Below are 72,089 nucleotides of genomic sequence, written 5' to 3' on the forward strand. Positions count from 1 at the left end.
AACATGTACCAATAGAGCAGAGAATGAGCAAACACTAACCCCAGCAGTTAGTTCAGATGCTAAGTAACATAATCACAAAAGAGCACAAGGTTCAAAAGGCTGTATTCCTTTCCACTATTAAGTGACACAACTATGCTGCAGGCCTTTGTTTCAATTTACAGGTTTGGTCATTCATTTGCAGTACAGCAATAAAACTTCCCTGATAGTTCCAAGCTGGCTTTCTGGTTTTAGCACTGATAAAGATGTTACAATTGCAATGGTGGTCAATAAGCTAGATGGCTGGTTCTTGATGCGGAGTGACGCCAACAGTTCAGATTCAATTCCTATACTGGCTGAGGTTATTCACCAAGGCCTCGCCTTCTCAACCTTGCCCCTCACCAGAGGTGTGTTGACCCTCGGGTTAAATCACCACCGCCAGTCAGCACTCGCTCAAGGGGGATCTTTCACAGCTGCAATGTCAATAATGTATTTTGCAGTTGCTATGGATATGTTCCCTTCACACTGAATTGGAAAATTTAAAATGCATTAATTTGCACCAGACTTGTTTATCATAATTACAGAAAGTATGGGGCACAGAATTAAGCTTTTATCTGAGCAAGTTAAAGATTCCAAGCAGCAATGCAAGTTTTTATTTATAAATTTAGAGTACACTTCTTTTTTCAATTAAGGGGCAATTTAGTGTGGCCAATTGACCTACCCTGCACATCTTTTTGGTTTGTGGGGGTGAGACACACACAGACGCGAGGAGAATGTGCAAACTCCACACAGACAAGGTCGAGATCAAACACAGATCCTCGATGCCATGAGGTAACAGTGCTAACCACTGTGCCGCCCCATGCAATACAATTTTAGATGAAGAGGGGCAGGAGGAGATTCGTAATGGAGAGAAAGAGTGGCCTGGATCAGCTGTTCCAAACCTTCCAAACCCACGACTAAGGCCATCTAGAAGGACAAGGGTACCATATACATGGGAACACCATCTGGAAGTTCTCCTCCACGGCACTCACCATCCTGACTTGAAAATATAGCGCCGTTCCTTCACTGTCGCTGGGTCAAAATCCTGGAACCCTCTCCATAGCTCTACACCACATGGACTACAGCAGAAGTCAGTTCACCGCCATCATCTTAAGGGCAATTAGGGATGGGCAACTAATGCTGGCTTAGCCAGCGAAGGCCACATTCCAATAAAATGATTTTTTTTTTTTAAATCACAACGGCCTGTGCATATTCTCTCCATTAAAATTATTGGTGAGCTCTGCCATCTGATTTTAAAACCTTGTTACTCCACATCTCATCAGTAATCCTGGAAAAACTCAAGAGTTCTGGATACCGATGCGCAATCAATGGACACGAAAACAAAGGAGTAGTCCGAATCAAAGGCTTTAATCAGCAAGAAGTGTGCCCAGCAAGAGTACAGAAATGACCTGGCTGCTGGGGAACATGGGTTCGTATACCCGGCCTCGTAGACGGAGCTACCTTCCTCTCGACCAATGAGAATACAGAGAACACAACACTTGGGCCAATGGGCAGCGAGCCTTCTGCACCAATGGCAGCTCACACTCTCAGGTACCATAATGCCCCTAGTCATACTACCACATTCACCCCTTGTTGAAAAAGGAACCCCGGGGAGAGGGGGGGGTGTCTCTTGGGAAGACGGGGAATGAGGGCATGGGGGGGGGGGGGGGTTATCACGTGCGAGTGGGTAAGAGACTGGTAGTATGACTAGTGATGTGGGATCTTACCTCTCCAACGGTGGCTGCCCACTGGCCCGTAACTATGTACAGGGACGTGTTAGAACATGATAACTATGTACAGAATTGGACACAAAAAACGAGAGAACAAGCAAAGAAAAGTCCATTAACAGTTCAGACTCGATCAGCCGATCAGGAGCCTTGGACGTCCCCTGCAGCCTGCGGAGCTTCGCTGGAGACATTGGAGGTGCGGGCATCCGTGACTCCGGGAGCGATGATCCGGTCCTTGTGGCTGCGTCCGTACCCCTAGGCGGAGCTGGCGAGGGCCGGGCAAGGGGCGTCCGGTCCTCTAGGCGGCGCGGGTAAGGGGGTTGGCGGGCCAAGGAGGGGAGCGCCTGCCGGAAGCAGCTGGAGGGGGTCTAGTGCCGGGGGCGATGGCGGGGATCCGGCGGGTGCCAGGTCTCGTAGGGAGACCGTGTCCTGTCGGCCGTCGGGATACTCCACATACGCATACTGCGGGTTTGCGTGGAGCAGCTGGACCCTCTCGACCAACGGGTCCGACTTGTACAGCCGCACGGGTTTCCGGAGCAGGATGGGCCTGGAGGTAGCCAGCCAGATCGGGAGCAGGGTCCCGGAGGAAGACTTCCTGGGGAAGACAAGAAGGTGTTCGTGAGGCGTTTCATTAGTGGGTGTGCAAAGTAGTTGGTCTGGGAGGACCTCGTGCCAGCGGGTGATTTCTGGACCGTAGGGCCAGCAGGACGGTCTTCCGGAACGTACCGTTCTCCCTCTCGACCTGTCTGTTACCCCGGGGGTTATAACTGGTCGTCCTGCTTGAGGCAATGCCCTTGATGAGCAGGAATTGACGCAGTTCGTCACACATTAAGGAGGACCTCCTATCGCCGTGAATGTAAGCGGGGAATCCGAACAGGGAGAAAATGGTGTGAAGGGCTTTAATGATGGTGGGTGTGGTCATGTTGGGGCAGGGGATGGCAAACGGGAAGCGTGAGTACGCGTTAATCACGTTGAGGAAGTACGTGTTGCGGTTGGTAGAGGGGAGGGGACCTTTAAAGTCCATGCTGAGGCATTCAAAGGGGCGGGAAGCCTTTATCAGATGCTTTTTCGGGGCAGTAGAAGTGCAGCTTGCACTCCGCGCAGACGTGGCAGTCCCTAGTGACGGTCCTAACCTCCTCGATGGAGTAAGGCAGGTTGCTAGTCTTTACAAAGTGAAAGAAGCGGGTGACCCCCCAGGTGCAGAGGTCCGCGTGGAGGGTTCGAAGGTGGTCCACTTGTGCGTTGGCACAGGTGCCGCGGACAGGGCATCGGGAGGCTCGTTCAGCTTCCCAGGACGATACAAGATGTCGTAGTTGTAGGTGGACAATTCGATCCTCCACCGCAAGATCTTGTCGTTCTTTATCTTGCCCCTCTGTGCGTTGTCAAACATGGAAGGCCATCGACCGTTAGTCTGTGAGGAGGGTGAACCTCCTGCCGGCCAGATAGTGCCTCCAGTGTTGCACGGCTTCTATTATGGCCTGTGCTTCCTTCTCGACCGAGGAGTGGCGGATTTCGGCAGCATGGAGGGTACGGGAGAAGAAGGCCACGGGTCTGCCCGCTTGGTTGAGGGTGGCTGCCAGAGCTACATCGGATGCGTCGCTCTCGACCTGGAAGGGGAGGGACTCGTCGATAGCGCGCATCGTGGCCGTTGCGATATCCGCTTTGATGCGGCTGAAGGCCTGGCGGGCCTCCATCGACAGGGGGAACATGGCTGATTGGATGAGGGGACGGGCTTTGTCGGCGTAATTGGGGACCCACTGGGCATAATATGAGAAAAAACCAAGGCAGCGCTTGAGGGCTTTGGGGCAGTGGGGGAGGGGGAGCTCCATCAGGGGGCACATGCGTTCCGGGTCGGGGCCTATCACTCCATTACGCACTACGTAGCCAAGGATGGCTAGACGGTCGGTGCTAAACACGCATTTGTCCTTGTTGCAAGTCAGATTCAGGAGCTTTGCGGTTTGGAGGAATTTGCGGAGATTGGTGTCGTGGTCCTGCTGATCGTGGCCGCAGATGGTGACATTATCGAGATACGGGAAGGTTGCCCGTAAACCGTATTGGTTGACCATTCGGTCCATCTCCCTTTGGAAGACCAAGACCCCGTTTGTGACACCGAAGGGAACGCATAAAAAGTGGTAGAGCCGCCCGTCCGCTTCGAACGCAGTGTACTTGCGATCGCTTGCGCGGATGGGGAGCTGTCGGTAGGCGGACCTGAGGTCCACCGTGGAGAAGACCTTGTACTGCGCGATCCTGTTGACCAGGTCGGATATATGGGGAGAGGATACGCGTCCAGCTGCGTAAACCTGTTGATGGCCTGACTGTAGTCCATGACCATCCTATTCTTCTCTCCGGTCTTTACCACCAGAACATGCGCTCACCAGGGGCTGTTGCTAGCCTCGATGACCCCTTCCTTCAGAAGCCATTGGACCTCGGACCCGATGAAGGTCCGGTCCTGGGCACTGTACCGTCGGCTCCTAGTGGCGACAGGTTTGCAATCCGGGGTGAGATTTGCAAACAAGGACGGGGTATCGACCTTGAGGTTCGCGAGGCTGCAGACAGTGAGGGGAGGCATGGGGCCGCCGAATTTAAATGTTAGGCTCTGGAGGTTACACTGGAAGTCTAACCCCAGGAGTGCTGCTGCGCAGAGGTGGGGAAGGACGTAGAGTCTGTAAATTTTAAATTCTCTCCCCTGGACCATGTGGTCCACTATACAACACCCCATGATCTGTACTGAATGAGCGATTCTTTGCTTAACCAGGTAGACAGGGAGAGCGCAGCGTCTTACAGTGGTAGGGTGGACGAAACTCTCCGTGCTCCCGGAGTCCAGCAGGCAGTTTGTCTCGTGGCCGTTGAGCAATATCTTTGTTGTTGCCGTAGAGAGGGTGCGGGGTCGAGACTGGTCCAGAGTGACTGAAGCGAGTCGTGGCAGATAGTCGGAGTCTTCATCGGGCAGCGAGTAGTCACTCACGGTGTCCTCTGAGCTGATCCAAGATGGCAGTGCCCGTTGGTCGCACATGGTGGGGGGTGGACAAAATGGCGGCGCCCGTCCACTGCACGTGGCATCGGAGGCACAAAATGGCAGCGCCTGGGGGTCGCACGTGGCTTCGGGGGCGTAAAATGGCAGCGCCCAGAGGTTGCACGTGGCGTGGGGGATGGGAGCAGCAAGGTCCGCGGGCCACGGGGCCCCTGGAGAGAGAGAAGGGGGGAGTCCAGTGGTCGCTGCCCGGGACCGCAGCGACTGCCTTTGCCTGGCTGACGGATACAAAGTGGCCTTTCTACCCGCAGCCCTTGCAGGTTGCGAAACGGGCTGGGCAACGTTGTCGTGGGTGTTTCGCCTGGTTGCAAAAATAGCAGCAGGACCCCGCGATATTTTGGGGCGCCCTGCGGCGCAGGCCTGGGGGGAGTCCGAGTCCATGGAGGAGAGAGACGCTGAGTTCCACGCTGCCCAGGGGGTCGCCGCACGGTCGGGGGGGTACAAGCGTGCATTTCTGTTTGCGACATCTAGGGAGGTGGTGAGGGCCCATGCCTCCGTGAGGCTTAAGGTTTCTCTCTCTAACAGTGTCTGGCGAATCTGCGAGGACTGTATGCCTGTAATAAAGGCGTCTCGGATGAGGAGTTCAGTATGCTCAGCAGCAGACACCTGTGGGCAGCCGCAGTTCCTCCCCAGCACAAGGAGGGCACGATAAAAATCGTCCAGTGACTCACCAGGGATCTGCTGCCTCGTGGCTATTAAGTGCCGAGCGTAGACTTGGTTTACCGGCCGTATGAAGTGAGCAGGTCCATAGCCACGTCGTAACCTGTCGTGTCCTCGATGAGCATGTTTATGGCGGTGCCGACGCACGAGTGGAGGATGTGTAGTTTCTGCTCCTTCATCGGAACGTTTTCCACCGGACTAAGGTAGCCGTTGAAACAAGCCAGCCAGTGCTTAAATGTGGCTGTTGCATTCGCTGCGTGGGGGCTGAGTCGTACACACTCCGGCTTGATGCAGAGCTCCATCCTTTAAAATCTTGCTGATTAAATTGATGCGCAATCAATGGACACGAAAATGAAGGAGTAGTCCGAATCGAAGGCTTTAATCAGCAAGTGTGCCCAGCAGCAGGAGTACAGAAATTACCTGGCTGCTGGGGAACATGGGTTTTTATACCCTGCCTCGTAGGCGGAGCTACCTTCCTCTCAACCAATGAGAATACAAAGAACACAACACTTGGGCCAATGGGCAGCGAGCCTTCTGCGCCAATGGCAGCTCACACTCCCAGGTTCTGTAATACCCCAAGTCATACTGCCACAGATACTGCAGTTGGGCAGTGGTCATAAGAGTCAATACACCCAGAATTGCTCAATCTTATATAACTTTCATCAATCTCTCTGCTTGCAGACCAGGCCTCGGCCTAAATATCAGCTTCCTAAAAGTGAGCCTCTCAAAATTGAGACCAGATTTTCAGGTGTAACAGGAAATTAAGTAATTTCTCTGCTCCTTGTTTTGTCTATTTAAATTAAACATCATGGAGACGGGCTCTGTACTTTTTGGTTTGTCTCGTCAACATATTTTCTGACAGACGTATGAGCCACATTAACAAAAACAGGAAAAACCGCAGGCTCGTAAACACGCCTGAATACGTTGAATTTTGATTGTAATTTGTAAAGAAGAATATATGGTGCAAGTTCAGCGTTTTTCTGGGCACCAATGCTTATGCTGATTTACACCCACATTTTATGTTCGGGTGTCGGGTGTCTTCCATTCAGTTTGACAGGAAGTCTGGGTGTAAAATGACACTCTGCAGAATGTGCACATTTCTGGCTGCACCCGCTGTGGAAATTCCAGGTCACCGAAGGGACAAAGACTCCAAGCAGCAATACAAGGAAGACAAAGAGTAGAGGGATAACTAAAATGAACAATGCAATAGTCTTGCTCTGCATGACTGGCCGAGAGACATTAAAACAGTGGTAAGCAATCTTATTTTCAATTTAAATTCTTCTGATAAAGGGTGCCATAAAAGCGGATATCACACAAGAGGTCCATTGCACACAAAACACCATTAAAACCAAATAACAACATCTCCTCGGAGCGTTTGCAAAGACGGTCACAAATTAAGATTTGCTGTACAAGTTAAGTCTGTAAATAATTTTTCTTTCTTATTTCATGACATCCGTGCTCTTCAATCAAACTAAAGCCTAGTTTCGTCTATGATGTTAAATAGTGACAAATAACTGTTTTTTAAATTGCACCTTTAAATGTAGGAAAACAACTGAAGGTGCTTCAAACAAGTTATTCTAATTTGTAGCTAAACTCTTGTTCAAAGAAGCAATTGAAGAGTGAGGAAGAGGGGTTTAGGGAGGATATTCCAAAGTGAGGGCCCGAGATGACTACAGGCACAGCTGTGAATGATAAAGATAAAAAGGTACAGATGTCAGAGTTGAAGTCTTGGACTGTTGTAAAGCTGATGCACAGATAAGCGGGAGGGGATGAATATGGTTTAGTGAGGCCATGGAGGGTTTTGAGTAAAAGGATGAGAATGTTAAATCAAGGTGTTGGGAGGACCAGAAGCCAAGGTGGCTCACTCTCAGCAGCACACACTTACTTCCACATTATTCTGTGAAACTTTCAATGGATATTTCATTGGGAGTTGTTTGTCTTCAAGCACTTGCTCCTTTCTCAGCACACTGTTCACGACTTGAAAACAAAAGTTTGCATTTTTTACCACAACAAATACCCTTTTAAAATCACATTATTACTTCAGCAGTATCGTGTTAAATAGTGAAAAATTTATTTTTTAAATTGCACCTGGTGCTTCACACAGAGGCAATGGCGTATTGTTTTTGTCACTGGGCTACTAATCCAGAGACTCTGGGTAATGCTCTGGCAAATGATGAAATTTGAATTCAATAAAAATCTGCAATTACAAAGTCTAATGACAATCATCAAACCATGACCGATTGTTGTAGAAATCCATCTGGTCATTAATGGTCTTTAGAGAAGGAAATCTAGGGCAGCACGGTGGCGCCGAGGTCCCAGGTTCGATCCCGGCTCTGGGTCACTGTCCGTGTGGAGTTTGCACATTCTCCCCATGTTTGCGTGGGTTTCGCCCCCACATCCCAAAGATGGGCAGGCTAGGTGGATTGGCCACGCTAAATTGCCCCTTAATTGGAAAAAATGAATTGGGCACTCTAAATTTATTTTTTTTAAAAGAGGAAAAAAAAAAGAGAAGGAAATCTACCAAACTTACCTGATCTGGCCTACATGTGACTCCAGAGCCACAGCAATGTAGTCGACACTTAACTGCCTTCTGAACAGGCCTAGAAAACCACTCAGTTCAAAGGCAATTAGCCCAGCAACACCCACACCCAATGAATAATAAAACAAATGACAGAAAATATTGACGAAATATCTCAGGCGTCAATGAGGTAAAGAGGTGGCCAGGATGAGGTGTCAAGCTGCAACACGAGTCTTGCCAGCGTTTAGTCAAGACGCCATCTTGGTAAAGTAATTGAAGCTTGTGTTAGCAATAGCTGCCCGGATAAATGTTAAAGAGCTGACTGGCAATTTAATTGCCTGCTGGCTCCCGCAAGAGGCTGCATGTCATTTTGGTGGCTGACACTTGATTTAACTACCTCTCGTAACAATGGCCAGCGAAACTGGAGTAAAGATGTGAATGCTGGGAATTTCTAGCACTACTTAAAATGATAGGTGCATCTTCCACTATCCCGCTTGCTGCTGGAGGTTTGAAGAGGATTTTTGAAACAAATCAGAGGGGACTTTGTAAAATAAACATTCCTAGAATGTTGGTGAAGTCTTTTTAAAGTCTCTCCGAGGACTCAGAGTAGTGAGTGCTGTGCTATTCTACCTCAGTGAACTCCTACTGAGTCATCAGGGGAAAGGGAGTGTTTGCTCTGGCATCTTGCTAGAGGGCCTCCTTGACCAACAAATGGAAGGAGGCCATGAGACGACTCAAAGCAGCGCCAGTTGCTTCAGCAGAGAGAGACAGACAGGAGGGGGAAGGTGGATTCCATTCTTTTGCAGGAAATCCTTCACCGTCTGGAGCTCCTCTACCAGCACCTCCAGGCCCACATGCAAGAGAGAAACTGTATGCCCTCTTACTCGGTCCCTGAGCCAACCTGCAATCTGCTGCTCTCTGTCAGCCAGAGAACTCAACACCTTCAGTGGAAGTGTGTGCAAGGAGCCCTGCTTGGCAGAAATTCTGTCACAGGTGTCTGTTTTAGCACCTCCGGGCAATTAGGACCAACATTCTGTGCTAAATCCACATTTTCAGACTTGCCTTATTAGAACAGCATCTGCCTTTCATCCAAATAAACTCTACTTTTTCTCAGAGTTTTTGTGCAGTAAATAATTCATACTTCTCCATAGAATATGCTGCCCAGATCAAAAAGTACATAAGAACTCCTCAAACCCCATTGAATGGCCACAAATTACCTGAGCAATGGGCAGGTAATGCCTACTCTAGATCAGTGTCAACCTACAGGCACAATCGGTGATGCTGACTGCAAGGTGTATTTACAGGTAAATCCCATTTTTACGAAATGGGTCAGGGCCGAGTTCATTCTGTAAAAACAATTTTCCTTAAAACAGGTATTGTGTAATTCACCCTTAGAATTATGGTAAAACAATCAGCGAACAGCCATATGCTCAAAAAAACAAAAGGATTTATTTCACAATGTAGGACCATACACAAAAACAAAGAGGAATCGCCAAATGATTAAACAAAATAATTTCCACGCGGGAACGCTTCAGCCTAATCGACTGAAAAAAAAACCCAAATAACTCACTTTCATTCCAAAATACCGGCATTTCCGGTAGATTGGCATGACATTAACTTGGGATTTACCTGTACACATACATCTGTAAGACCACATAGCAAGGGCCTCAAAAAATGAACAATTTCCTTATCAGAAGTGTAATTGAAATGGGAAACAAAGATACATTATGAATACAATATTTCCCATAACACAACTCAGACTGTCCTGCCTTTCGCACTGAATGCAATGAACGTAAAAACGGAGGAGTGATGTGAGAAATGTGTTTTCACACAGTGAGTGGTTTGGGTCTGGAATGCACTGCCTGGAAGTGTGGTGGAGGCAGGTTCGATCGAGACATTCAAGGGGGCATTAGATGGTTACTTGGCTAGAAACAATGTGCAGGGGTATGGGGAAAAGGCAGTGGTACGGCACTAAGTCATAATGCACATTTGGAGAGATGATGCAGACATGATGGGCCAAATGGCCTCCTTCTGCACCGTAACAATTCTGTGATTCTTTGAGTTCTGTCAATCGGATGTGGCCTGATCTGTAACGTAATAAATTCACGTGAGTCACACACTTTTGGCATTATTATCCAGTGACACATGCAGCTGCACCATTCTATCTCTGTAGGATCAGGTTCAAGGCCTGTGTACTGAGTCGGCTTCCACGTGGGCTTTTCTCCTGTGGCTCAACTCAGTACAAAGTGCAGCAGACACATCAACAATCTGAAAGACGGTTTTATTTTCTACAAGCTTGCATTCATGTACAAGAGAGACAAGACCTGGATCACTGCCAAGATCTTTCTACAGATCTGGATAGCTGCCAAGATCCTTCTACAGAACAAAGACACAAACTCAGTACATATACAACTTTCAAAAATCAATAGCCCTTCCCAGTTGGATGCAATCCAATCCCTGAAGCTGCTATGTTTAAACTTATCCAATAGAATTGCAAGCAATGTTCAAACTTCACCCAATAGAATTGCAAGCAATGTTTAAACTTCACCCAATAGAATTGCGAGCAACCCATGATGGATCCTCACCCTGACAGCTATGTACAATCTCAGCACCTTGTGCTCATTGTTTGTGAGAAACAGGTCAACAGAAGCAGCATCCTGGATTGTTTCATAAAGACAGGATATCAAAAGTGACGTCCTTTTGGTCAAGTTAGCTATCCTAAAGCCCATTTGATTACTTTTTACTGCTATGTCCTAAAAATACATGTTTAATGGTTAATAATGATTACTCAGTCCACTCCCTTTAATTCATCTCAATCCTTAATAAAGTAACTTATGTAAAACTACTCTAGTGGCATGTTAGCTATTCAGTTTTAAGGGGTATCATCACTGAACCCCCCTCCTCCTTCAATCTCCAGATGGATTTTCTCCACAAGCAGTAGATCCTTACATTGATGCCTGCAACATCACTAATGTACTCTAAAGAAAATTCACTTTGCCATGACTCTGGTGGGCAACAGACACCATGGATAACTCAAGGTGTTTCTGTGAAGTGGAGATCTATCATACAGTGATAATATTTTCATGGTTTTGAAAAGTTACCTTCCTCCTTTTCAAAGGTGACATAAGCAATGCCGGGTTCATCCGCGGGATACATGACACTTTCCACTTCACCTCCGCTATTCCTCGGCCTCAAGAAGTGAATGGTCAGTTTGTCATTCATCACAGTGCTAGGAAGAATATCCTCGGGGAACCCTGACACAGCGATAGTCCTCTCTGTCCAGTTTGATCCCATTCTCTCGGGGGGACCAAGACACTGCGAAGATAGAAGAAGCCATATTTAAAAATAATCTTTATTATTGTCGCAAGTAGGCTTACATTCACACTGCAATGAAGTTACTGTGAAAATCCCCGAGTTGCCACACTCCAGCGCCTGTTCGAGTGCACAGAGGAAGAATTCAAAAGTTCAATTCACCTAACAAGCATGTCTTTTAGGACTTGTGGGAGGAAACCAGAGCACCCGGAGGAAACCCACGCAGACACAGGGAGAATGTGCAGACTCCCCACAGACAGTGACCCAAGCCGGGAATCGAACCTGGGACCCTGGCGCTGTGAAGCGACTGTGTTAATCACTGTGCTACCGTGCCACCCTCACTGTGATGCAAAAAGCAGATCACCTCAGAGCTGACTCACACTTCATTAACAGCTGCTGTCATGAACTACTCACAATTTACAATTAAATGCTGCTCACAAGTGTTTTGTCACGCAGTGAGATTTGTGACCAAAAACTAATCACAGAAGATGATAAAAGTTGGACATTTTTGAACCATGGTTAAAGATTTGCCTGTCTCGAATATGTTGTGTTGTTATCCTTACACGTGGTCAGCTCTCTTAACAATACTGAATTTGATTGGTTATTATTGGACAGTAAGGTATGGATCAGCCAGACCCATTCTGAAGATATCCTTGCAAACCACAAATGGACAATCCACTTCCTCGGCCCTCACAATCCCTCTATTCATGTCCACTTACCATGATAAAGCGCTGCTTTAATCATGATCAACCGCACCCGCTCCACCCACCCAAACATTCCGAACCTTTCACCTCCCACCCACCCAAACATTCCCGACCCTTTCAGCTCCCACCCACCCAAACATTCCCGACCCTTTCACCTCCCACCCACCCAAACATTCCCGACCGCACCAGCTCCCACCCACCCAAACATTCCCGACCGCATCAGCTCCCACACACCCAAATTTTCCTGGTCATACCAGAGCCCCCCCGCCCAAACATTCCTAACCGCACCGCCCCCAACTCAAACATCCCGACCACACCAGCACCCACCTCACCCAAACATTCCTGACACACAGCACCCACTCATGATTTCCTGACCGCAACACCCCCCCCCACCCAAAACATTACCGAGCACCTCCAGCATCCCAAACGAAACATTCCCAACCGCCCCCACTCAAACATTCCCAACCCCCCTCACCCAAAACATTCCTAACCGCCCCCACCCAAAACATTCCCAACCGCCCCCACCCAAAACATTCCCAACCGCCCCCACCCAAAACATTCCCAACCGCCCCCACCCAAAACATTCCCAACCGCCCCCACCCAAAACATTCCCAACCGCCCCCACCCAAAACATTCCCAACCACCCCCACCCAAAACATTCCCAACTACCCCCACCCAAAACATTCCCAACCGCCCCCACCCAAAATATTCCCAACCGTCCGCACCACATCTCCAGATGTTTCCAATGCTCTCCTCACTGCCATCCACTCTACAATAACCTAATTCATACTGACAAAAACCTGCCCAGCTGACCATTTCCAAACACCACTGGCTCTTTCTTCCTCAATCCACTGGCTTCAAAATTCTCATCCTCAGCTTCAGATTCCTCCATCGTCTCTCTGATACTCGCCATTGCAATCTCCTCAAGTCCAACATTGTATGTTTCCCCCATCTCTCGGCTCTACCATCAATGACAGAATCTTTATTTAGCTGACCCCATGCCCTGGAACCCCGTCCCTATAACCTCTCTCTGACAATGCTTTGATTACTTCCTCCAATGTTCCTACAAATTCTTCTGAGTGGTAATCTCACAGTTTATGTGGTTTGCTACATAAAAGACACACTATCAATACAAATTATCACAGCACTTACAGTTGAAATGCTTTCAAAACATTTGATTTGTGGACTGATTTATTGATCATGCAATAGGCTTTGTTGATAAGTTGGTGGCATGTAACATTTTTTGTTCCCTTATTCATTGGCCTAACAAAATATCCACTTTACAACATCCAGTGAGCAGGAAGCAATGTCTGTACAGGTAAGAACGTAGCATCTCTCTCAGTTATTACTGTATCATCACTTATGATTCAAAATTACACTCAATATCCCCCACTGTTGCCAGCAATTATTTTGGAAATGATTCCAGTGTATCCATATTATAGGTCGGTGCTTTTTCCAAGATAATAAGTTAGAGAAAGAAAAGCACCAATAAATTGAAACCTTTCGGCACTTCATGTACTTTTGTTTATTGGGGAACTTCTATTAAAACTTTGGCAAGAAAGCTTTAAGCAGTGATTCCCAAATTTAAAATTAATCTTGCTGTGACCATATTTTGATACTTGGATGATAGGAGCAGGAGGAGGTCTTTTGGCCCTTCGAGCCTGCACTGCCATTTATCACAATCATGGCTGATCATCCAACTCAATAGCTAATCCTGCTTTCTCCCCATAACCTTTGATCCCATTCGCCCCAAGTGCTATATCTAGCTACCTCTTGAATATATTCAATGTTTTAGCATCAACTACTTCCTGTGGTAATGCATTCCACAGGCTCACCGCTCTTTGTGTGAAGAAATGTCTCCTCCTCTCTGTCCGAAATGGCTTATCCTGAATCCTCAGGCTGTGACGCGTGGTTCTGGACACACCCACCATTGGGACATCTTCCCTGCATCTACTCTGTCTAGTCCTGTTAGAATTTTAAAAGTCTCGATGAAATCTCCCCTCATTAACTCCAGCGAGAACAATCCTAACCTAGTCAATATCTCCTCATATGACAGTCCCGCCATCCCTGGAATCAGTCTGGTAAACCTTCGCTGCACTCCCTTAAGAGAAAGAACATCCCTCCTCAGAAAAGGAGATTAAAATTGCACGCAATATACTAGATGTGGATCCCAAAGAAGGTACTGCAAAAAACAAAATCCAGGGGGGGGGTCGAGCCCTCCCAAACCTACAATTCTACCACTGGGCGGCGACGGCCAAGCGAATAAGGGGATGGATCAAGGAGCCAGAAGCCGAGTGGGTGTGCACGGAAGAGGCTTCCTGCAAGGGGACCTCCCTCCAGGTCCTCGCCACGGCGGCACTCCCATCCCCACCCAAAAAACACTCCATCAGCCCGGTGGTGATAGCCACCCTCCAGTCCTGGATCCAACTACGGCAGCAATTTGGCCTGACCAAAATGTTAGACAAAGCTCCCATCTGCAGCAACCATGGATTCACACCAGCGCTGACTGACGCCGCCTTTAATAAGTGGGGACAGGACAGAGGGACACTGACAGTCAGGCACCTATACACGGACAGCAGGATGGCGTGGATGAACTGACAGAGAAATTCCAGCTAGTCAGGCGGAACGAGCTAAGGTACCTGCAACTCAAAAACTTGCTGTGAAAGGAGACAAGGACGTATCCACAACTGCCACGAGAGACATTATTGGAAGAGTTACTGGACGCAAGCATCCTAGATAAAGGGAACTGTAGCGACAAGTATGACCAACTGGTAGAAGGGGCCGACACCGTACTGGACGCAACAAGAAAGAAATGGAAGGAAGACCTGGGGATTGAAATAGGGTGGGGACTCTGGAGCGAAGCACTGCATTAGGTCAACTCCAACCCCACGTGCGCAAGGCTCAGCCTGACACAACTAAAGTGGTACATACAGCCCACTTAACAAGAACTCGTATGAGTAGGCTCTTCCCGGAGGTGGAGGATAGATGTGAACGGTGCCAAGGAGGCCTGGCCAACCACGCCCACATGTTCTGGTCTTGCCCCAGACTTGCGGGGTACTGGACAGCCTTCTTTGAGGCAATGTCCAAAGTGGTGGGAGTGAGGGTGGAGCCATGCCTGAAAGTGGCGGTCTTCGGGGTTTCAGACCAGCCAGATCTATTCCTGGGGAGAAGGGCGGACGCCCTTGCCTTTGCCTCCCTGATTGACCGCCGTAGAATCCTGTTCAGCTGGCAGTCAGCAGCACCACCCAAAGCTGCAGACTGGCTGTCTGACCTCTCAGAATCCCTCCAAATGGAGAAAATCAAATTCGCCATCCGAAGGACAGACAACGGCTTCCACAGAACATGGAGCCACTCACCCAATTGTTCCGGGACCCGTTTGTAGTCAGCGAACAAACAGAAGAATAGCCAGGTAGCTAAGAACCAGGGGAAAGTAGCCGAGGCGAGGGAGGGAGGGATAGACCGAGAGGTGGATAGCAGCTAAACATAAGAGAAAAGAAAGGCAAACCACAGGAGAGGTGGGGGGGAAAGGGAGCAGAAGAGCGAGGTGAAGTTGGGAAGAGGGAGGAGACAGCGAACAATAGAGGGGAACCAGTGAGGTGGGGGGGGGAGGCAAGGGAATGACAGCCGGAAGGACGGCACAGGAAACAATAACAAACTTGGCGTCTACAGGAGCAGAGAACAAGGAAAATCCGGACGAGACGGGACATATGGCTGAAGCGGAGGTTATCGCGAGACAAAAACGGGAGCGAAAACCATCCGGGAGAAGCAAGCGACAACACCAACACCAGATCCATACGCGTATTGCCCTCTGTAATTTTTCTGTAATTGTTTCCCCGGCGCCCAAATGTATATGTACCCCCCCACCCCCACCCCCAAACAGATGCCTACTTATGTGCTAAAAACAATATTGCCAATTGTACAGAACTGCTGTTGTTGAGCTAGCACATAATACCCTACCAGTTATTTTATTCTAACTTTTTTTGTTGTTTGTTTTGTTTTTTGTGCGTGTTCCCTTCCCTTCTATGTATGTATATACACACACACACACATATATATGTATTCTATTTTGTGTACATAACGGTAAAAATAGGATTTATGACCATTTGGAAAGATGCGGCTTAATCCGGGATAGTCAACACGGATTTGTGAAGGGTAAGTCATACCTCACAAATTTGATTGAATTCTTTGAGGAGGTAACTAAGTGTGTAGATGAAGGTAGAGCAGTTGATGTTGTACACATGGATTTTAGTAAGGCGTTTGATAAGGTTCCCCATGGTCGGCTCATGAAGAAAGTAAGGAGGTGTGGGATAGAGGGAAATTTGGCCAATTAGATAAGTAACTGGCTATCACATGAAATGAAATGAAAATCGCTTATTGTCACAAGTAGGCTTCAAATGAAGTTACTGTGAAAAGCCCCTAGTCGCCACATTCCGGCGCCACAGGATTGTGGTGGATGGAAAATTTTCAGACTGGAGACCAGTTACCAGCGGTGTACCACAGGGATCAGTGCTGGGTCCTCTGCTATTTGTGATTTTTATCAATGACTTGGAGGAGGGGGCTGAAGGGTGGGTCAGTAAATTTGCTGATGACACCAAGATTGGTGGAGTAGTGGATGAGGTGGAGGGCTGTTGTAGGCTGCAAAGAGACGTTGATAGGATGCAGAGCTGGGCCGGAAAATGGCAGATGGAGTTTAACCCTGATAAGTGAGAGGTGATTCATTTTGGTAGAAAAAATTTGAATGCGGATTACAGGGTCAATGGCAGGGTTCTGAGGAATGTGGAGGAACAGAGAGATCTTGGGATTCATGTCCACAGATCTCTGAAGGTTGCCACTCAAGTGGATAGAGCCGTGAAGAAGGCCTATAGTGTGTTAGCGTTTATTAACGGGGGCTTGAGTTTAAGAACCCCGGGGTTATGCTGCATGACCCTGGTGAGACCACATTTGGAGTATTGTGTGCAGTTCTGGTCACCTCATTCTAGGAAGGATATGGAAGCATTGGAAAGGGTGCAAAGAAGATTTACCAGGATGGGGCTGGTTTAGCTCACTGAGCTAAATCGCTGTTTTAAAGCAGACCAAGCAGGCCAGCAGCACGGTTCGATTCCCGCACAAGCCTCCCTGGACAGGCGCTGGAATGTGGCGACTAGGGGCTTTTCACAGTAACTTCATTGAAGCCTACTCATGACAATAAGCGATTTTCATTTTCATTTTTCATGCTGCCTGGTTTGCAGGATAGGTCTTATGAGGAAAGGTTGAGGGAGCTAGGACTTTTCTCTTTGGAGCAGAGGAGGATGAGAGGCCTTAATAGAGGTTTATAAGATGATGAGGGGGATAGATAGAGTGGACGTTGAGAGACTATTTCCTTTGGTGGATGTAGCTGTTACAAGGGGGCATAACTATAAGGTTCAGGGTGGGAGATATAGGAGGGATGTCCGAGGTAGGTTCTTTACTCAGAGAGTGGTTAGTGTCTGAAATGGACGTCCTGCTGTGATAGTGGAGTTGGACACTTTAGGAACTTTCAAGCGGTTGTTGGATAGGCACATAGAGCACATCACAATGACAGCACATCACAATGACAGGGAGTGGGACAGCTTGATCTTGGTTTTGGACAATGCTCGGCACAACATCGAGGGCCGAAGGGACTGTTCAGTGCTGTACTGTTCTATACTTTGTTCAAAAACCCAATAAAAAAACATTTATATTAAAAAAAATGTTCTAGGTGTGGCCTCACCAAGGGCCTGTATAATTCCAAAACACATGCCTGCTCCTGTACTCGAAACCTCTCGCAACGAAGACCAACATACCATTAGCCTTCTTTACCGCCTGCTGCACCTGCATGCTTACCTTCAGCGACTAGTGCACTAGGACACCCAGGTCCCGCTGCACACTCCCTTCACAGATGTGGCAACCTCAACATGAAAGTTGGGGGGGTTGGTGGGAGTGTAGATTAAGAGGAGTGGGGGGCAGAAAGAGTTGTTGAAGGATTGGGGAGCAAGAGAAGACTCTGGGGAATGGGGAAGAGTTGTTAACCAGAAGGAAGGAGTTTGAACACTGGGGTACAGGCAAACAAACCTTGCACAGCTCCAGTTGGTGTCAGCAATCGAGCCTCGGATCTCATTGCATTAGGACGCATCCACCACCAAACTAAATCATGTGGATTTGGATGGGCTTCACAGCCAATCCCAGGACTGTCAAATACCAGTTTCCAGAACCTTCCATTGCCGCCTCAGAGGAGCAAGCACAATTCTTCACGGCTGTTAGTTTGGGAACCCCTGCTTTCAGCGCAGTGGATTTAACTGTAGGTTTACATGGACACTGCATCTTAATAAATATTATTTAAAAACAGAATCACAGAACAGTTGCAACACCGAGAAGGCTGATCGTTCTGTTATGTCCCTGTCAGCTTTGTGCAAGAACTCAGCTGGTGCCACTCCCCCCTCCCATCCCACCCTGTCACTGTAGCCCTGTAAATCTTACATTTATATAACCCCGTTCAAAATGCCAGGATGCTCCAAAACACTTTTACAGCCAAAGTAGTATTTTTGAAGCTTAAATCATTGTTGGAAAATTGGCAGCCACATTTCTGCACAGCAAGCTCCCACAAGACAGCAACGTCAGTGACCTGATAACCTGCATGTTGGGATGTTGAGGAAGGGGTTCAACACTGGAGATGATAACTTCAATGCTCTTTGAAATTGTGTCAGGGAATGTTTTACACCCACACACACCACAGCATAGGGCCTCGGTTTAACAGCCCATCCAGTGAAGCACTCCCTCAAGTTTTGATCTGGAGTGTCAGCCCAGACTGTTGTGCCGGAGTCCCTCGGAGTTGGACTTGAACTTTTACTTTTCTCACTCAGAACCGAGCCACGTCTGGCACTTAAGGGTTAAGTTCTGGAAGCACTTGGTTAAATAGCAAGACAAACTTTACAGGGCCGGTTGAGAAAGAGCGAGTGAGTGAGGCTAATTAGATAGCTCTCCCAAAGAGGCAGCACGGGCGCCATGGGCCGAAAGGCCGCATTGTGCGCTATATATTATGATAAAATTCTCTGAACGCCATAGCCAATTACAATGAAGCACCGAAAGCGAAAGTAGAAACACACTTCGACGGCTGAGCTGAAAGGTCAAAAGCTATTTTCAGAAAAGTCACCCCGTGTGTGTAAATAATGTTCGGCTCTAATCTCAACACCGCAAAGGAGTTTACAGCCGGCTCAGAGCCTTTCCTACGGTTCTGTTTGTATGTGTTGTGTTAAACTGGACTCGAGTATGTTGTTAGGTGCCGCCTGGTTCCCCCATCCCCCCCCCCCAGACTGAACATACTCACCGGCTGTGCCCACAACTTCCGCCAGCTTTCAGCTGAAACCCCCCCCGCCCCTGCCCTGCTCGGTGGCAGCGCTTCACTCAGTCAATTCCTAAACGCCGCTTCTCCCCCCCCCCCCCCTCTCCTGCAGCGCCGTGGAGGCTGGGACAGGCAGAGGTACTGAATCCTCCCGGTCCTGCAGCACGCTCTGCTTACGATCTGTTCCAGGAAGTAGTTAAGAACGAGCCTCGATCAGAGGTAATATTCCTCGCCATTGCATTCGAGAGAAAGTCTGGAAATGGCTGCAATTGGGAAATTAACCTACTACAGAGAGTTGTAAACACAGTCCAGTCCATAATGTGGTGACATGCATGCAGGCAAATCTAAGTATAACTGTACGTAGTTGTACCAATGTATATAATAGCACTGCTGCTACTGACCAACACTTGTAGCGACAGTTATGACCTCCTGCCAGCAGATGGAACCAGACACCCATTCTGACATGTATAGGGGGAGAAATGGGAGATGGGCACTTGGTAGTAGGATGGACAAGAGGACAGTCAGCCTCCTCCTTACTTGCACAGTAATGTAGACGGAGTTGTTTGTACATAGAAATGTATAAGAGCACAAGACATAGGAGCAGAATTAGGCCACTCGGCCATTGAGTTTGCCCAGCCATTCAATCATGGCTGATATTTTTCTCGTCCCCATTCTCCTGCCTTCTCCCCATAACCCCTGATCCCCTTGTTAAACAAGAACCTATCTATCTGTCTTAAAGACACTCCATGATTTGGCCTCCATAGCCTTCTGCAGCAAAGAGTTCCACAAATTTACCACCCTCTGGCTGAGGAAATTCCTCCTCATCTCTGTTTTATAGGATTGTTCCTTTAGTCTGAGATTGTGTCCTTTGCTTCTAGTTTTTCCTACAAGTGGAAACATCCTCTCCACATCCACTCTATCTTGGCCTTGCAGTATCCTGTAAGTTTCAATAAGATCACCCATTCATCCTTCTAAACTCCGAGTACAGACCCAGAGTCCTCAACCGTTCCTCATACGACAAGCTCTAAATTCCAGGGATCATTCTGGTGGACCTCCTCTGGACCCTTTCCAAGGCTAGCACGTTCTTCCTTAGATACGGGGCCCAAAACTGCTCACAATACTCCACATGTGGTCTGACCAGAGCTTATACAACCTCATAAGTACATCCCTGGCCTTATATTCTAGCCCTCTCGACATGAATGCTAACATTGCATTTGCCTTCGTAACTGCTGACTGAACCTGCACGTTAATCTTAAGAGAATCTTGAACAAGGACTCCCAAGTCCCTTTGTGTTTCTGATTTCCTCAGCATTTCCCCATTTAATATCAGTTTAATGCCTGGCCTGTGCCAGATTAGTTGGTATAACCAGGCCTACAATAAATGGACTTTAGCTTTCCAATGCATCGTGCTATAAACTTGTGATCTCTAATCTCGAACCCACAGCACTACTCTGGGTCTCTGGTTTACTAATCCAGTGAAAATACCACTACGCCACTGTCTCTCCGAGGCAGTGTCTCCAGTGTCCACGTGACCATCCGGTCCACATCGTCCCCGTTTAAGTTGGAACAATCGATCGTAAGGTGATGTAACAGTCTGAGAGAACAGCCCCCAGGCGTAAATGATTTAAACATACAAAGTTCAACAGGGCCAACAGTACATAACTACTTACATTGTGCAAAACACTGATTAGGTTGCTGCAGCTGGCAGGTAGCTCCCCACCCCCCCCCCCCCCCCCCCCCCCGCCTTTTATAAAAGAAGGTCCATTTGCAGGCTCGCTCATCACATACTCCTTGAACTTTGCACTTGGTTTACGCAGGGGCCCTGAATGTGTGATTGTGCCAGTTGTGCTTGAGATGCCCTTGGGCTACTGGCATCAGGGGTCTTGCAGTGTACCCAGTGCAGGGCTTGTCCCGCTGACCTCTGGAGGAGCCTCTATTTCTTTTGGTGTAGGGTACCTGGATTGCAGGTGGAACACTGTGGTGGTTGATGGTGCTGGTTCCGCTGCCTACAGTAGATGACGGTGGTTTCTTACAGAATGAGGATCGTCTGAGGAGAATGCACAGCTGTTTGACTGTAGGGACTGGCTGCTTACCACCACCAGTTTATCATGGCTGTGTGTGTGGTCTGGATACTAACCATTTGACCAGGTTCTAAAGGGCAGTGTGTGCGAGAATTGTAATCATAATACCTCTTTCCCTTTCATCACTGCTTGATGAGGGTGGCACGCAAGTTGGTTTTGACCTTCGGTTGCACGGTAGCACAGTGGGTAGCACAGTTGCTTCATAGCTCCAGGGTCCCAGGTTCAATTCCCGGCTTGGATTACTGTCTGGTACGGAGTCTGCACATTCTCCCTGTGTCTGCGCGGGTTTCCTTCAGGTGCTCCGGTTTCCTCCCACAAGTCCCGAAAGACATGCTTGTTAGGTGAAATGGACATTCTGAATTCTCCCTCTGTGTATCTGAACAAGCGCCAGAGTGTGGCGACTTGGGGATTTTCACAGTAACTTCATTGCAGTGTTAATGTAAGCCTAAGTGTGATAATAATAAAGATTATTATTATTCCTGCATCATCATCTTGTAGCAGCACTGCTCCTACCCCCAGGTCACTGGCATCTGTCGCCATTTTAATGGTCCAGAAATGTCCGAGGCGGCCAGCACCAGTTCACCCACAGACATGGCCTTCAATCGCTCAAACTCTACTTGTCTTTCTGTGGACCACAGCAGCTTTGTTTCTTTTCACATGTCCAACATGCATTGTATTTTAGTCGCTAACTGAGCCAGCCTCTGTAGTTTTAGTTGAGACGGATGTGGTTGTACTGTTTCAAAGTTTTTATGTCTACATCATGAATAGCTAACTGAGTGCCCCCTGCTGTTTCTCTACAACTCCACCTAGACTCTTTCAGTATCTTTATTATATCTCTCGTGCAATGCAGTCAGTCTTTTCTGATTGTCCAATGAATGTTCATCCAAATTTTGAGGATCTTCTGCAGCCAAACGACAAACAGTATTGTCAATGCTGAGGGAAATATTTGATTCACTTTTAATCAATAAACACTCGTTAACCCCTTTATGTTCTCTCCGTTCTTCCACATGGTTACTTTCAATGACAAGTACAGCTGAGGGTTCAAACCTCTGAGAGTTGGTTGACTTTATATTAGTGGCTAGCACTGTTGCGTCACAGCTCATGGGCCCCAGGTTCAATTCCAGGCTTGGGTCACTGTCTGTGCACAATCTGCACGTTCTTCCCGTGTCTGCGTGGGTTTGCTCCGGGTGCTCTGGTTTCCTCCCACAGTCCAAAGATGTTTTTTAGGTGGATTGGTCACACTAAATTGCCCTTAAGTGTCCAAAAAATGTTAGGTTGGGTTACTGGGTTACAGATAGGGTGGAGGTGTGGGCTTAAGTGAGGTGCTCTTTCCAACGGCCACTGCAGACTCGATGGGCCGAATGGCCTCCTTCTGCACTGTAAATTCTATGATTCTATAATATGCACCATTCTTGGTTGTAAAGCTTTTAGCTCCTCATTGGAGACTTTGTAATCACAGCCCTTATCTCCATTTAGTAATACGGACTGAAACAAATTGTGCTTCCCAGATTTCAATTTTTCCTCTTTACTTTCAGAATCAGAGGATAACATATTATTGGCTCCATGAACTTTCTGGTTTTTGTTAACAGATGCAATGGCAGAACCACTACATGGTTCTTCTTCCACCTTCCTCTTAATTTTCAAAAGGAGTTAAATACTGATTATTTCACCTCATTTGCCATTTGCTCCCTTTACCTTGCACCCGTGCAGTGATATGCACCTTGGTGGGCAATGTTTGTGGTCCGGCGTCTGTGACACAATCTGGGAGCACCACACAGTTGCAGATGCACATCAGGTAAGACAGCAGTCGGAGGTCTGCTGGATCCCAGGAACCAACTGGGCCCCAGTCGGATGCTGAGCCTCAGCAACAGGTTTACCTGGAGCTGATTCAGATGTTAGGATGGTGCCTTGATATTCAGAAGGGGATGTCAGCGAAACACCAGCAGGTCCATAGACAATTGGAGGACTTCCAGAGGCTACAGGCACAGATGTCACTGGCAATGAGTAGCAACGAGACCAACACTGCTAGGGTGGCGGCTGCAGTGGAGAGCCTGCTCCACGATGTCAGCAACATGAGTGGATGTGTCCAAGGCCTGACCATGCTGGTGACAGTTATGGCTGAGGGCCTTGCTATACTGTCCGACTCGCTGGGGTATGTGATCCAGTTCCAGGCAAACCTTGATGCTGCAGGACATGACTCATTCTCAGATGGGAATGGCTGAGGCGCTGCGGAGCTTGTCCCAGTCACTGGGGGAACGTAACCCAGTCACTGAGGAACATTGCCGAGGGCATCAACACCATGGTGCAAACATTGGAGAGCCGCCAGGGTCAGATGATGCAGGGGCAGCCGAGACGCAATCCAGTTGCCCCCCTGTTCAGAGGGGAACCCCAGGGCCCTGACCGAGAGGAAGGGGCGCTGGGTGTCAATCCAGACCCATTCTATGGACTGGCAACGGTGGCCACCCTGCACCCCTGAACAGAACATCGTGATGTCCTGGTCGCGGATATGTGGCGGAGCTGGAGCCCATCCCCTGGGTGTTTGGAGATTGGTTGCTGCGTCTGTGGCCCTGTCTCCCGTAGTGTTGAAGCAGTGTCCACGCATCAAGGTGTGGTCGGGATGCTAGGCAATGAGTCCTGTGCTACACGGCCCGCCCACCCATGCAGATCCACTTGGGATGTGTGAAGTGCTCACTTAACTAGGATTGCCAATTCCCTATTAGCAGTGGCCTTCAGCCGCACGGCCAGAGGCCTCTGTGGGAGTGATGGGTGGTCGTGGGGAAGACAGGCATGGACTGGGTTGTCCCCGGAACAGGTACACACAAACCCGGGGTTAGCATGAAGGATCCATGCATGATGGCCTTCCCCAGCAGAGCCACCCACCCACCCAGCCCCGTTACCCCAATGGCAGACCACCCCAATTGGAGCTGCCCCCCTCCCCCGGTTGTCCTCCCAGCCGATAGATCACAGGAGCTCGTTGGATATGGGTGGCTCCCATTAATTGTACGGAAATAGGATTTTAGTGGTGATTATTGGTTTCTCGCCACACTATGGTGGGATGTACAGCAGATCAAATGTTTGTTATTAACAGAAAAAAACGTGTGAAAAATCCATCGCCTTGAAGTCACCAATAAGACTACTCTCCCATGCCATGATTATCAAGAACACTGTCTTTCAAAATTTGAAGTTGTAATCACCACAAATACTGAAAGAAAAGTCCAATTGTGGGCTGATTTTATTTGAAGGACTGATGCAGCAAAATAAACACACATTGGAACAGTTGTTTCATTCCTTCATTTTGATTGTTATTTTTATACACTACCTTATATTGCCCGATTGTAATCTGTGTAGTTTTGCCCATGTTAAGGAGAAGTAGTATGGAATGCCACTATGTATATGGATTATAGACACAGAGGAGTAATGCTGCAGCTATACAAAAACCTGATTAGACCCCACTTGGAGCACTGTGAACAGTTCTGGGCACCACATCTTAGGACGGGTATTTTGGCCTTGGAGGGGGTGCAATGTAGGTTTACCAAAATGATACCTGGATTACAGGGGTTAAGTTACAAGGAGACCCCCGATCTGGAGATATTACACAAATTTGGCCTGTTTTTGATAGAAGGTTGAGGGGTGATCTGATCGAATTACTCAAGATCTTAATAGGGAATGGCAGGGTCGACAATAATAAACTCTTTCCACTGGTTGGAGATTCTAAAACTAGGGGGCATAGCCTAAAAATTAGGGCAGGACCATTCAGGAGAGATGTTAGGAAGCACTTCTTCACTCAAAGGCTGGGACAGCAGTTGATGCTAGAACAGTTGTTAATTTTAAATCCGAGACAGATAGATTTTTGTTAAGCAAAGATATTAAGGGATATGGGCCAAGGGCAGATATATGGAGTTAGGCCACAGATCAGCCATGAGCTCATTGAATGGTGGGACAGGCTTGAGGGGCCGAATGGCCTACTCCTGTTTCTGTGTTCCATTTATACACTTTGTTAAATAATTCAGCAATATGATGAAACTGATAATATATGTACATGATAATGATTCACACGAGATAATAACTAAATAATGTAATCATTTTCTGGAATAATCAAATCTAGAGGAAAAAAGATGCATGGATCGTGACTACTACTGGATCATGAAGAAAAGGTCTTGGTAGAAGTGTCAAATATAAGCTACTCAATAGAGAGAAAGACATGTGTGGACTTTGCGATCTTTTAAAGTCCTATCTTAAAACCACAATGTTAGTTCACTTCCATTTCTTCATCAAAGTACACAGTGAGCTTCTGGTCCTTTGGGACATATTTTAAACTCTCAACTTCACCGCCATGGTTGCTTGGTTTCTGGAAATGGATCTCAAGCTTGTCCTGTAATTCTTCCTCTTCCAGTACATTCTTGATGTCTGTTATCAGCAAAGTTCGCTTGCAAATTCCATTAAATGTCTGAAAGAAAGTTGAAAGAATGCAGTGGAGTTCAGTGTGTAAAATCTTGCCCATTTGGAGTTATTAAAAAGGATTGGGAGTTTTCTGGGGCAGCAATGTTAGTACAATCCAGAATGTGAACTAATCCAGTATTTTTAAAGTTACTATTAAAGATAAATGAAATCTAATCATCATTCTTAGAAGATAGTGGATAGATGCAGTGGCTTGGTATAGAAAGGGAGTGACAACTGGACATTCTGAATTCTCCCTCAAGTGTACCCGAGCAGGCACCAGAGTGTGGCGGCTAGGGGATTTTCAAATTAACTTCATTGCGGTGTTAATGTGAGCCTACTTGTGACACTAATGATGATTAGATTAGAAGTTCATGGGCTACACTCTCCGCTTACCCCGACGCCAAAATCGCGTTCAGTGACGGGGCGCAGTATCCAGTTTCCCGCATGAAACCAGGGACTACGCCGCGCCAAATATCCTCCACCCAAGGCCTTTGCCGGAGGCCCGCCCTGCTATTCCCCACCCCTGACCGGTCGAATTCCCGATGGCATGGACCACTCATGGTCCTGCCGTTCGGGATAGTCATGAGGTGGCTCCTGACTCAGTCCACGGCCGTCACAATCGGGGACGGGCCGATCGGAGGGCAAGGGGGGGGGGCCTCATTTGGGACTGGGGTATTTTTGAGAGGGCGGTCCAAGTTGGGAGCACGGCCGATCGGGCGCACTATTTCCGCGGTCTTGAGTCGCCATGGAGTTTAAGCCACCAGTTTTTCTGGCGTAAAAGACCACAGTTTTCACAACGGCGTGGGGACACAGTCCCTTAAACGGAGAATCCAGCCCCATATGTTTGACCCCAATGCCTTGCCAAGATAAGTTTTTAATCTCATAACCATGCTATCAGTAAGAATGCCTATTTCCATTTCTGTAACATCACTCAAACTCGGCCCTATCACAGCTCATCCACTGCCAAAACCCTCATTCATGCCTTTTCAAAACACTTTCCACTGGCCCCCCACATTCTGCCCTCCATAAGCTAGAGGTCATGCAAAACTCTGCAGCCTGTGTATTAATTTGCAGCAAGTCCCGTTTCCCTATCACCTCTATGCTTGCTGAACTACACCAGTCAAGCTCCATTCTGATTTTAAAATCCTTGTTTACAAAACCCTCATGCCCTTGTCCCTCCCTACCTCTGTAATCTCCTCCAGCCCCACAACCCTCTGCGATGTCTGCACTCAGGGCTCTCTAGTACATTGCTCCACCATTGACATCTGCCTTCAGTTGCCGAGGTGCCAGGTTCTGGAATTCCCTCCCTATTCCGCCTCTCTTTCCTTAAAATCTCCTTATTTGACCTGGATTCAAATCATCCAACCTAATATTTCTTTATGCGGTGCAGTGTGGTACTTTAAATGATCCTGTGGTGTTGTTCATTGCAGATTGTGAGATTCACTGGTTTAGAAGGATAGGAGTGTTGTACCTTGAATGCTGTACCATATCATATCACTATCTGAGTCACATTTTTCACAACCTTGGTGTCCCACTCGGCTTGAGTTTCAGCCTCCATATCCTTAACATCACCTTCTTGACATTATCCTTCTTCACTCCCCATCTCAATTCATCTGCTGTTCAAACACTCATCCATGCTCTTGGTCCCTTCAAACTCAAATTATTCCAATAGTATCTTCGACAACCTCCCAACTTGCACTCTCAGTGAACTTGTGCCTTTCATCTGATAAAACTGTTATGGACCTTGGGACATTTTATTCTACTAAAGACACTATATAAATGCAAGTTGTTAAGGTGCAAAATATATCACTCTGCCATTATAGTAAAGCTGGGTCCATTTAAGATAAAACATAAAGTAAACAGTTTTCTCAGAGTCTAATTTCTTAGTTAGACGTCAGTGTGAGATTGGAACCCACTAGAGTCTCATTAACTGACAGCATTATTTTAAAAATAGAGTCCCCAGTTCATTTTTTCCAATTAAGAGTAATTTAGCATGGTCAATCCACCTAGCTTGCACATTTTTGGGTTGCGGGGGCAAAACCCACGCAAACATGAGTATCTTGTTATGCTCTTGGTGTAGCATAAGCGGCTTGCTTGATGTGCGCTCTGACAAAGGAAGGTTCAGACGTGGAGATAACTTCAACACGTTTATTGAACTATTTACAATTCTCCTACTCGGGTTCGCCACTACTGTTAATCCTTCTATAGCTACTCAGACTGACAAACCAGTCTGCTACAATCCACGTGGTGGGTGTGATGTTGAATCAACCCTGTGTCTGTACTCACTGAGAGTCTCCACTGGAAAGAGGAATATCATGTGTGCTGTATCCTTTATATATGGCTTGGTGTAATGCCCCCCCTGTGGTAGTGTCACCTCTGTGTGTATCGTGAATGCCCATTGGTTGTGTCCTATCTTACTGACCTATTGGTTGAGTGTCTGTGTGTCATGTCTCTGGTGCTCCCTCTAGTGTCTAGTCTATGTGTACTTACATTAATCCCTTGCGTATCTGCAGTGATGCGTATCACCACAATGGGGATAATGTGCAAACTCCACACGGACAGTGACCCAGAGCCGGGATCGAACCTGGGACCTCGGCGCCATAAGTCCGCAGTGCTAACCCACTGTGCCACCGTGCTGCCCAACTGACAGAATTTTAAGACTGTCTGTAGCACCAGGTCCGAGAAAAAGAATTATAAATTATCTTAAATGTCTTATCTTATTGTCTTAAATTATCTTAAACAACCATGATTGTTTAAGACATGTCAACATTCCTACTTTTACAGTCAACTTACATTTTAAAATGTCCCTGCATCCAATTGTAATCCGACGCTCTTCTTTGCTTAGGAAGGAAGTGTGTGTGTGTGTGGGGGGGGGGGGAGCAATGATTAACTCAGTTGGCTGGAATGTGCTTCAGAATAGCACCAACTGAACGGGTTCAATTCCCATTCTAGCTGAGGTAAACTTGGGACCTGCCCACAAGAGAGGAGGGCAATAGCAAAACAGCAGTGACAAAAAAGCTGACAAGAGAACAGGTCAGAAAGAAGCATCAGTAGACAATGGGCCAAAGAACTTCCTCCAGGCTGAGCACACATACCATTGCTTCATTTTTTTTAAACCATAAGAATGGGTCTTTTAGAGTGAAAGCTGGATGAGTTTAGGAAAGTTGTAGTTTCAACTAAGCCTTTTGCCAAGGACTACCATTTAAGTAGAAGACCCAGGGCTAGATCTAGCAGGAAGATTATTGGCATTATAAATGTGACAAGAAGTTCAGGGGTTTAAGGAGGTACACAGAGGTGCAAATCTCCAGGACTTGTTGGTCAATTTAGGACATTTCCACCGTAAAAAACCATATCCTCACCTTCACAACATCATCCTTACCCACTGCATGCCTCAGCTCAACTCGCCCTTGCCTCCCTATTAGCTTTTGAAACTTCCAGGGGCATCCTTCAGCTCAAAAAATCTTTGCAGTGTAATTAGCTGGAAGTGAGAGCTGATAATGGGACGTCAGGGAGATTAGTGAATGGCAGGGCCACACTTGATATGGTTTGTGTTATAAGGAGAGGCTGGATAGGCTGGGATTTTTTTCTCTGAAGCATAGGAGACTTAGGGGTGATCTTATAGTGGTCTATAAAATAATGAGGCGTATAGATAAAAGTAGATAGTCAACATCATTTCCCAAAGGGGAGTCTAAAACTAGATTTAAAATGAGGGGGAGAGATGCAAAAGGGACCAGAGGGGCAATGTTTTCACACAGAGGGTGGTGAGTGTTTGGAATGAGCTGCCAGAGGCAGTAGTAGAGGCGGGTACAATTTTGACTTTTAAAAAGCGTTTAGACAGTTACATGGGTATTATAGAATTTACAGTGCAGAAGGAAGCCATTGGGCCAATTGAGTCTGCACCGGCCCTTGGAAAGAGCACCCCACTTAAGCCCACGCCTCCAACCTATCCCCATAACCTCATCTAACCTTTTAGGACACTAAGGGCAATTTATCATGGCCAATCCACCTAACCTGCACATCTTTGGACTGTGGGAGGAAACCCACACAGACACGGGGAGAACGTGCAAACTCCGCACAGGCAGGGAATCCAAGCCGGGAATCGAACCTGGGACCCTGGAGCTATGAAGCAACTGTGCTAACCACTGTGCTACCGTGCCCCCTACGTATAAAGGGATATGAGCCAAATGTGGGCAATTGGGACTAGCGTAGCAGCAAAAACTGGGCAGCATGGCCAGGTTGGGTCAAAGGTCCTGTTTCCATGCTGCAAACCTCTATGACTCTATGGTGTATGCATTATATTTAAGGATTGAGAAAAAAAAATGGAGGAGCGTTGGTGAGCGGAGGAGTGAATTAGCATGAAATTAGGGACAGGAAAAGAAATAAAAAGGAGAAGAAAAATTGGGTTGATAGCCAAGAGAGAAAAAAAAACAAAGGATATGCCTGCTCCAAAAGTTCTGGTCCATTCAGTCTTCAATTAGTCACATAGAACATAGAACAGTACAGCACAGAACAGGCCCTTCGGCCCTCGATGTTGTGCCGAGCAATGATCACCCTACTCAAACCCACGTATCCACCCTATACCCGTATCCCAACAACCCCCCCCCCAACCTTACTTTTTAGGACACTACGGGCAATTTAGCATGGCCAATCAACTGAACCTGGGACCCTGGAGCTGTGAAGCATTTATGCTAACCACCATGCTACCGTGCTGCCCACAACTCCATTACAATGAGTGTAACTCTTATGCACACGCTTTATTAAGACAACACAACAAACATCATGCTCACCTGAAATTTTTTCAGAGAATAATCCCTTACAGGTTCAACTTTCACCAAACAGCTCGTAGCCTCAGTTAAAATTATTTTGTATTTCTTCTGTGCAGCAACACGTTGAGCAACTAAAAAAATCAGTTCAAGATATGAGAAATTCTTCATCATTAACATGTGATATCAGTCTGACCAGAACAAGACGGCCCGCGGAGCACTTCTTGGCTCACCGGTAGCTGAGGTATTTACTACTGCTTCCATCACAAAGAAATAGCCGATATGCAGTTTGAAAAGATATTAAATGAGACCATGATTAGGGTTGTGATCTTATGGACCAGAAAACAAAGAGAACAAAGAACAAAGACAATTACAGCACAGGAACAGGCCCTTCGGCCCTCCCAGCCTGCGCCGATCCAGATCCTTTATCTAAACCTGTCTCCTATTTTCCAAGGTCTACTTCCCTCTGTTCCCGCCCATTCATATACCCGTCTAGATGCCTCTTAAATGATGCTATCGTGCCCGCCTCTACCACCTCCGCTAGTAAAGCGTTCCAGGCACCCACCACCCTCTGCGTAAAAAACTTTCCACGCTCATCTCCCTTAAACTTTCCCCCTCTCACTTTGAAATCATGACCCCTTGTAACTGACACCCCCACTCTTGGAAACAGCTTGCTGCTATCCACCCTGTCCATACTTCTCATAATTTTGTAGACCTCAATCAGGTCCCCCTCAACCTCCGTCTTTCCAATGAAAACAATCCTAATCTACTCAACCTTTCTTCATAGCTAGCACCCTCCATACCAGGCAACATGCTGGTGAACCTCCTCTGCATCCACATCCTTCTGGTAATGTGGCGACCAGAACTGCATGCGGTATTCCCAATGTGGCCTAACCAAAGTCCGATGCGACTGTAACATGACCTGCCAACTCTTGTACTCAATACTCCGTCCAATGAAGGCAAGCATGCTGTATGCCTTCTTGACCACTCTATCGACCTGCGTTGCCACCTTCAGGGTACAATGGACTTGAACTCCCAGATCTCTCTGTACATCAATTTTCCCCAGGACCCTTCCATTGACCATATAGTCCGCTCTTGAATTAGATCTTCCAAAATGCATCACCTCACATTTGTCTGGATTGAACTCCATCTGCCATTTCTATGCCCAACTCTCCAATCTATCTATATTTTGTTGTATTCTCTAACAGTCCTCCTCGCTATCTGCAACTGCACCAATCTTTGTATTTTCTGCAAACTTGCTAATCAGACCACCTATACCTTCCTCCAGATCATTTATGTAGATCACAAATAACAGTGGTCCGAGCACGGATCCCTGTGGAACACCACTAGTCACCCTTCTCCATTTTGAGACACTCCCTTCCACCACTACTCTCTGTCTCCTGTTACCCAGCCAGTTCTTTATCCATCTAGCTAGTACACCCTGAACCCCATACGACTTCACTTTTTCCATCAACCTGCCATGGGAAACCTTATCAAACGCCTTACTAAAGTCCATGTATATGACATCTACAGCCCTTCCCTCATCAATTAACTTTTTGACTTCCTCAAAGAATTCTATTAGGTTTGTAAGGCATGACCTTCCCTGCACAAAACCATGCTGCCTATCACTGATAAGTCTATTTTCTTCCATATGAAAATGAAAATCGCTTATTGTCACAAGTAGGCTTCAATGAAGTTACTGTGAAAAGCCCCTAGTCGCCACATTCCGGTGCCTGTCCGGGGAGGCTGGTACGGGAATCGAACCGTGCTGCTAGCCTGCTTGGTCTGCTTTAAAAGCCAGCGATTTAGCCGAGTGAGCTAAACCAGCCCCATATGTGAATAGATCCTATCCCTCAGTATCTTCTCCAAGTTTGCCTACCACTAACGTCAAGCTCACAGGTCTATAATTCCCTGGATTTTCCCTGCTACCCTTCTTAAACAAAGGGACAACATTAGCAATTCTCCAGTCCTCCGGGACCTCACCCATGCTCAAGGATGCTGTAAAGATATCTGTTAAGGCCCCAGATATTTCGACCCTTGCTTCCCTCAATAACATGGAATAGATCCTATCCGGTCCTGGGGACTTTCCACCTTAATGTCTTTTAGAATATCCAAAATTTCTCCCTTCCATATGACAACTTGACCTAGAGTATTTAAACATCCATCCCTAGCCTCAACATCCGTCTTGTCCCTCTCCTTTGTGAATACCAATGCAAAGTACTCATTAAGAATCTCACCCATTTCCTCTGAGTCCACACATAAATTCCCTCTTTTGTCTTTGAGTGGGCCAATCCTTTCTCTAGTTACCCTCTTGCTCCTTACATACGAATAAAAGGCTTTGGGATTTTGGAAAGTTGAGAGAAACACGGCTTTAGCCCCACCCGGATTTTACATCCACCAGGCAATTAACCACATGACCTTGGGGCTCCCGCCCCTTTTAAGGGATGAGATGTCACTTCCGAGAGCTGCCAGCCAATCAGAGGGCCAGTAACGTTTCAGTACCAACAGCGACACCGGGAGAAGTGGCCACTGCTGGGAGCACACCCTGGTGGAAGCAGACCCCACCCAATGAGGTGTGTGGGGGCAGTGGGTGAAGGAAGTGGTTGCTGAGGACAGAGGGGAGTTGCTGCTCGATCGTTGCCCTTACTAGAGGGCAAACCGTCCGTGAGTCCCCATCACCTACTTTCCCACACTCCCCCAATCCCAACCCCAATCAAATGAGCTTCATCAATTCTGATTGTCAGGGGCCAGCATGGACATGATGGACCAAGTGGCCTGCTCCCATGCTGTAGATTTTTCTGTCGTTCGACAACCATCCCCAAAGGTCCCCAGTTGTCCCTCCTGCCAATAATGTTCAGTTTGGCTGGCTGCCAAGCAGTAAATGGATCAAAAAGGTGATAGTGAAATCCTGCTTTAAGTCCGGCAAGATCTTCATGTCTCTGGCCTAACCGGGTTCTGCAGCTGCTTCAGGCCTGCACACAGTCTCTTCACTGCCCCATAAATATCAGGATCATCAACTTTCGTTTCTTTCTCCATATTTGTTGCTTTTTCAGCATTTTTCTGATTTAATTCAGATATTCAACATCTGCAATATTTTCCTTTGTTTTAGGAGGAAAGGCTGAGCGGGAATTTTAAAAAGAGGCTACGTACTTTCCGGAGATAAAAAACAACAGAAGATCAAAAATGAGACCATTGTTGGGATTTTCTGGCCCTTCCTGCTGATAGTACCGCCAAAGTCGACCCCTCGCGGCGGGTTCCCCCGTGTCCAAAAGAGTTAGGAGAGGTTATTGGGCTACGAGGATAGGGTGGAAGTGAGGGCTTAAGTGGGTCGGTGCAGACTCGATGGGCCGAATGGCTTCCTTCTGCACTGTATGTTCTATGACGGGGCGGGCTGGCAGCCAAAGGCTGTTGCATCTGGCATGGGTAGACCTGCTTGGTGGTGGTGGGGGAGGGGGGGACTTGTTTGAAGCAGCGGTATCAAGGAAGTTTACATATTTTAGACACATGATGCAAACGGGGGGGGAGTGTCCATAAGAAGAGGTAACACAAGACAAAACACCTGTAAGTGTGCACAAGGAAGACCCAAGGCGGCATACGGATGGATAAAATCAGACTCTTTGTGGGATAGGCCAGGGTTTTTCAAACTCAGGGTCACAACCCATGGGTGGTTCGCAGCCCAGTTTCGGGAGAGTCGTGGCGTGATCAGTCGTGGTGCTCCCGATCACGGGAGAAGCGCCCAACAGCCGCGACCAGCTTTTAGGTTGGGGATGCCGCATGCGCCTGCCAGCAGCTTCAGCATTTTGCCTTGCTCCATCTGATTGACGCCCATTCAATGGGTGATCAGTTTTTCTAACGTTACTTCCGATGTCTAATTGGTCCGCTGACCAAAAGGATGAGGCGGGGGGGCGGGATCCCCGGCGGTGGGACTGTTGGAGCTCGGGGCCTGTGAAGGGCACGGAGAGCAGGCAAGTGAAATTTATGAGAAGGACGAGAATGGCAGGTCACGAAGCTGGCAGTCAGCACCAGTTCACTGGCTTCCACAAATACTTCAATGCCCACACCACCACAGGGAGGAGGAAGCATGTGATAGCTACATAAACAGGGATTGCAGCAATTTGTTCATTCTCCAAACTGATATTCAAGAAGAATGCAGCAGCAGTAATCACAAGAAAGAAATTAAAGAAGTGGCTCTCCTCTGGGGTAGGGCAAATGGAATTTAAGGACCAGCATGTGAAATTTGTATGAATGTTTGAAACCTCTGCAATCATGTCACTAGAATGGTGTATTATAAGTTATCAGTTTTCACAAATAAAACTCATGGGATACCATGTGCTGTTTAAAAAAAGGGAATGTCATCCGCATGCATGCCCCCTCATGCAGATCCAGCAATGCACAGGCCCGGTGCCCAGCGGGCAGACTGCCACTTCGTGATGTCAGCGTGCTATCCCAGGACCAAATTTCTTTAGAAAAACGGCAAAGTCTTCACACCAGAAGTGCTGAGAGAGAGCAGGTCACGCACTCGGCACACATACTGATGTCCCGCGATCTTGCTTTGGCCACAAAATCCTGGTGGAGAGATTCCTCAATTTTGTAGCTGCCAGCAGGCAAGCAAGAGAAGTGTATGAAGAACTAACGATGGATCAGATTATAACAAGGAAGAGAAGGGCAGAGACACAAACAGGCCAGGATCTCACAACTGAATCTACTGGAGAGAGTGTTTCTCGGGAGACTCCATAGCAGGACAAAGCAGTGCTGGTGTGAGTTCCAGGGCCTCTGATGAACAACCCATTAAAAAGCTGAAATCAGAAAAAAAGTGGTATAAAGATGATTTCTTGAGGTAAGGTTTTATTAATTGTGCCAATGCAAAACTGGATGCAAAGCCCATGTGCATTATATGCAGGGAAGTACTGCCAAAATATTAAACCCTCAAAACCATTTGAAGACTAAGAGTGACAAGTTTGAGGACAAACCTCTTGTTTTTTTTCCAAAGGATGCAGCGAGAACTTAAATCATCAGCTGAAGCCCTTAGCAGAAATGTAACGTTGAATGACAAGGCAAGTGAGATCATGTGGACCAAACAGGCTCATTTGTTGCATTAAAAGGTAAGCAAAAAAGTTGGTCGCAAAGTTCAGGCAGCATGGGTCACGAGGTCGTCTGACGTGGGTCCCGAAGGATGGCCGGTTGGTAAAATTGGTTCCCAGGCAAAAAAATTTGAAAAACACCGAGATAGGCAGCGAGGGCAACAGTGTATAGAAATCCATGGAGAAAGGCTTTTCATAATGTAGTGAACCCTTGGAACAAGGATGCGTGAAAGAAGTCAAATTCCGTTGGTAGTTGAATAGTTTGGTTAGATAAACCAATAGGTTACTGCTTTTGGAAGCTGATGCTGTTCTTAGTATCTTTTCTCATTGCCACTGTTGTAGTTTAGCACACGGGGACTGTCAGACTATGACTCCCAGTGCACAGTCTCAAATGTTGCCTTTGAATTGTTGGGCCAGCAAAAATAGTCAGGCCACAAAAGGATGGGGGCTTAGGAAGAATGGGGTTCTTGAGAAGTTCCTTTAGTGCTTAATAAATGAGGCCAGCAGTTTAATTATCACTTACATGGACAATTAACATTAGTGTTGGGAAGCTTGTGGTCAGAAATTTTAAGTTGGGAATGTTCGCACCAGAAAAGAAAGGTAGAGTGGCAACACAGAATTTTAAAAGAATTAGATAGTGGCAAGATATCACATCTTTCCCAGAAACCAGGAGAACACAGCTCGTGTTTGAACTAATCCGTAGACCCGATGGGCCCGAATTTTTACTTGAAGCGAGTGGGCTGTGCACGAGTTAAAATTGCATCCAATATTTCAGTGAGTGGTCAATCTCTGGAGTAGACTCCGCAGAGTGGCAGAGGAAGAAGATGGAATTGTTTCATTGCAAATTTAATTAGCTAAATTTTAGAAAATAACATTCTGGGACAAATGTATGTGGTAAGTCTAGCATCCTTGGGAGGAAACGCTGACTCTAGTGTGTTTTACCAAGACTCTCCACTCCTGGAGATTTTCCTCGGTCGGTACTTAAATGTTTGCAAATCGGGATTGCTGCCGTTCTCTCGTATTGACAGCAGGTTCAGAGTGTCAGAGTGGCTTCCAGCTCTCAAGAGTGGAACTTACTATCCTTGAGGGGCTGTTGGATTTATTAATTCTTTGGGGTACTTTAAGAAATCAACTAAACACATACTGGAGAATAAAATGATTCTTAGAAATACTAAGTCTGCAAAAAGTATAATCAACGTTATTAAAAACATGAGTGAACTGTCAAACCCTTAAGGTCAAGTCGGCAGATATTAACAATGTTTCGAAGGGTGTTCCATGGAAGCCCTACCTAAAGAAACAATATAAAGACACATTCAGCAAATTGCAACAATCTAGTAACATAGTAGGGCGAGAGACTAGTCATGACATGAAGGTTTTGCATGGGAAACTGTATTGTGTCAGGGAAACATTAATTAATCTTGAGTAAGTGATTAATGTCTAATTAACTAATCACCTGTTGAGTGATTGACACCTTTCTGAACGAATAAGGGGGTGTCAGTTGAAAAAAAAACAAAGAAAAATGAATAAGGGACTAAACTATAGATAAGGATTTCCTTAAGAATATGATTGTACGAATAATTTTTCAGAAGAATTCTAGCCTTCCGGAATTCTTGAAGCATCTGTTGAAATTACTTTTATTTAAAGTATTTTCTTCACCTTTTCCTTACGTTGATGTTTTAAATGACTTTTCGCTGTATCCTGACAGGTTTATGTATTATTTTGATCTAAGTTTTGATTCAGTTCTTATGCAAGTGTATTAAGTGAATCTTTAGTAATAAAAGTAGGTTTGGACACCTCCATCAACCGGACTGAGTACCTTATTTTTGGAAGAAAAATAAAGTGATCCTACTGGGGCAGAAGTCTCACTCTGCTGGTTTAGGCTTTAGGCAGCATATTATCACGAGGTGGTAGTCTTTTCTTAAGTCAGTGTTACCATGGGTTAGGGGGAGATGGGAAGATGGGGGGCCAGTGAGCAATGTGCCCTGTAAAATATACTCTCTATTGTCAATTTGGGGTCTGTTGTAAACTAATTAATTGAGATTCATTGAGGTGATTAATCAACAATCCACTGTGATTGTTTCATGTGACTACATGTTAATCGTAAGTAAGTAATTCTACACTAAATTTATGCCCTGCATCTCTCTTTGGCCTTCCCCATTTGTATACCGAATAATTGTAAATTGTGCTGTTTTAGGTCCCCATCTCTCTTTTATGTACTTATTTGACAGTTAACGTGAAGGGGAAAATATTTCACTTACTTCCTTTCTTGACAAATGTGACCAGGGCTGTTCCAGAAGTACTGTTATAATCAATATTCTCCACTTCCCCACCACCCAAACTAGGCTTTGAAAAACTTATTTCCAACTTGTCTCGCATGTGTTCTTCTGGAAGACTGTCTGGAATTTGGAAAACCTTAACCATCTTCCGCGAGATGTCAACATGTACCTGGAAAAGAGTTAATATAAATTATTTCAAGTTAAACCGCAAAATCAGTGGGGAATAGGTTAGTCGTCATTGCTCTTAATGCACAACAAACTAATGCAAGTGTGTCAGAAGTAATTGATTTTGTTCATTATATAGGAGCTGGTCTTATACATAGACGATAGTAAGAAGTCTTACAGCACCAGGTTAAAGTCCAACAGGTTTATTTGGAATCACCAGCTTTCGGAGCGTAGCTCCTTCATCAGGTGAGTAAAGAGGTAGGTTACACAAACACATATAGACAAATCCAATGATGCAAAGACTCGCATTGAAAGTATAACCTCGCATCAGGGACACAGTGGTTAGCACAGTTGCTTCACAGCGCCAGGGTCCCAGGTTCAATTCCCGGCTTGGCTGACTGTCTGTGCGGAGTCTGCATGTTTTCCCCGTGTCTGCGTGGGTTTCCTCCGGCTGCTCCGGTTTCCTCCCACAGTCCAAAGATGTGCAGATTAGATGGATTGGCCATGCTAAATTGCCCTTAGCATCCAAAAAGGTTAAGTGGGGTTACTGGGTTTCGGGGATAGGGTGAGATGTGGGCAAAAGTAGGGTGCTCTTTCCAAGGGCCGGTGCAAACTCGATGTGCCGAATGGCCTCATTCTGCACTGTAAATTCTACGATTCCAAGGCCCTTAATGGCCAAAATTTCCATTTGAGTACATTCTGCAATAATCTGACACTGATTTCATGCATTTACCTCAAACTTCCTTGCTGTATCCAGTTTGACAGGTAGAACCTTCACGTCTATTTTCCCGGGATCCATGTTTATGTGATGTTTGGGCACTTTTAGAATTGTGTTAGCAACTTCAAGAAAAAGATTTAAAAAAAACAATTAGAGGGAGTTAAATGAGAATGTGTCACTTGGGCATCTGTAAGAAGTAATCAGGAGATGAGGACTGAGCAAAGAGATATCTGTGGCGGGAAGTAGATTCACAGGCTGAGATTGTTCCGCTCAGCATTCCTGTCCCAGGCTGGAAGCAAATGTCAGGGAATTGCCGATCTGCACCTTGTGATTTTTTTGCCACTCAAAATCAAAATTGGACATTCATGGCCTGGAGTGAAAAATACCTGATATTCCAAACCAAAATGCATCAGACATTCCTGTTTCATCAGCCTCCGAGTATGGAACCTGTAGCGCCCAGTAACAGGAGACATACCAGTATGCTTAAAGGCACATGTAGGGCCCTTTGGGGAAGAAGAATTGATGGTTGAGTTTCCCTCCTGCAAATAAAGTGCCTTCTCCAGTAACTAACATGCTCTGATGAGATGAGCACTTGTGGGCAGTAAACAGGCGGGACGTCGCTGTAACTGTTGCAATCATTTCCCACAAACGGTTTTAGGCCTTATGCATATTTATCAATGACAAGAGCTTGAAAGTGACCAAGGGAAAGGTAAACAAGATACAGAAAGCAAAGCCACGTAAATAATTACAAAGGAATTATAGACACCAAAAATGCCGTTCTAATTGCAATTATACTCACAAAACACTTTCACCGCTGACCTAGGGACACACGAGGCCAGTGGAAGTTTTACTCAATTGGGTACCATTTTAGAGTGCCCAACATTAAATGACTAAACTAGGCTGCCCGTCCATTGAAGAGGCTAAACAGAATAGTGGAGGATCAGAGGATTTGGTGAATGCAGCCCTCACTCCTATCCCCTGAATGAATGCTACCATAGTCCCTCGGTCTCTTTATAGGAGAGGAAGCGTTCCAAGTGTGGTCAGGGTAGCACAGTGGTTAATACTGTTGCTTCACAGCGCCAGGGAACTGTGTTTGATTCCCGGCTTGGGTCACTGTCTATGCGGACTCTGCACATTCTCCCCATATGTGCGTGGGTTTCCTCCGGGCGCCCTCGTTTCCTCTCAAGTCCCGAAAGGCATGCTTGATCAGTGAATTGGACATTCTAAATTCTCCTTCAGTATACCCGAACAGGCGCCGGAGTGTGACGACTAGGAGATTTTCACAGTAACTTCATTGCAGTGTTAATGTAAGCCTCCTCGTGACACTAATAAAAATGATTATTCTTATTATAGAGTCTCTATTAACTATGCATTGGGTCACTCAGAAGGACTAGAGGCATCATATCTGACAACGTAGGAAGTTGCTGCCCCAGATCTGCCACTGTCCTTTGAGGATGGCTGTACCTGGAATATGGAATGACTGTGACCCCAATAGGCAAAAATTACTTCCAATGCAAGGTTGAAACCGGGCAGATCCGGGCCCAGCCCTAGTTCCTAGCCATTTCAGGGGGCGTCCAACAAAGTTACAACAGTGGGGATGCCAGAGCAGCTTGAAGTTTCACGTGATAAAGTGTGTCAAATATGAATTTGGGGACCCCCAACCAAGAACCATATTCTTCAGACAGGGTGCGTGATAGAATCTACCTTTTTAGTATAAATCTACCTTTTTAGTATATGACAAGTGTAAAGGAATAAATGGCCCAAGATTTAAAATGACTTCTTGAAATGGTTTGTTAAAATACCCACATTTCAAATAGGACAGTAAAAATGCAGAATTTCATGAGAAACATCAAGATAGGGAAGCCAGACAGACCAAGGACACATTTTGCTAATTCAAAGTTTTGGAGCTATACTCCCAGAAACTGTTTTCATGACAACGGATAAGGCTAGACATATTTCAATTACCTCATATTAAAACTTGATGGACAGACATCTTAATCGAATTGAATTAACTGTGTAATAACTTTAACCCAATCACAGTCAGAAAGGGGAAAGACATTAGTGATAGCAATAATCTTAAAAAGTACTGCCGGTTTGAACAATTCTTTCCGGAATCATCTTTATTTCCTGCCTCCAAGCTATTTTTCTGCACTATCGCTTTGAACAGCCATTTTGTTTATCTTGAACTCTTCTGTGTCGTGTATTCAATAAGGTGAAAATATCAAGAGCTGTAATTTGTACTGAATTCAACTCAGTACTCTGTATTTGCTTGGACCAAACCAACTTTAAAAAACTCTGTATCAGCAAGAAAACTGACTTGATAAGAGACATCTGCAAAACTAACTGAATAAAAGATAATTTACTTCACGCATGAAGTTCAGTTCCAAGATCTGTCGAGTGATATATCAGTGCAGTGACACATAAGATATATTAACCAAAGTACAGACCTATCAGTGTGGAAAAATATATTGTTGCATTCTTCAACAGGAATCTGTGCTTTTTTAAAAATACCTTGTTTTGTTTTAAATTTTCTTCAAAACAAAAAGGAAAAAGTTGGGAGCTAGAATAAAAGGGGAAATATCGTATTAGAACTGCGCAAGCTCAAATGTTAATAGCAGCAATTTTTAAAAAACACCAAAGAAACACAGGAAGGTAAGTTGGTCTCTGGAGTTGCAGCAACCTCATTATAAACAGATTTGCACTTATCCAACCAAAGTGGAGACCATGTCCTTTCAGAACAAGGGGGACTGCCAGGTTAGCAAACATTGATACTGCAACCGAGGAGTTCCAGAGTCTTCTGCTTCTATATTAAGGGGAGCATTACCTTGCTCATCTTCGAAAGTGATCATGGCCTGTCCGTTCTGAAGATCCATTGAAAGTTTGGGCAAGATTTGATAGCAGCATTCGATCTTCATGAACTCTTCTCCCTCCTGATCGGTGGGCACACTTCTTTCTAGTTTGGTAAACTTAATATTCTTCTTGGGCATTATTGCCTTAATCTGTGCACAACAAAGACTAGGTTGAAAAGCGAAAATTCTAACTGGTTAGAAGAAAAGCCTAACGTTTTCGAAGCTCAAATTGCTTTGCGTATATTAAAACCAGGAAGAGAGATATGGGGGTAAAAACTGGACCTTCATTTATGCCAATTTTACAGATGCAAAATGGCCTCCAATGCAGTGTGTCACAATTGGGACCAAGATCTTGCAACGCAAAAACACCGGATTCTAAATTGGTTCCCGTGATCTTGTTGGTGGCTGCCCAAAATGGGGATTAACCCTCATGCATGTGGCATTGAGGGCCCTAACACATGTTTTCCGGCTCCTGCAGAGAAACCAAGATGCTTCGAGTGGAGCAGAAGTGAAGCCTGTCCACCCAGGTTTCCCAGATGTGCAAGTGACGACCAAAAAAAAAAACGATTTGAGACTTTGTTTTATTTACATGAAGCCAGTATGAGCAGGCCTACCAGTGATGTGCAATTAAGTGAGGTAATCGATGCGAGCAGATGAAGACTGCAAGAATAAAGATGTTTTTTTAAAAATCATTTACGGGATGCGGGCGTTGCTGAAGGTGGTGCTGAGTTGCCTTCTTAAACCGCTGCAGTCAGGCAGGTGTAGGTACACCCACTATGCTGTTAGGGAGGGAGTTCCAGGATGTTGCCCCAGCAACAGTGAAGGAGCGGCGATATATTTCCACGTCAGGGTGGTGAGTGATTTGGACAGGAACCTCCAGGTGGTGGAGTGCCCAGGTTTCTGCTACTCTTGTCCATCTGGATGGTAGTGGTTACGGGTTTGGAAGGTGCGGTCTGAGGAACCTTGGTGAGTTACTGTGACACACGAGGTTCTCTCATGATAAAAACTCCTTTTCCAAAACACGTCAAGAAGAGAATTCTAATCGGGATAAGTTGGCAGCTTCATTGAAATGAAAAGTAAAGAAATTATGCGAAACTTGTACTGAACCTTGGTCACATCACACCTGGAGTACTGCGTGCAATTCAGGCCCCCATATTCTAAACATGGGTGATACAAGGGTGATACCAGAAATGTAGGAGTATAGCTATCAGCAGAGGCTGAACAAGCTTAAAAAGGATGGCTAAAGTGGTGATCTAATCGGTTTTTTTTAATAGATAGGATTTGATAGAATAGATGGAGTGAATTTTTCCAGTGTAAAGTAAAGCAAAAATGGAGGCCATGAATTTCAGATGGTCATTGAGAAACTAAATAAGGAACTCAGGAAAAAATGCTTTACTCGGAGATTAGCAATATGTAGAACTCAATACCACAGGGAGTGATTGAAGCGAATAGTATAGATAAGGGGAGGCGACATAACGATACGAGCTGGAAAGGAAATGCAGGTTATGTTGATGGTGTGAGATGAGGCAAGACAGGAGATGGCTAAAGTGGAGCCCAACTAGAGTGATTAGGCCTGTATATCTTACATAATCCTAGCAGCTAAGGGAACCATAATTCAGACCACAGGCACTGGACATCAACAACTACAAGGTGTATTTGGATGTACTTAAAAAGACAGGATTTATTAAAGAGCAAGGGTGTGATTTGCCAGAGGACACAATAGTTACCTTGAATTTAGTCTGCAGTACGTTTATGTCATCTTGTTTACGTTGGAGCTCATATTCATATTGAAGCAATTGTTCTTTTAGCTTTGCAGCTTTAGCCTGTTTATCAAAGAGCTTCTCCTGTTAAGAGGGGAACATGCCTTCAATAATTGTATATGAATCACAAGCAAGTCAAATGACTCAATAAAACAGTAATAGAACAAAGAACAAAGAACAAAGAAAAATACAGCACAGGAACAGGCCCTTCAGCCTTCCAAGCCTGCGCCGATCATGCTGCCCGTATCAACTAAACTCTTCTACGCTTCCAGGGTCCGTATCCCTCTATTCCCATCCTATTCATGTATTTGTCAAGATGCCCCTTAAACATCACTATCATCCCTGGTTCCACCACCTCCTCTGGCAGCGAGTTCCAGGCACCCACTACCCTCTGTGTAAAATACTTACTTTGTACATCTCCTCTAAACCTTGCCCCTCGCACCGTAAACCTACGCCCCCTAGTAATTGACCCCTCTCCCCTGGGAAAAAGTCTGACTATTGTTGCCATCTGGGATGGCCACTTACAAAGGATCCCGGGAAATATGGCTACTTACAAAGGACCATGGGAAATATGGTGATGCACTATCAATTACGATGAGACGCGAATAGAATGTGATCAAGGCTTTATTACGCAGAGATGTGTAGCCTCCCGCAGCTGCTACCAAAATGGCTGCAGCTCGGAGAGCCCACATATTTATATTCCGCCTACTGGGCGGAGCCAGCAGGCAGGGATCTACCCCCGTACCTGTAGTACAGGGGCCTTACTGTAATACACCTTATATACGATATATACAATACAACAGTGGTGACTACCACATACGGTCAACCCAGGACTCAGGCGCTCAGAGCTTATGTATATTGGCAACTCAGATAACTAGACGCTATTGAAACCCCCAGCTACTTTGCATTCTAATGGCCCATTTCCCCAGAACAAAAGACCTGTACTTAGATAACAGATACAGAAACAGACTCATCAGCACCTCTCCCTTTGCTCAGGGAGTCCAAAAAGCCAAGGTCAATGATCGCTCAGGACATGCTCCGCCATCAAGGCACCCGCCCCTTTATTGGCCAAAATCGAAGGCAGTAATCGAAGCCTGCCGAATTGTTGAGTCCAAAGCTAAGGACCGCCCAAAAGAGCGCAAAACCCCAGAAGGATAAAGAGAGACACTGCCATGTATTTGGTCTCCTCTTGGCCCCGGCGCTCGGTCCCTCTTGGCCCTGACCTATGCCTAAAACCAAGTGCGGCATCACGACCAAAAGCAAGTTCAAGTCCAACCATCGCTACCGGACGGATGAGCCCAGCAGAAACAAAATTACTTCTCCAGACTCAGCCACGCAAGATCCAAACAAAGCCCTTGTTCCTCTGTATAAAACCGGATGCGTGAAGTTAAGTACAGGTTGTTGTAGGGTTAGGTGTAATTTAGCTTGTAGTGTTTTATGTTGCATGTCAAAGTAATTCTTATGTGTAAATAAACTATCATTGAACTTGAACTAACTAACTGGTTGTTTGGTCTTTGATCGATATCCAGTAAAACTTTGTGATGATATCATTTGATATCTGGCGACTCTTAAAAGCAATGTCATCATTAATAACTGTCATATCAGTATCCAGTTAAAAAGAGCAACATTATTGGCGTCTCCGGTGCGAATTGGCAACACTATCCACTCTGCCTATGCCCCTCATAATTCTGTAGACCTCTATCAGGTCGCCCCTCAACCTCCTTTGTTCCAATGGGAACAAACCAAGTTTATTCAACCTCTCCTCATAGATAATGCCCCCCCATACCAGGCAACATCCTGGTAAATCTCTTCTGCACCCTCCCTAAAGCCTCCACATCCTTCTGGTAGTGTGGTGATCAGAATTGAACACTATACTCCAAGTGTGGCCTAACTATGGTTCTATACAGCTGCAACATGACTTGCCAATTTTTATACTCAATGCACCAGCCAATGAAGGTAAGCATGCCATATGCCTTCTTGACTACCTTCTCCACCCGTGTTGCCCCTTTCAGTGACCTGTGGACCTGTACACCAAGATCTCTTTGACTGTCAATACTCTTGAGGGTTCTACCATTCACTTTATATTCCCTACCTGGATTGGACCTTCCAAAATGCATTGCCTCACATTTGTACGGATTAAACTCCATCTGCCATCTTGCCGCCCAAGTCTCCAAATGATCTAAATCCTGCTGTTTCCTGACAGTCCTCATCGCTATCCGCAATTCCACCAACCTTTGTGTCATCCGCAAACTAACTAATCCGACCATTTACATCCCCCCCCCCCCCCCCCCCCCCCCACCTCCCCCTAACACCCGCGCAGGGCACCCCCGGTCCGACTGTCACCGCATGGAAAATGGCAGTCTGGTACCTTGGTAGTGCCCCTGCCAGCTGATAGTGCCACCTGGGGACCTCCCGCCATTCTGTCTGCTCTCCGTTTGTGGAAACCAGTGCAGAATACCACTTACCTGAGGTCTCTGAGGTGAAGGGGATAGATCACACACCCCAGGTGCCTTGGCAAACTGCATATTAGAGTGAAACTAGCTCTCTCGCTCTAATATGCAGATTTGTTTAACAGTGATCCCGCCCAATCGCAATGTCTCGCGAGATTGTGTTAGATCGCGCGATGCATGGCAAGTCGGGTAGATCCTGGGAGTGGAGTCTCCCGGCTTTTATCGCTCATGTTATGCCACAGCACACTGCTTTTCAGGTGCAGCCTGGTTGTTCGATCGCGCCCATAGTGTCAAGTCGGGATAATGTGTGGCTTGGAATGAAACTTACAGGTGGGGAGCATTCCCATACATCTGCTACCTTTGTCCTTCTAAGCGGAAGAGTTTGCGGGTGCCACACACTGCTGCCACTGTGCGTCGGCGGTGGAGGATGTGAATGCTGAAAGTGATGGATTGGTGTGCCCATCAAGTGGGCTGCTCTGTTGATGGTGTTGAGCTTCTTTAGTGTTGTTGGAACTGCACTCAGCCAGGCAAGTGGAGAGTATTCCAGCACACTCTTTGTATGTAGATGGTGCACTAGATGTACCAACAGAGGCTGGATACCTTCCAATTTTAATCAGCTGAATGCCCGGCACACATAGGTCATTACTCGGTTGGAGATCCACTAAATCAACTCTGACTGAGAGATCTACATGGTCAGCTTCTGTTAGCCCAATATAAACTGCACATGCTTGGCCCCATCTTACTTGCAAGGTTGTCAGAGCTTTGACGCAGATGATAAGTATCAAAGTTTAGAAATTGCAAAATGTATAAGACAATACTACTGGAGGTTAACCAAATAATGGTGCATAGCCTGCCGGCACAGAATATTGAGGAGCTTCACATAGTCAAGACCACCCTTCCTATTAGGGCACGATAGAAATATCTGGAGTGAACATGGGCACAATACTAGCTCCCAGTGTCATTTCTCCTTGTTCTATTAGTGAGCCCGAATGAGTGGTCACTCATTCACAGTTCCCTGGATACTGCAGAGTTTGCTATTGACTTAACAGTCTGACACAGGGTGACTTGGTCCCTATCTTTCACTGCTACCTGTTCACCTCAGAGCTACCTTGCTTCCAGCAGGGAAACCACCAATCCCTCCTCCTTTCTTCACTGCTGCTCCCAGCACATCTTAATTTCCCTCCACTCCCCCCATACCCGCTAACAGGGAATGCTATCCCTTTCTCATTCCACCACATCCAAAAGATTTGCCTGTTCTTTGCAGCAATTTTAGTGACCACCAAGCAAGTAGGAGGAAGGAGAACTTGAGAAATCAATGGAAAGCATGCTGGATAAAGTTTGATAATGATCATATTTACCTCTCCTGTGGCCCAACTGCTCAGCCAAGGCACCGAGCCAATCCAAAGGCTCAAACAAAAGCTATTGGCAAATCTTTCAGGTTCATTTGATCTACCTTGTCTTTTTTTATTTTAATTGTTCGCAGGATATGAACACCATTGGCAAGGTCAGCATTAATTACCCATCACTAATTGCCCTTGTTTTTTTAAATCTTTATTATTGTTACTAGTAGGCTTACATTAACGCTGCAATGAATTTACTGTGAAAATCCCCTAGTCGCCACATTTTGGCTCCTGTTCGGGTACACAGAGGGAGAATGCAGAATGTCCAAATTACCCATGAGCACGTCTTTCGGGACTTGTGGGAGGAAACCGGACCACCCAGAGGAAACCCACGCAGGCACGGGGAGAAGATGCAGACTCCACACAGACAGTGACCCAAGCCGGGAATCGCATCTGGGACCCTGGCGCTCTACTGTGCCACCGTGCCGCCCATAGCTGTGAATTGAGGCTGGCTGGGCAAGGGTTCTTTTCCTTGGAGCAGAGAAGGTTGAGGGAGGGCCTGATCCAGGTGTAGAAGATTATGGACAGGTGGGATAAGAATGAAGTAGAGGGGTCAATAACCAGGCAGCATAGATTTAAGGTCAGGGGAAGGAGATTTAGAGGAGATTTGAGGAAAATCTTTTTCGCTCAGAGTGGTGGGAATCTGGAACTCACTGCGTCAAAGGGTGGTAGAGGCAGAAATCCTCACAACAGTTAAGAAGCATTTTGTTGAGCATTTGAAATACCATAGCACACAAGTCTACGGACCAAGTGCTGGGAAAATGGGATTAGGACAGGTGCAGACAAAATGAAAAAAAGAACAAAGAACAAAGAAAAGTACAGCACAGGAACAGGTCCTTCGGCCCTCCAAGTGCTGTTAGGGAGGGAGTTCCAGGATTTTGACCTAATTACAGCAGCGGGCGATAAATGGCAGCTGTAGCTTCCCTCTTGGTGATACTGCAGGATCCCACCCTGCATAACCAATGACTCACAACCCAGGAAAATGACCTCGAGGATAGAAGGTTCAAGTCCCACCCTGATCTTCCTCTGGTGGCTAATCCACCCCAGAAGACTTTTCCCACCTTGGTATGTGTATGCACTCTTTTAATACAGGCACCAGTTTAAATACACACAGGAGTGTAGTGTGAGTGGATAGATTAGTCATCTGTGAAATTCAGCCACCAGGCTTTCTCGTCTCAACGTCATTCTGAAAAAACAAAGTTCCAGGAAAACAAAATTATTTTTACCTTGAAGGATTGCTCTGCCTTTTGAAACGCGTTCTGGAGATTCTCCTGTTCCGCAATTAGCTTGGAAACTAGTTTGAGAGCTTGTTTCTTCCTCTCATCTGCATCCAGCTTTTCACAGATTAAATCTGATTTTTCCTTGTCTAACTGGTCGATTTTACTCTGCTCAAAAACACAAGGCATGGTTTCAACTCCCGAAGAACATACTCTAGCTCTAACATTTTCAAAAGTATATCTTGAAACTTTTTTGTTTAAGAACCTCTACGGCTAATTATCCACTAAATGATGGATATTAACTTTAACAGGAGAATATTTCCATTCATGTAGCCTAGATTAAATGAGTTCATGTTTATTTTCATTTCGGACTAGTGTACAGGAGACTAATAATCCAACTCTACAGGCGACGAGGCACCTGTGAAATGGAAAGCATCTTTTAATGCTCTGAGGGCAAAGTGGTCACCTTGCAAATGGCAATCCTTTTTCATCTGCACAATTTCTTCCAATAACTTCTGTGGTTTAATCCCAGAAATATTGGACAATTGGACAAGTTCACTATGTGAAATAAACCACCCTCAGATCATCAATTCTTGCCACATCGTGCTGTGGCTCCTATGAGTCAACAATAAAGGTGGGTAGAATCATAGAATCCCTGCAGTGCAGAAAGAGGCCAATTGGCCCATCAGTCTGCACTGACCATCCGAAAGAACAGCCTAGCCTAGGCCCAATCTCCCTTCATATCCCTGTAACCCCACCGAGGGACAATCTATCCAATCCACCTAATTTGCTCATCTTTGGACTGTGGGAGGAAATAGGAGCATGTGGAGAAAACTCCCGCAGTCACGGGGAGAGCGTGCAAACTCCACACAGATGGTTAACCAAGGTCGGAATTGAACCCCAGACACTGGCACTGTGAGGCAGCAGTGCTAACCACGGTGTCACCGTGCCGCCCCAGTAGGGTCTCCTGTGCAATTAATTTTGTTTATTCCTCCCTTGGCCCCCTCCAAATGTAGTTACCTTCACTCATTATCCTACTGTTAGTATACATTTGAGCCGTGCCTCCAGCTTTATCCATGCTGTGGACTCAAAAGGGATGGTCACGTGAAAGAGGATTCTTGAGTGGAACCCAAATTCAGGCGAAGCTGAGGAAATACTTTTCTGGCCGAGCATAAAAGTTCAGCTGTACATTTGAAAACATCTGCAGGTGCAAATTTTACGCTCCTCCAAAGCAGGTTCTGAGTCAAAGGGTCTTTTTTGCAAGGGGAGGGGGGACTAAAATTAAATGAGCAGGGTTCCCCCGGGTTCCTGCCTGCACCAACCCAGGCAATATTTGATGCTTAGGCAGGCAGGGACTCGGCAGGAAAACCGCCCTTTCACAACTTAGAGGCCTTTTTCCACCAAGTCTCAATTGTTCGGGAGCAGGTGCATGTAGGATGGGAAACAGAGAAATAAACTTTGCTCCATCTCAAGTGGAATGAAGAAGTGCCCCAATCTGAGGGCCCCTTCAGATTTGGAATGCCTTTCGCTCCAGGGCCTAGGAGCTCTGGCTCTCCACCTGCCCCCCCCCCCCCCCCCCAACGCCCCCAAGGGCCTACTCCCCATGCCACAATCGCCCATCCCTCCTGGCTCCCCAGGGCAGCCCTAGCCACCCGCTTATGAGACTTAACTTAAAAACGGCCCAGGATTTTTAATAATAATCTGGATTTAATTGCAGGCAGAGTATTGCAGAACCTCTTCTGGCCATTGCAGCATTGTACCTGGATGTGTTGGAGAGCTGTCGGCCAATCAGATTGGCAGATTTAGCACAGAGCTAAATAGCTGGCTTTTAAAGCAGACCAAGGCAGGCCAGCAGCGCGGGTTCAATTCCTGTATCAGCCTCCCTGAACAGGCACCGGAATGTGGTGACTAGCGGCTTTTCACAGTAACTTCAATTGAAGCCTACTTGTGACAATAAGCAATTTTCATTTCATTTCAGGTCAAACTGGAGGCCTGTGACCAGCGGTGTGCCTCAGGGATCAGTGCTGGGTCCACTATTATTTGTTATTTATATTAACGATTTAGATGAGAATTTAGGAGGCATAGTTAGTCAATTTTCAGAGGACACCAATATCAGTGGCATAGTGGACAGTGAAGAAGGTTATCTAGGATTGCAACGGGATCTTGATCAATTGGGCCAGTGGGCCGATGAGTGGCAGATGGAGTTTAATTTAGTTAAATGTGAGGTGTTGCATTTTGGTAGATCGAATTGGGGCAGCACCTACTCAGTTAATGGTAGGGAGTTGCAGAGAGTTATAGAACAACAGATCCAGGGGTCTGGGTTCATAGCTCCTTGAAGGTGGTGTTACAGGTGGACAGTGTGGTGAAGAAGGCATTCGGCGTGCTTGGTCTCACTGGTCAGAGCATTGAATGCAGGAGTTAGGATGTCTTAATGAAGTTATACAAGACATTAGAAAGGCCACACTTGGAATACTGTGTACAGTTCTGGTCACCCTATCATAGAAAGCATATTATTAATCTAGAAAGATTGTAGAAAAGATTTACTAGCATGCTACCGGGACTTGATGGTTTGAGTTATGAGAGGCTGGATAGACTGGGACTTTTTTCCCAGGCATGTAGAAGGCTTAGGAGTGATCTTATAGAGGTTTATAAAATAATGAGGGGCATAGATATGATAGACAACATCTTTTCCCAAAGGTCGGGGAGTCTAAAACTCCAGGGCATAGGTGAGAAATACAAAAGGGTCCAGAGGGGCAGTTTTTTTCCACGCAGAGGGTGGTGAGCATCTGGAACTAGCTGCCAGAGGCAGTAGTAGAGACGGGTACAATTTTGGCTTTAAAAAAGCATTTAGACAGTTATATGGGTAAGATAGTTTAGAGGGATATGGGCCAAATGCTGACAATTGGGACTGGTTAGCACTGTTGCTTGACAGCACCAGGGTCACAGAGCCTCACAGAGCCAGGGACCCAGGTTTGATTCCAACCTCTGGTGACTGTCTATGTGGAGTTTGCACATTCTTCCCATGTCTGTGTGGGCTCCCTCCAGGTGCTCAGGTTTCCTCCCACAATCCAAAGATGTGCAGGTTAGGTGGATTGGCCATGAAAGATTTCCCCGAGGTGGGGTTACAGGGATAGGGTGGGGGACTGGGTCTCAGCAGAATGCTCTTTCAGAGGGTCAGTGCAGACGCGATGGGCCAAATGACCTCCTTCTGCACTGTAGGGTTTCTACGAATGCACTATTAACTATTTTAGTTTAGCTTGTATTACCTTCATATACGGATGATAATTTTGTTTTTAAATGCTGTGTATTATAATTCAGAATGACTGTCTGAAAGGTTTGGAGAAGCAGATAGCTTTCCGTATGAAACTGGACATATCACTTGAGAAGGAATAATTTTCAGGGCTATGTACAGGATTACCATGCTGAGGTGAATAGTCTCCTTCTGCTTGTATGATTCTATATTGTGAAATATTGGTAACTAATGTATTATGTTCATATACTGCATTTCTTGGTCAACCATTATTTATTCATTAAAGAGGGTAATTATGCCTTTGTTAAAATATTAGAAAGTATTTCACAAAAACACATGTGTTACCAATATCACACAATTTAATTGCACCTTATAGAGATAGCTGAAGGGGTTCAAAATTGATTTTTTTTTAAATTTGCTTGTATTTGACAGAGCTATTTATAATTGTATTAAGTTGTGGAGGGAAATTCATAAGAGAAATTCACATTTTAACTTTTAAATATGCCTTGAGTGAAATTTCTGTTGTATTTATGCAATATCATTCTTTAATGTTAGTTTACAGGATGTGGGCATCATTGGCTAGGTCAGCATTTATTGCCCATCCCTAGTTGCCCATGAGAAGGTGGTAGTGAGCTGCCTTCTTGAACTGCTGCAGTTCCTGAACTACAGGTACACCCACGTGCTGTTAGGAAGGGAGTTGCAGGATTAGTGATGACAAGATCACAACAAATAGGTAAAATCAGTCAGTTATTTGATCGTCGTTCAGGAGAGCCCTGAACCTATGCATTTGACTTCAAAGCCCAATTTCCCTTTCCAGCTATGAATGTTGCGCCAGTGGTTCACGTAAGTTTATTCTTGTGATTGCAGGAGGCTCAATCGGGAATTACAGCAAGATAAAAGTCAGTTGGTGAAGTCACAGAGGATACTGTCAGATAATGTTGTACCTGCCACAACACTAGCTCGTCTTTTGCCAGCTGAAGTTTTTCTGAAAGATTCATATTGTCCTGATTCACTTGTCTTGAATCACTATTGTCTTGAATCACTTCAAAATCCTGGAAAACCAGCCAGATAAAGACTAGTGAGATAAAAGCAAAATACTGCTGGAAATCTGAAATGAAGACAGAAAACACTACATATATCCCGCAGGTCTGACAGCGTCTGTGGAGAGAAACAGAGTTAACGTTTCGGATCTAAATGATTCTTCTACAGATTTGAGAGAAACAGTCTGACAAAGAACTGTATTCAGAAATTAAGAAATCTTTTTTTTCTTTTGGGTATTCAACACTCAATAGATTTTATTTATGTTTTCAACATGAATAGAATCAGTTGTAGTCGAAAATAGGAAAAAATATTTCTTGAAACATTAATGCTAAAAATGACTGAACAGTTAGAGGCAATTGTCCAAGTCCATGAATAATTTTCCTTGACAGTTGAAAGTTGCGTTATTTGTAATGTGCTCAGGAAGTCTCATTCATTCAGCAATAATTGATCCTTATATATCATAGCTAGGTCTGTCTGGCCACTTATACAGTAGCACAGTGGTTAGCACAGTTGCTCCACAGCTCCAGGGTCCCAGGTTCGATTCCTGGTTTGGGTCTGTCTGTGCCGAGTCTGCACGTTCTCTCCGTGTGTGCGTGGGTTTCCTCCAGGTGCTCTGATTTCCTCCCACGGTACGAAGATGTGCAAGTTAAGTGGATGGGTCATGATAAATTGCCCCTAGTGTCCAAAAAGGCGAGGTTGGGTTACTGGGTAAGGGGATAGGGTGGAGGCATGGGGTTAAGTAGGGTGCTCTTTCCAAGGGCCAGTGCAGACATGATGGGCTGAATGGGCTCCTTCTGCACTGTAAATTCTATGATTCTATAAATATGTAACAATTCCATGATACATGTAATGTAATGCCACGTTAGTATTTTGACCAGTAAGATTGGATACCGAGGGCATGAGCTGGATTTTCATGTCATCTTTCTCCCCTTTCTCATCTGAAGCTAGTTACTGGGTTCAGTTGCACAGATACTAGTAAACGAACCAATGCCCAGAAATGGCCATTCTTCGTGCTTGAAGTAACATTGCGTCAATATTCCAATCACCGCGAAGAACTCCCTGTCAGAGGTACGCACAAAAATATTTTCCTGCAAGACTTTACTAAATACCGATCCATAGCAGGAATGGACATTGATTTCTGTAGCTCCGAGACACCAAGGTCAAAAGTAGCACATCAACTGCTGTTCTATCTGCAAACAACTAACTCAGTACTGATTCAAATTGGGACCCAAGACCTTCTGGTCTATATGGCACAGTACATCAGCTGATCTCTTTATTCCCTAGGTCAGCCGGGGAAATCACCCAGCGCTGATGACAGTCTGGATTTAAAGGTAAAAAAGTTACATGATTTTAAAATAGTTTAGACAGCAGTACAGCCACTGACCATTCATATTTTCAGAAATAGGGACAGTGTTTTGTTAGAAAGTGTTGTACTTAAAAGTAAATGGATAATTCTACTCCTGATCTCATTTGCAATTTGTGTTCAATCAAAATACATTCTCTACTCGGAATCAGGGGGTTGGAAACTCAAGCCTCACTCCAGCATATAATCTAGGCTGATTACTTCAGCGTAGCACTGACGAATTGCTGTATTTATGAAGGTTCTAACCTTTAGGCTAGATTTTAAATCAAGGTTTTGTCTGTGTGCTCAATGGGCAGCGAAGATCCCCGGGATTGCTGTGTGAAGCAGAGCAATTAATTTTTCAATGTCCTGGCCAGCACCATTTCTTTAATCAACATCTCCAAAACAAACTAATTGGGACATTCATTGCTGTCTGAGAGATTTAGCTTGCACAAAATGGCTGCCAGATTCACCTGCATAACAACACAGAGTAACTGACTGCATGAAACACGTTGGACATTTTGGAAATGCAAACTGCTTCTTTTAAACTCAAAACCAAGCGAACCAGTGCCAGTGTCTCTCTACCGCACCCCCTTCCCCTCCCCATGACAGTGTCTCTCTCCTCTGGTGCCAGTGCCTCTCCCCCTCTCTGATGTGGGGTTACAGGAAAATAGAACAAATGTCATTTGGCAATAAATAAGGTAACATGGTTATTTACAAACTCAACATTTGTGCCATTGCAATCTTTCCCCATGTTCTAATTTCCTTCTGTTACGCTGAAATGGTTGATGTCTACATAAAAGAGATGGGCTTTTGTGTTTATGAAGATGAATTTAGATTTAACACAACATATTTTTGGTTAAATACTTACAGAATGTGAGTTACCATCACATGCAGATAGAGGCTTGGGTTCGTATTGCTCATCCATATATCTGTTCATCAAAAAAAAACCAAAATTAATTTGCATAAATATAAATTTAGTCTAGAGCAAGTGCAATGTGATATCACTAATATCCTCCCGAGGTGAAATATGTTAATGGAATTAGTTAGACAATGGTCTTACAGCTCCGAGGTTTCAGGGTTCAAATCTAGGACTGAGGAGGAAATGTCTACTTGCCTTATGTAAGTAGTTTGAGCAACCTGCAAACTGATCATGACTTTTGACCTTGAGTGCGAAACACAGGTTAAAGTGAGTTAAGGCAGGGCCAGGCTCAATTGTCAGGCCCCCTGAAGTTATCAGGGCTCACACAAGGCAATGGCTACCTTGTAATGGCTATGGGCAGCACGGTAGCACAAGTGGTAGCACTGTGGGTTCACAGCGCCAGGGTCTCAGGTTCGATTCCCTGCTGGTTCACTTCTGTGCGGAGTCTGCACGTTCTCCCCGTGTCTGTGTGGGTTTCCTCCGGGTGCTCTGGTTTCCTCCCACAGTCCAAAGACTTGCACGTTAGGTGGATTGGCCATGATAAATTGCCCTTAGTGACCAAAAAAGTTAGGAGGGGTTATTGGGTTATGGGGATAGGGTGGAAGTGAGGGTTTAAGTGGGTCGGTGCAGACTCGATGGGCCGAATGGCCTCCTTCTGCACTGTGTGTTCGACCTGAACATGCCTAATGGTGGAAGGCCAGGAGGGAGGGGGGAGTACCTGAATCTTCTGCTGGTCAATAATACCTCTTAAAAAGGCAGGGGTGTGAATTTTTTTAAAGGATTGTGTAATGGCGACCGAGCCGTTCAGGCAACCAAATATCCCAAATATCAGTCAGAAAGACTGCTGTCACATTGACTAAACACGCTGCACACTTTAAAACCGAGAGCTGTGTTGAGTTAAGACTTCAAAATGTTCTTCAAATAACAACATTAAAACATCTCAGTCTCACATAATGATTCCCAATGTTTCCTCTGAGTGTTGTGTAGACACTAGCAAGCCCGACCTGAGAAACTTACTGTTGTGTGTGGTGGGGGGGCAGCCTGGCCTCTCTTACCCCTCTAATTCCAGCGCTGCAGGCTTGGGACAGTTCCTGACCTTCCCTCAGGACAAAGGCGACCGCTTCTCCGCCAATTCTGGTTGTTCCCCTGACTTGTTCCGCTGTTTACTCGCGCGATTATTTTTTACTTTCAGTTTCCAGAGCGGCGCTTTACAAGAAATCATCTGACCTGACTGCATCCGTGTTTTTTTTTTATATTTCGGACGCAAGTTTGCACAGTTTTCCTTTGTTGTCCCAATCCAACAGCAAAAGTGCAAACTCTCAGCTTTGATCTGATTAGCGACAGTGACTTATTTGACAAATTTATTTAAACTGAAGAACTGCTATTGACGTAATGCTTGCTGCAGCCTTTAAGGGTAATTTAAACAATCGCCCTGGGGGTGCGGCGTTGGCACATTTATTCCCAGCTGAGGCTTCACATAGTTTCCGCCCAAATTCTTGTTTGTAGGAAGTGAGTTGTGTGTACCAATCAGCCTCGGCCATCATGGGGTAAAACCAAAAGCAACTTGTGGTGTTTTGCACAGGCAAGGATGGAAATCTGGAAGTTGCTGGCCGAGATACCCTCCCCCCACACACACACACACAAACAGGATGCATTCTGCACAGATTGCTATCACAATGGCACAATAATAATAATACTGTCACAAGTCGGCTTACATTGAGACTGCAATGAAGTTACTGCGAAAATCCCTTCGTCGCGACACTCCGGCGCCTGTTCGGGTTCACTGAGGGAGAATTCAGAATGTCCAATTCACCTAACAAACACATCTTTCGAGACTTGTGAGAGGAAACCGGAGCACCCGGAGGAAACTCACGCAAACACGGGGAGAACGTGCAGGCTCCGCACAGGCAGTGGCCCAAGCCTGGAATCGAACCCAGCTCCCTGGCACTGTGAGGCAGCAGTGCTAACCACTGTGCTACTGTGCCGCCCACTCAGTCGCTCAGTACTCTGAAAGGGCAAACATGTTTAATTGGACAGAGCTGAGTTTATATTGGTGGAGTAAGTGGAAATCAAGGACTGGAGAATTGCGGGAGCGGCGTCGGACCCGATCTCGGGGTTGACGCCCATTCTCCGCCACCGCGCCAAGCGCGATTTCGGCACGGAGACTCAGAGAATCCCACCCATGGTCCTTGACAGAGGGTAGGGCTAGTTCCAATGGCAAAAGCACCTCGATGACTGGGGATCTCCCTACTGCTGCAGCCTTTATCCTCCATCACAGCCGCTGATATCGCAGGGGTATCCTCCACCGGAGCCGCTACTGAGGACATGTTTTGGATTTCACTTTGTCGGGTTCCTCCTCGCCGACCTTACCATCATGGGTGACCCTGTCATGAATTTTAGTCTCCTGATGGCATTGCTCTCGGAACGTTCAAGCCTCATACCACGGCTAGATGGCTGATGCGACTATCAATTCACGCGAAACAGAGAGTAGGTGTAAACTGTGGCTTTAATCGCCTAGAACAATGCCTGCCTGCGACTGCTCTGCTAGTGAGAGTCACCTACAGGGCTGCTGCTCTTTATACCTCCCCTCAAGGTGGCAGAGCCAGGGGCGGTGCCCACAAGGGCACCAACATGATACACTCCATGTAATATCGTACAATGGTCCATAGGTGGAGTCCACATGGGCAACAGCGTGATACAGTAAGATACATGATGAATGGTTAATACAATACGTTCACCTCAATGGCAATCCACGGAATGTCTTAAACTAAATAGTGAGGGGAAAGGATCACGAAACTAAAGGTGTGGTAAATCAAAGGGAAACGAGGAAATAGAGCAGAGTAGAGATTTGGGTACTGATAACCAGAGAGTGGCAAGATGGGACAGAGAATAAAGTTAAGAGCACACCAGCAGAAAAGATCTAACAGCACAAAAAACAGAATTATAGACTGTGTGTTGGAATTCATACAGCATTCATAACAGAATGGATGAATTGCTAGCCAAGAGAGAAATAAATATTATGACCTGTAGCCATTACAGGGAAATAATTACAGGGTGACCAAGGCTGTGACCTAAATATCGAAGGATATTTGAGATTTGGGATTGACAGGAAGGTGATTGGTATGAGGGCCTCAACTTTATATGCATGCATAAATGGTTGACGTTGGCAGGACAGGTTGAGAGACTGCTTAATAGAGTAGAGTAGAGAGCACCCTAGCTTTATTAATAGGGGTACAGTGTACAAGAGCAAGGAGGTTATGTTAAACTTGTATGAAATTCTGGTTCAACCTCAACTGAAGATCCTGAGGGACCTTAGTAGAGTGGATGCAGAGAGGATGGATGGGGTTATCTGATCCCGCCATGGTGGGACCCATTGCAGGAGATCTGGCGACCCGGCCATGGACATTAAATGGGAGGAGATGATCCCGACGGCGAGTGTTTAGAAAAACCTGCCCAATGTGTACTCTTGTGGAAGAATCTAGAATGAGGGACGCTGTATAGAAATAACGGGTCACACATTTGAGACAGAGATGAAGAGTTCTGAGCGCTGGGATGGTGTAGAACTTCAAAAGGATATAAATCAGTTAATGGAATGGGCAGAGAGGTGGCAGATGCAATTAAGTGCGGAGAAGTGTAACGTGATTCTTTTTGGTAGGAAGAACAGAGAATAATCATATAAAATAAAAAGAGGGACTTGTGTGTAATAATTGAAAGAGACAGAACAGGTTGAGAGCGGGCTAATAAAAAGATGCGCAGGCATTGAGAGAATATTTCCAGAAATGAGGAACTTCAGTCACATAGAAAAATTGGGGAAGTGGAGATTTGATAGAGGCATCTGAGCAGTGCAGATAGGGAAAATCTGGAAAATTGGAAAGAATTGAAAACAAGAGCTTTTAAGTAATTGGGAAAGAAGCAATGAAGGCATGAAAAACAGCGAGTGATTATTAAAAATGGGTCAGGGGCATTGCTGCCTGGACCAGCATAGATTGCCTCATCCCGTGGACAGGGTGACTTGCTAGGGCCTTTAAGAGCCATTTCAGGGCTCTGGAGATACATACAGGCCAGAGCAGGTAAGGACAACAGATTTCCTTCTCCAGAAGACATTTGTTTTATTTTAAGTATTTCTTTATTCTCCTCCTTTTTCACATTTTCTCCCAAATTTACAACCACCAACAATAAACAATAATCAGTAATAAATATGTCAATCCCCATATCAATAACAACAATCCCATCCTGCCACCAAACCCCAAACATTCGCCCACATGTTCACACAAACAAATGACAAAAATAAATCAGGAATCACCCGTAACCACCATTAACACCCATCGCCCTCCTCCCCCCAACCCTCCCACCCACTCCCCCTCCCCCCCCAACTAATGTTCAGTGTTATCCAGTTCTTGAAACTGCATAATGAATAATGCCCATGAATTGTAGAACCCTTCTATCCTTCCCCTCAGTTCAAACTTAACCTTCTCAAGGGTCAAGAATTCCAACAGGTTACCCCGCCATGCCAGGGCACAGGGTGGAGAGGCTGCTCTCCACCCCAGCAGGATCCGCCTTCGGGCGATCAACGAAGCAAAGGCTACAACATCTGCCTCCGCACCTGTTTCCAACCCTGGCTGGCCCGACACCCCGAATATGGCCTCCTGGGGCCCAGGTCCAGGTTCACGTACACCACTTTAGAAATTACCCTAAAAACCTCCTTCCAGTAACCCTCTAGCTTTGGACAGGACCAAAACATATGAACATGATTAGCAATGTTCACACACATCCTCTACTCCTTCAAAGAATCTGCTCATCCTCACCCTCGTGAGGTGTGCTCTGTAGACCACCTTCAGCTGTACAGCAATCGTTTCATGATTCGATTGGATTTGTATATTGTCACGTGTACTGAGGTACAGTGAAAAATATTGGTCTGCGTGCAGTTCAACAGCTCAGTCCATAAAAGGAAAGGAGATACATAATAGGCTAAACATAACATACAGGATTTAAATACATAGACACAGGCATCGGGTGATGCATACAGGAGTGTAGTACTACTCAGTAGCAAAGGTGTGTGAAGAGATGAGGTCAGAAATAAGAGGGTCGTTTAAGAGTCTGGTAACAGCGAGAAGAAGCTGTTTTTGAATCTGTTAGTGTGTGTTCTCAGACTTTTGTATCTCCTGCCCGATGGAAGAAGTTGGAAGAGTAAGTAAGCTGGGTGGGAGGGTTCTTTGATTATGTGCCTGCTTTCCCCAGGCAATGGGAGGTGTAGACAGAGTCAATGGATGGGAGGCGGGTTTGTGGATGGACTGGGCGGTGTTCATGACTCTCTGAAGTTTCTTCTGATCTTGGGCCGAGCAGTTGTGTGATGAATGGTATCAGTAACTGCTGTAACTGTACCTTGCCTTCAATACATTGGCCCTTTAAGACCGGGCTTGGAACCGTGGGGGACTGCGCCTCTGGCTCCGCCCCCAGGAATTGGTATATAAACTGAGGCTCACTCGGCAGCATGTGGTGAGCACACTTCTCAAATTTATTTAAACTGGAGAACTGCTATTGACGTAATGCTGGCTGCAGCCTTTAAGGGTAATTTAAACAATCGCCCTGGGGGTGCGGCGTTGGCACATTTATTCCCAGCTGAGGCTTCACATAGTTTCCGCCCAAATTCTTGTTTGTAGGAAGTGAGTTGTGTGTACCAATCAGCCTCGGCCATCATTGGGTAAAACCAAAAGCAACTTGTGGTGTTTGCACAGGCAAGGATGGAAATCTGGAAGTTGCTGGCCGAGATACCCTCCCCCACCCCCCCACACACACACCCACACAAACAAGGTGCATTCTGCACAGATTGCTATCACAATGGCACAATAATAATAATAATGTCACAAGTAGGTTTGCATTGTGACTGCAATGAAGTCACTGCGAAAATCCCTTCGTCGCGACACTCCGGCGCCTGTTCGGGTTCACTGAGGGAGAATTCAGAATGTCCAATTCACCTAACAAACACATCTTTCGAGACTTGTGAGAGGAAACCGGAACACCCGGAGGAAACTCACGCAGACTAGGGGAGAACGTGCAGGCTCCGCACAGGCAGTGACCCAAGCCTGGAATCGAACCCAGGTCCCTGGTGCTGTGAAGCAGCAGGGCGAACCACTGTGCTACTGTGCCGCCCACTCAGTCGCTCAGTACTCTGAAAGTGCAAGCTTGTTTAATTGGACAGAGCTGAGTTTATATTGGTGGAGTAAGTGGAAATCAAGGACTGGAGAATTGCGGGAGCGGCGCCGGACCCGATCTCGGGGTTGACGCCCATTCTCCGCCACCGCGCCAAGCGTGATTTCGGCACGGAGACTCAGAGAATCCCACCCATGATCCTTGATAGGGGTAGGGCTAGTTCCAATGGCAAAAGCACCTCGATGACTGGGGATCTCCCTACTGCTGCAGCCTTTATCCTCCATCACAGCCGCTGATATCGCAGGGGTATCCTCCACCTGAGCCGCTACTGAGGACTTGTTTTGGATTTCACTTTGTCGGGTTCCTCCTCGCCGACCTTACCATCATGGGTGACCCTGTCATGAATTTTAGTGTCCTGATGGCATTGCTCTCGGAACGTTCAAGCCTCATACCACGGCTAGATGGCTGATGCGACTATCAATTCACGCGAAACAGAGAGTAGGTGTAAACTGTGGCTTTAATCGCCTAGAACAGTGCCTGCCTGCGACTGCTCTGCTAGTGAGAGTCGCCTACAGGGCTGCTGCTCTTTATACCTCCCCTCAAGGTGGCGGAGCCAGGGGCGGTGCCCACAAGGGCACCAACATGATACACTCCATGTAATATCGTACAATGGTCCATAGGTGGAGTCCACATGGGCAACAGCGTGATACAGTAAGATACATGGTGAATGGTTAATACAATACGTTCACCTCAATGGCAATCCACGGAATGTTTTAAACTAAATAGTGAGGGGAAAGGATCACGAAACTAAAGGTGTGGTAAATCAAAGGGAAACGAGGAAATAGAGCAGAGTAGAGATTTGGGTACTGATAACCAGAGAGTGGCAAGATGGGACAGAGAATAAAGTTAAGAGCACACCAGCAGAAAAGATCTAACAGCACAAAAAACAGAATTATAGCCTGTGTGTCGGAATGCGTACAGCATTCATAACAGAATGGATGAATTGCTAGCCAAGAGAGAAATAAATATTATGACCTGTAGCCATTACAGAGAAATAATTACAGGGTGACCAAGGCTGTGACCTAAATATCGAAGGATATTTGAGATTTTGGATTGACAGGAAGGTGATTGGTATGAGGGCCTCAACTTTATATGCATGCATAAATGGTTGACGTTGGCAGGACAGGTTGAGAGACTGCTTAATAGAGTAGAGTAGAGAGCACCCTAGCTTTATTAATAGGGGTACAGTGTACAAGAGCAAGGAGGTTATGTTAAACTTGTATGAAATTCTGGTTCAACCTCAACTGAAGATCCTGAGGGACCTTAGTAGAGTGGATGCGGAGAGGATGGATGGGGTTATCTGATCCCGCCATGGTGGGACCCATTGCAGGAGATCTGGCGACCCGGCCATGGACATTAAATGGGAGGAGATGATCCCGACGGCGAGTGTTTAGAAAAACCTGCCCAATGTGTCCCCTTGTGGAAGAATCTAGAATGAGGGACGCTGCATAAAATAACGGGTCACACATTTGAGACAGAGATGAAGAGTTCTGAGCGCTGGGATGGTGTAGAACTTCAAAAGGATATAAATCAGTTAATGGAATGGGCAGAGAGGTGGCAGATGCAATTAAGTGCGGAGAAGTGTAACGTGATTCATTTTGATAGGAAGAACACAGAATAATCATATAGAATACAAAGAGGGACTTGTGTGTAATAATTGAAAGAGACAGAACAGGTTGAGAGCGGGTTAATAAAAAGATGCGCAGGCATTGAGAGAATAGTTCCAGAAATGAGGAACTTCAGTCACATAGAAAAATTGGGGAAGTGGAGGTTTGATAGAGGCGTCTGAGCAGTGCAGATAGGGAAAATCTGGAAAATTGGAAAGAATTGAAAACAAGAGCTTTTAAGTAATTGGGAAAGAAGCAATGAAGGCATGAAAAACAGCGAGTGATTATTAAAAATGGGTCAGGGGCATTGCTGCCTGGACCAGCATAGATTGCCTCATCCCGTGGACAGGGTGACTTGCTAGGGCCTTTAAGAGCCATTTCAGGGCTCTGGAGATACATACAGGCCAGAGCAGGTAAGGACAACAGATTTCCTTCTCCAGGAGACATTTGTTTTATTTTAAGTATTTCTTTATTCTCCTCCTTTTTCACATTTTCTCCCAAATTTACAACCACCAACAATAAACAATAATCAGTAATAAATATGTCAATCCCCATATCAATAACAACAATCCCATCCTGCCACCAAACCCCAAACATTCGCCCACATGTTCACACAAACAAATGACAAAAATAAATCAGGAATCACCCGTAACCACCATTAAGACCCATCGCATCCCTCTCCCCCCCAACCCTCCCACCCACCCCCCCCCCCCCAACTAATGTTCAATGTTATCCAGTTCTTGAAACTGCATAATGAATAATGCCCATGAATTTTAGAACCCTTCTATCCTTCCCGTCAGTTCAAACTTAACCTTCTCAAGTGTCAAGAATTCCAACAGGTTCCCCCACCACGCCAGGGCACAGGGTGGAGAGGCTGCTCTCCATCCCAGCAGGATTCGCCTTCGGGCGATCAACGAGGCGAAGGCTACAACATCTGCCTCCGCACCTGTTTCCAACCCTGGCTGGCCCGACACCCCGAATATGGCCTCCTGGGGCCCAGGTCCAGGTTCACGTACACCACTTTAGAAATTACCCTAAAAACCTCCTTCCAGTAACCCTCTAGCTTTGGACAGGACCAAAACATATGAACATGATTAGCAACGTTCACACACATCCTCTACTCCTTCAAAGAATCTGCTCGTCCTCACCCTCGTGAGGTGTGCTCTGCAGACCACCTTCAGCAGTACAGCAATCGTTTCATGATTCGATTGGATTCGTATATTGTCACGTGTACTGAGGTACAGTGAAAAATATTGGTCTGCGTGCAGCTCAACAGCTCATTCCATAAAAGGAAAGGAGATACATAATCGGCTAAACATAAAATACAGGATTTAAATACATAGACACAGGCATCGGGTGAAGCATACAGGAGTGTAGTACCACTCAGTAGCAAAGGTGTGTGAAGAGATCAGATCAGAAATAAGAGGGTCATTTAGGAGTCTGGTAACAGCGGGAAGAAGCTGTTTTTGAATCTGTTAGTGTGTGTTCTCAGACTTTTGTATCTCCTGCCCGATGGAAGAAGTTGGAACAGTAAGTAAGCCGGGTGGGAGGGTTCGTTGATTATGCTGCCTGCTTTCCCAAGGCAGTGGGAGGTGTAGACAGAGTCAATGGATGGGAAGCAGGTTTGTGTGATGGACAGGGCGGTGTTCACGACTCTCTGAAGTTTTTTCCGGTCTTGGGCCGAGCAGTTGCCATACCAGGCTGTGATGCAGCCAGATAGGATGCTTTCTGTGCATCTGTAAAAGATGGTAAAAGTCAATGTGGACATCCCAAATTTTCTTAGTTTCCTGAGGAAGTAAAGGTGCTGTTGTGCTTTCTTGGTCATAGCGCTGATATTGGTGGACCAGGACAGATGGTTGGTGATGTACACAGAGGAATTTGAAGCTGTCAACCATTTCCACCTTGGCCCCATTGATCCAGATATGGGTGTGTACAGTGCTTTGCTTCCTGAAGTTAATGACCAGCCCTTTAGTTTTGCTGACATTGAGGGAGAGACTGTTGTCATTATTCGATTTTTAATTCCAGATTTTCATTTAATTTAAATTTCACATCTGCCATGATGGAATTCAAACATCGGGCAGGATTCTCCGCCGGTGGGATTCTGCATTTTGCTGGCGCCCGGGGGTTTCCCGACGGCGTGGTGTTGCTCCACAATGGGAAACCCCATTGACTGGCCAGCGTAACGGAGAATCCCACCGGTGGGTCGGGGCAGGAAAGTGGCGCAGTGGGGTGGAGAATTCAGCCCATGGGTCCGCAGAACATTACACTAGGTCTCTGTGTTACTGGCCCAGTGGCAATATCATGACATCACCGTGTCCTCCAGCATTAGGTTTAGGATCTGCAATGTACTACCTGAGAGTGTGGTGGAAGCAGGTTCATTCGAAGCATTCAAAAGAGAATTGGAGAATGTGCAAGTCTGTGAGGAAAAGGCTGGAGAATCATATAATTTACAGTGCAGAAGGAGGCCATTTGGCCCATCGAGTCTGCACCGGACTTGGAAAGAGCACCCGACCTAAGCACTCTATCTAAGCCCATACCTCCACCCCTCCATCCTATCCCCGTAACCCCACCTAATCTTTATTGGCCACTAAGGGAAATTTAGCATAGCCAATCCACATAACCTGCACATCTTTGGATTGTGGGAGGAAATCGTAGCGTCCGGAGGAAACCCACGCAGACATGGGGAGAACGTACAGCTAGCGCAGACACGGTGGGCTGAATTGTCTCCTCCTGTGTAGTAGCAATTCTGTTAATTCTGTGAAATGTTGGAGACTTTTGTGTTAACCGTTGTTATAAATTGCATAGCAGTTCCATATTCCTCGATCTGGCTTTCTTACCGGCATCAGGTTAAGAATTGAGCACCCACGCTGTCAGTTTGAAATTCTTATGAAACAGTCTCTTTCTTTGTATCCTTAAACCTGAGGAGGTGAAGGTCTTCCATTATTGCCTTCTCCTGTCCTTTCCTGCACATTCACGAGAGCAATCCAGGACCACAGGTAGTGAAAGGTAATCATGAGGTCTCCAATCTTCCACCCACGCCAAGCCCCGCCTATCCAGCACCCGGTGCTCACTGACCCAAACTGATTCCCAGTCCACAATTTTAAAATTCTCATCCTTGTTTTCAAATCCCTCCATGTCTTTACCCCTCATAATAATTAGGTAAATTGGCAATTCTAAATTCTCCCTCAGTGTACTCGAACAGGCGCCATAGTGGAGCGACAAGGGGATTTTTCACTGTAACTTCATTGCAGTGTTAATGTAAGACTACTTTTTAATTAAAAAAATTAATAAACTTTATTGGCACAAGTAGGCTTACATTAACACTGCAATGAAGCTACTGTGAAAAGCCCCGAGTCGCCACACTCCAACGCCTGTTCGGGTACACAGAGAGAGAATTCAGAATGTTCAAATTACCAAACAACACGTCTTTCAGGACTTGTGGGAGGAAACCAGAGCTTCCGGAGGAAACTTGTGACACTAATAAAGATTATTATTATTAATCTTTGTCACCTCCCCCAGTATTACAATTCTTCAACTGCTGGTCTGTTGAAGAACTGCAGATTTTAATCACACCGCCATTGGCGGTCTTTAGGGTTGCTAACCATCCAGGACGAGCCTGGGGTCTCCAGGATTTGAAGATCAGGGTGGCACGGTGGTGCAGTGGCTAACACTGCTGCCTATGGCGCTGAGGATCCGGGTTCAATCCCGGCCCCGGGTCACTGTCTGTGTGGGGTTTGCATATTCTCCCCGTGTCTGCGTGTGTCTCATTCCCACAACCCAAAGATGTGCAAATTAGGTGGATTGGCCACGCTAAATGCCCATTAATTGAAAACATAAATAATTGGGTACTCTAAATTTATTTTAAAAAAGGAATTGAAGATCAATTTTCAGGACACCGCTATTGCGACCCTGGATAAATATAATCCGGACATTAAAACATGTTGGGCTAGATTCTCCGCTGGCGGGACACTCCGTTGCGCGAGCAGCGCACCCACGCCCGGGGATTTCTGGAGAGTGTGGGGCTGCCCACAATGGGAAACAATGGGCTGGATTCTCCTATCCCCGATGGCGAAATCAGCTTTGGCGACGGGGTGGAGAATCCCTGATGCAAACGAAATCAGGGGCAGCGCTGCTTTCGCGATGCTCCGCCCCCGAAAAGCACCGTACTGGAGGAGTACGACGCACACCATATCCATGGCCCCAGGCCATTGCCTGAGACCTGCCCCACGATGCTCCGTCCCCAACCGACCAAGTTCCCGATGGCATGTGACATGTGTGGTCCCTTCGGTCAGGAACGCAGCATGTTGGCAGCGGACTGAGTCCAGTGCCGCCACAGTAGGGGGCGGGGGGAGGGCGATCCGCGGGCATGGACGGCATTATTCGGGGCTGGGGGCACTGGGTGGTCCGGGGCATGCGAGCCGGCCAAAAGGGGGACTATTTTTGTGGTCCGCGTCCGCGGGCTGCATTCGCCATGGAGCACGGCGTGGCCATTGCAGGCCGCTGCTGTGCACATGCGTAGCCACGTACCCGGCAATGCCGTATCAACAGCCTGAGCTGGGAGCTCTATGCTGCCTGGCTGCTAGCTCCCCGCCGGAGCAGGAAATCGGTGGCCGTTTTGCACCAGTTTTCCTCGCGTAAAACCCAACAGTTTTCACGCCGGCTATGGTAGTCACCACTAACTGTATTAGATGTAGTACGGTAAGACTCATGTACTAGAGGTACATAGGTAAATCCCTGCCTACTGGCTCTGCCCAGTAGGCGGTGTATAAATGTGTGTGCTCGCCGGTGCTGCTCCCATTCTGGGAGCAGCTACAGGAGGCCACACATCTTTGCTCAATAAAGCCTCAATTATTCACTACTCTCTTCTTTGTAGTAATTGATAGTGCATCAATTTATTGAGCAAAGATTTTAAAAAGATGGAACTTCTCATCAAGTCTGATCGCGTACAGCTGAGCTCTCAAGCAGCCAACACTGCGTCCGCTTTTGACCACTGGCTAGCCTGCTTTGAAAGCTACCTCCGAATATCTGCCGAGGAACCCTTGGACGCACAGAAGCTCCAGATCCTTTATTCACGGGTGAGACCTGACATTTTTCCTCTCATCTGGGATGCGTCCACTTACTCTGAAGCAATGGAGCTCCTGAAAGGACATTACGTTCGGCCAGTCAACAAACTATACGCCAGGCACCTCCTGTCCACGAGACAGCAATTCCCCAGTGAGTCCCTAGACGATTTCTGGCGTGCCCTGCACATCCTAGGGAGGAACTGTGGCTGCCAGGCAGTTTCGGCAGTCCAGCACACAGAACTTTTAATCAGAGACGCCTTCGTTATGGGCATGTGGTCGTCGTATGTCCGCCAGCGTATTAGAAGAGTATGCTTGATCTTGAAGGAACCAGACAGCTCACCAACTCGTTAACAGTGGCCTCCCGTAATGTCCAGTTGTACGCCCCCAACCACACGGCACCCTCATGGGCATCGTGGGCCTCACCAGCTACCGACCCCAGCCCACCACAAGCCTCCGCCGTGCGGCGGCCAGCCAACCCCAGGGGGCCCAAATGCTACTTCTGCGGGAAGAACAAACACCCCCAGCAGCGCTGCCCGGCACGGAGATCAATCTACAACGGCTGCGGAAAGAAGGGACATTTTGCTGCTGTCTGCCAGGCACGGTCAGTCGCCGCTGTTTCTAGGCCCAGCGTTCCTACACCCCCCACGTGCGGCCCACGCGCGCTGCCATCTTTGATGCCGCCCGCTATGTGCGCCCTGTGGGCGCTGCCATCTTCAGTGCCATTTTGGACGGAGCCTCAGGACACCTGCTCGTCGGGAAGCTCATCTGGCCGCTCATCGCCTGCCACCACCGCTGACCAGCCCGGGGCGTCCCAGCACCAGCCACAGCTCGCCTCGATCCCCCTCGATCACTCCCGGCCCCACAACCTCGCAACTGCAATGACAACGGTGAAAATCGATGGGCACAAGACGTCCTGCCTTTTTGACTCTGGGCGCACGGAAAGCTTCATCCACCCCACGACGGTAAAGCGCTGCTCCCTCGCGGTACACCCCGTTACCCAGAAAATCTCCCTGGCCTCCAGATCCCATTCTGTGAAAATCCGGGGTTACTGCATCACGACCCTCAGCGTCCATGGCATCGAGTTCAGCAACTTCCGGCTCTACATCCTCCCCCATCTCTGCGCTGCCCTGTTACTTGGCCTGAACTTCCAGTGCCATCTCCAAAGCTTAACTTTAAAATTTGGCGGACCCCTACACCCCTCACCATATGCAGCCTCACGACCCTTAAGGTCGATCCACCTTCCTTGTTTGGAAACCTCACCCCAGATTGCAAACCCGTCGCCACCAGGAGCAGATGGTACAGTGTCCAGGACAGGACCTTCATCAGGTCAGAGGTCCAGTGGCTTCAGCGGGAAGGCATCATTGAGGCCAGCAACATCCCTGGAGAGCCCAAGTGGTAGTAGCAAAGACTGGGGAGAAACACAGGATGGTCATTGACTACAGTCAGACAATTAATCGGTACACGCAGCTCACGTACCCCCTCCCACGCATATCTGATATGGTCAATCAGATTGCACAGTATCGAGTCTTTTCCACAGTGGACCTCAAGTCCGCCTACCACCAGCTCCCCATCCGCACAGAGGACTGGCAATACACTGCGTTCGAAGCAGATGGTGGACTCTATCACTTCTTTAGGGTTCCCTTCAGCGACACTAATGGGGTCTCGGTCTTCCAACGTGAGTTGGACCGAATGGTTGACCGGTACGTACTGCGGGCCACCTTCCCATACCGAGACAACGTCACCATCTGCAGCCACGATCAGCAGGACCATGACGCTAACCTTCTAAAATTTCTCCACACCGCCAAACTCCTTAAAAGAACATAGAACATAGAACATTACAGCGCAGTACAGGCCCTTCGGCCCTCGATGTTGCGCCGACCTGTGAAACCACTCTAAAGCCCATCTACACTATTCCCTTATCATCCATATGTTTATCAAATGACCATTTAAATGCCCTTAATGTTGATCAGTCCACTACTGTTGCAGGCAGGGCGTTCCACGCCCTTACTACTCTGAGTAAAGAGCCTGCCCCTGACATCTGTCCTATATCTATTTCCCCTCAATTTAAAGCTATGTCCCTTAGTGCTATCCATCACCATCTGAGGAAAATGGCTCTCACTGTCCACCCTATCTAATCCTCTGATCATTTTGTATGCCTCAATTAAGTCACCTCTTAACCTTCTTCTCTCGAACGAAAACATCCTTAAGTCCCTCAACCTTTCCTCATCAGTTCTTCCCTCCATACCAGGCAACATTCTTGTAAATCTCCTCTGCACCCTTTCCAATGCTTCCACATCCTTCCTATAATGTGGCGACCAGAACTGCACGCAATACTCCAAATGCGGCCGCACCAGAGTTTTGTACAGCTGCAACATGACCTCATGGCTCCGAAACTCAATCCCTCTACCAATAAAAGCTAACACACCGTATGCCTTCTTAACAACCCTATCAACGTGGGTGGCAACGTTCAGGGATCTATGTACATGGACACCGAGATCTCTCTGCTCATCCACACTTCCATAGAACATAGAACATAGAACGATACAGCGCAGTACAGGCCCTTCGGCCCTCGATGTTGCACCGACATGGAAAAAAAAAACTAAAGCCCATCTAACCTACACTATGCCCTTATCATCCATATGCTTATCCAATAAACTTTTAAATGCCCTCAATGTTGGCGAGTTCACTACTGTTGCAGGTAGGGCATTCCACGGCCTCACCACTCTTTGCGTAAAAAACCCACCTCTGACCTCTGTCCTATATCTATTACCCCTCAATTTAAGGCTATGTCCCCTCGTGCTAGCCACCCCCATCCGCGGGAGAAGGCTCTCGCTGTCCACCCTATCTAACCCTCTGATCATTTTGTATGCCTCTATTAAGTCACCTCTTAACCTTCTTCTCTCTAACGAAAACAACCTCAAGTCCATCAGCCTTTCCTCATAAGATTTTCCCTCCATACCAGGCAACATCCTGGTAAATCTCCTCTGCACCCGTTCCAAAGCTTCCACGTCCTTCCTATAATGAGGCGACCAGAACTGTACGCAATACTCCAAATGCGGCCGTACTAGAGTTTTGTACAACTGCAACATGACCTCATGGCTCCGGAACTCAATCCCTCTACCAATAAAGGCCAACACACCATAGACCTTCTTCACAACCCTATCAACCTGGGTGGCAACTTTCAGGGATCTATGTACATGGACACCGAGATCCCTCTGCTCATCCACACTACCAAGAATTTTACCATTAGCCAAATATTCCGCATTCCTGTTATTCTTTCCAAAGTGAATCACCTCACACTTCTCCACATTAAACTCCATTTGCCACCTCTCAGCCCAGCTCTGCAGCTTATCTATGTCCCTCTGTAACCTGCAACATCCTTCCGCACTGTCTACAACTCCACCGACTTTAGTGTCATCTGCAAATTTACTCACCCATCCTTCTGCGCCCTCCTCTAGGTCATTTATAAAAATGACAAACAGCCACGGCCCCAGAACAGATCCTTGTGGTACGCCACTCGTAACTGAACTCCATTCTGAACATTTCCCATCAACTACCACTCTCTGTCTTCTTTCAACTAGCCAATTCCTGATCCACATCTCTAAATCACCCTCAATCCCCAGCCTCCGTATTTTCTGCAATAGCCGACCGTGGGGAACCTTATCAAACGCTTTACTGAAATCCATATACACCACATCAACTGCTCTACCCTCGTCTACCTGTTCAGTCACCTTCTCAAAGAACTCGATAAGGTTTGTGAGGCATGACCTACCCTTCACAAAACCATGCTGACTATCCCTAATCATATTATTCCTATCTAGATGATTATAAATCGTATCTTTTATAATCCTCTCCAAGACCTTACCCACCACAGACGTTAGGCTCACCGGCCTATAGTTACCGGGGTTATCTCTACTCCCCTTCTTGAACAAAGGGACCACATTTGCTATCCTCCAGTCCTCTGGCACTATTCCTGTAGCCAATGATGACCTAAAAATCAAAGCCAAAGGCTCAGCAATCTCTTCCCTGGCTTCCCAGAGAATCCTAGGATAAATCCCATCCGGCCCCGGGGACTTATCTATATTCACCTTGTCCAGAATTGCCAACACTTCTTCCCTACGCACCTCAATGCCATCTATTCTAATAGCCTGG

The 72,089-nt window shown here is 46.5% G+C and overlaps 2 protein-coding genes across 3 annotated transcripts in view; both read right to left on the reverse strand.

The window, feature by feature from the left end:
* The window catches only part of LOC119962115 (RNA-binding protein 43-like), a 22,189-nt gene extending 2,480 nt beyond the window's left edge, over window positions 1–19,709 (reverse strand). Inside the window, exons 1-3 of one of the 2 annotated variants that reach the window (XM_038789999.1) lie at window positions 19,289–19,709; window positions 11,053–11,266; window positions 7,319–7,410 (exon numbers count right to left, since the gene is read on the reverse strand). In XM_038789999.1, the coding sequence (XP_038645927.1) occupies window positions 7,319–7,410; window positions 11,053–11,245 (285 nt within the window). In that variant the 5' untranslated portion in view covers window positions 11,246–11,266; window positions 19,289–19,709. The remainder of the gene's footprint in view (window positions 1–7,318; window positions 7,411–11,052; window positions 11,267–19,288) is intronic. The other variant, XM_038790001.1, reaches the window with a different exon arrangement.
* Window positions 19,710–24,592: 4,883 nt separating this feature from the next.
* Window positions 24,593–56,067, reverse strand: nmi (N-myc (and STAT) interactor). The gene is made up of 10 exons (XM_038790002.1): window positions 56,008–56,067; window positions 55,007–55,067; window positions 52,697–52,804; window positions 48,512–48,670; window positions 43,403–43,519; window positions 41,651–41,825; window positions 38,842–38,948; window positions 37,926–38,112; window positions 30,611–30,720; window positions 24,593–25,830 (listed from the first exon to the last, which is right to left on the reverse strand). The coding sequence occupies exons 2-10, from the start codon at window positions 55,061–55,063 to the stop codon at window positions 25,633–25,635; spliced, it is 1,218 nt and encodes a 405-aa protein (XP_038645930.1). The 5' UTR covers window positions 55,064–55,067; window positions 56,008–56,067; the 3' UTR covers window positions 24,593–25,632.
* Window positions 56,068–72,089: the final 16,022 nt, after the last annotated feature.

The sequence above is a fragment of the Scyliorhinus canicula genome, chromosome 2 (assembly GCF_902713615.1).
Source record: "Scyliorhinus canicula chromosome 2, sScyCan1.1, whole genome shotgun sequence".
In the NCBI taxonomy this organism is placed as follows: domain Eukaryota; kingdom Metazoa; phylum Chordata; class Chondrichthyes; order Carcharhiniformes; family Scyliorhinidae; genus Scyliorhinus; species Scyliorhinus canicula.

Coding starts and splice junctions, on each gene's coding strand:
- nmi (XM_038790002.1), bottom strand. CDS start 55,063: ATGGATGAGCAATACGAACCCAAGCCTCTATCTGCATGTGATGGTAAC. Junction 43,520..48,511: donor AGGCAGAGCAATCCTTCAAG/GTAAAAATAATT, acceptor CCCTCTTAACAG/GAGAAGCTCTTTGATAAACA. Junction 41,826..43,402: donor TACTGCAGACTAAATTCAAG/GTAACTATTGTG, acceptor TGTTGTGCACAG/ATTAAGGCAATAATGCCCAA.